Genomic DNA, 72,089 nt, shown 5'->3' with positions numbered 1-72,089 from the left:
TCAAACTCATGACCTTTCACTTGCCAGGCAGCTGAGCTATATCCCCGGCCCTCAGTTTATTTCTTTTAATTGGTGAATTGAGACCATTTACATTGATGGTTATAGCTGATATGACTATGTTGTGTTTCTCATATATAATTTTCCTATCAATGGCTCATTATCATTTCCCTCTGTTTAATTTCCTCCTCTGCCATATGGCTTATTTATATTGGTTCTCTTGGAATTGTAGGCTTTGTATTTTCTTTTAGAATACTTTTTAGCACTCTTTGTAGAGCTGGTGTGGTTGTCATGAGTTTCGTTAGTTGTTCTTTATCACAAAAGTATTTTATTTGTCCATTAATTCTGAAAGATAATTTTATAGGGTACAACAATTTGAGTTGGAAGTTGTTCTCTTTCAGGGATTGATATACTTTACTCCAAACTGTCCTTGATTTATTGGGTTTGTGTGAAGAAGCTTGCTGTGATTCCAAAGGGCTTTCCTTCACAGGTGATTTGTCTCTTTTTTGTAACAGCTTTTAATACTCTGTTCTTGTGCTGAATTTCTAGAGTTTTCATTATTATATACCTTGGTATAGGTTTATTTTGATCATGGCTAATCGGAGTTCTATATACCTCATTTATCTAATGAGAAATTATTTTTCCCATGCTTGGGAAGTTTTCTGTTATTAAATATCTGAATAGATTTTTTGTGTCTTTTTTTTTACTGACTCCTGCATTTTCATTGATTCCACTTAATCTTTTTTGGAACTGGGGATTAAACTCATGACCTCGTGCTTGCCAGGCAGGTACTTATTCTGCTGAGCTAAATCCCTGGCCCTGTTCCAGTTAATCTTATGTTGTTCTTATTTGTAATGTCTTGAAGTTGCTGGATTTTTTGTGGTCCCTTGATATTTTTAAGAGATCTTGCTTTAAAAATTTACTCACTGCAATTCTGGGTTCTAGGCTTGGTATTCTATCTTTGCTTTCTTTTATCCAGTTTTGCAAACTTTCAAGGAATTTTTAATTTCCTGGGTATCTATTTGAATCAGTTTCATGGATTCCATTTGTTTCCTCTGTTGTACATTCATGATTTCTATTATTTTTCTATGCTTTTTAAAAATCTATGTCTACTCTAGATATATTGAGCAAGTCCTTCATTATGCTTATCATCTCCTTAACTGTGAGATTATTTGCCTTGATATCCTCTATATCCTCATGTGTATATGTTTTTTTATTTCTTCTACTATTACTTTGGTTAATTTAGGTGGATGGCCTCTGATTTCTTCTATCTCATTGTCCCCTGGGTTTGACCTTGGTAAGCTTGAAGTCTGGAGTTCATTGTTGCTTCTGTGTCTTCTCATTTTCTATTTTTAAATATTAATTTGTTTTCTGTATCATTGTTTGTATTTTTCTAACATTAGGTAGCTCTATCATTGGCATCAACGCTTTCCTAAGGAAATGTCTATTCCTCTGAGATGCCTTCTAGATGTAGCTGGCTGGTGGTCTTTGTGCCTGTCCCAGGATGTCATCTTCCCACTATATTAGGAATAAAGAATTGCTGTCTATTAGGCTCCTTGTGGTCCTTTGGTACTAGATCATGGGGATGATTATGACTTCTGTTTATTTCAGTGTTATCATTCATGGGTAAACAACTAACTATAGAAAATATGACATCTTGGCTAAAGTAACGCAATTAGGAATAACAATATCATCAAGTATAGCTTAGAAACTAGCAACCTGTGGTAACTTCTAATTTGATATCTTTAATCATAGAAGCAAGAACTATGTTGTACAACCACATCCAGCATAGACCAGGGATTTGTATTCCATGGCTTTTCCCTTGGTATGATGGTCGAAGCCTGTGGGGAAGGGAAATTTAAGAAGGAAAGGTAATAAAACAGGGATGGCTGAAGATAAGTATAGCAGAAGCAAGGCTGACGGACTGAGGATGAGCACCATACATTGGGAAACTGGAGACGAGAACAGGAAAGATAGAAGAAAGGGGAAAGCAAAAGGATATGGAGGCAAAACAAACAAACAAGAAAAGAGACAGCGTTTGTTCACTTTCATATATCAGAGAATACAGAAAGACCATTGCGGAGAGAGGCAGGACAGAGAAAACAAGTCAAGCAATAAAAGTCAAAATCTAAAAACCCCTCTCCCTCAAAATAAAAATAAATAAAAACAGAGAAATATTATTAAAAATTCACTTGGTGTCTCCATTTCTTTATTGATTCCCTAGTCAGAGCTGGAGTCTGTACTGAAGAACTCCACTGAGTCACTGAGTCTGCAGTAGAGTACTGCTGAGTGTGGGACTGATCTGGGCCACACACTGATTCTTCTTGCATGAAATGGTCATAGTGTGAGTGAATTGCCCTTGTCTGCAGCTAGTCAAGCTCTTTGCTTCTGATCACAGTGAAGGTGGTGTCTCCTGTCCCTCCCAAGGCCACTTGCCTGCTTCTTCTCTGGTCACAGGGTGAGGCACAAGGGCTGCCCTTCTCTCATCACCAGCCAAGGCTCTTGCTTTCTTGTGTGACTGGGCCAAAGGTAGGGGAGTGCCCTTGTCCCATCACAGGCAAAGGCTGCTTGCCTGCTTGTATTGCTATTTACAGAGCAGGAGGCTTTTTCTAGTCCTTTGTAACTAGGGCTAAGTCCTTTATAACCAGGGCTTTTGGTGGTCACTGGAATAGAGTCTAGGTCTCAGCTACTGTTTCTCAGCCAATACTGGATCCCACCCCAGTCTGCTGTCCAACTGCTGATTATCTATTGTGACTAGAAAGCCCTTCCTTAATTGCACTCCCTAACGTTGGCACTGAAGTGACCCTGTGGGCTGTTCTGCTGCTGGAATTTGAATCCCAAGCACTTTGAAATAAAATGGCAGTCCCGCTCGCCAGCTACTAGTCCATGCAATTGTGTGCAGTGTGCTGCTCTGGTTTAGTCACCCACTGATGACTGTCTGGTAGCGAGTGTTGTTTCTTAAGGTTACATAATTTTATCTAAACAAACTGTCAGTATAGTAAATCTAAGTATCTTTCCGGATAGATAGAGCCAGAGATACTGTTATATGATGTTTACGAGTTTGTTTAAGAGTTTTGTGTCTGTGAGTACTAGGATATCTGGGGCACACTGTCAATGGAACAAGTACCGTTTTTGTAGGAGGTAAGAGGAGGAGAATTCTTTTAGCATGATGTCATTGGAATAGACCTGGAACCACTACGCAAACTCACAAGCTAATAATCTATGAATAACCCTGTATGAATAATCATACAGGAAAGAGAATCTGGCCAGACCATAAAGAGCTAACACTGTCTGTATATGCCTTCCTGTTAGGGTCTCAATTCTTTTCCTGCATCATGCACTGTAGCCTTCACTACTATAAGATCTACTCTGTTATTCTCATCCAGCACATCTGAGCTAGGGGATAAGAGAAGCACTGAGTGATTCGGGTCCTTGTCCAAATCACTTAGCTGGTTTGTGGTAGAACAGTGTGGGGACTCAAGTAATTTGATATTTCTTGACTAGTACATGAAACTGTTTCTTCATTATAGATATCAAAGACAGGACACACAGTTCCCATCTCATAAAGGAGATATTGAGCCATTATTATTTATACAAAGGACCACTATGTGCTGAATCATGTGCTGTGGATTCGATTCATTGTCCTCATAGAACAAATGAAAAGTTAGTTAATTACCAACTACCTTTCAGTAAAAATCTATTTTCATCCTGTATTAATTAATGTATTTTTATTATTTTCTTTTGAGACAGGGTCTCACTATGTAGTCCAAGCTGACCTCAAACTAATTATGTAACCCAGGCTGGCCTTAAACTTGAAATATTCCTCAACTTCCTAAATTCTGGGATTACAAATGTGCACCACCTATAACACCGTCTCCTATCCTCTTCCTCAGGCTGTTTTCTATGTTTATTAATAGTGCTTACACTGGTTTTCTAAGAAAAACAAACATATTACTTTGTAAGTTTCCTATGCAGGTGTTCACCTGGATTTAACATTCCCAATATAGCACCAACATATTCTTTCTTACTGTCCACTATTTGATAGATTGAGTCTACTTTTAAATTTTGAAATGTATCTGAAGGAAAAAATAATTTTAGGGCAAGACAGACATTGGACCTGGAATTAGATGTATGGCCCATCGTCCATTCATACATCTTTCCTGTGCTCTTTATTTCTTAGATTCACATCCTCATCTACACTGTTTATGCCCAGGAATATTTCTAATGGAAGGCCCATTGTCTTTGTGAGGCTCAACCTAAAGTTTCTAATTCCTTATGTTTTCATACAGACAAATTTGACACTAGTGAGTGAGAAGAAGACACTAAGTGAGAGAAGATTATCCTTTTCCAGGAGGGATGGGTGGGAAATGCAGATTGAGCTCCTCAAATGTCCTTGTTAAATGAGTTATGTGGATTCTCTCCTGAAAAGGAGAGAAGATTGGTGCACCTGAACGATGTAGCGTCTCCAGAGGAACAGACCATAGCAGAAAAGTTTCAATCAGTTTTAAACAGGATTCCCAGGAAAAGCGGTGGCAAAGTCAATGAGGCACAAAAGGAAGAAGGAAATGATTTCTGTTGCATTTGCATGATAGACTCTGTGAAGCTTTAAAGTTATATTTTGAGGCCTTGTTAATAATTGTGAAATATTTACAACTGAATATAAAGAACACAAAGTATATATCGTAAGCATCAACTCTGAACTATTCAAATGCCTACATTTTTGCAAGAAACCATATGATAATAACTACTAAGATAGATATTTTCTCCAATACAATAGGTAGGCCATAGTCTTCTTCATATTTTATTGATTTTATTCATTTTAGAAAAAGACTGCAACACTTTTTACAATTAAATATTATCTAAGAAAGCAGCAATTTTCTCTTATTTTTTAATAATAAAAATGCAACTTTGAAATTTAACAAATATTCATTATGTCCCAAGTAATTTCTCTCTCTCTCTCTCTCTCTCTCTCTCTCTCTATATATATATATATATATATATATATATATATATATATATATATATCTTGTTGCATTCATATTTAATTCATGAACATTGTTGGTTTTCAGAGGTTGAACCAACTTTTATGATAATTGCACATATTTCACTGGTAGCTTGGAAACCTTGTGAACATAATATCTACAAGTAAACCATCAGCTCTTTGAGGTACATGTAGTAAGATCCTGTGTCTGGGAAACAGGACAGAGTACAGTCCACACTCAGAGCTTACAGCTGGGACAGAACAAGCCCTGCTCCAGACATGAGCCCAGAAGATCTTGTCCTCAAAGCTCTGCAAGGAAAACAAAAAAATCCTGAATGGGATATGGTGTACTGCAAATCTACAAAAATAGAAAAGTAAAACAAAACACTCAAAAAACAAAAACGGAAAAGAAAAATAACACCTGCTTCCTGTATCTGAAAACAACCATTGTGTTACAAATCAGCAAAGTAAGAAGTAAATTATTGACATTTATTTTGTATTTATTCTGTGATTAATAGTTAAAGGGTTGAAAACTTTCAAGGAAGAGTGGCACAAAATCTTAAATGGAAATCTACCAAAATTCCTGTCATCTCTATTTTCAAACAAGGTAGAAATTAATGAAAACAATTATTTCTTTAACTGTGCTTTCTCATCATGATCCTACTGTAATGTGCACCACATGTGCAGTTTCCTTGCAGACTGTGAGGTCACTGGAGCAAACACATGCTCCATTTCTCCACTTAGGGGAAGGGCTGTGATATAAAGTGCAGCGATGCTACTGAAATCCAGTAAGTGAGCACTAGGGAGCTCTAGAGCACCTTCCCAATGCAGAGCAGGATCCCCATTTCCATACTCCCACCATGGTGACCCTTGACTCTGGTATGCACAGCCGGAATAACCAGTGTATCTGGCTGAGTCTTAACACACCTCACCTCTCACCTGATGGACCGAGATGGAAAGGAAGATACACAGATCTTTGGGATTCAGCAATGACCTTGCTTAGGACATAGTGATAGAAGAAAAGCACCCTGTGGGCTCATTCACGTCCCTCTGCAAGGTAGCCAGGAGAAAGAGTGTGTTTGCACAGATGACACCCACTTGGAAGGGTTTCTGTTTGGGGACAGCACAACTTGTTGACACAGTGCCTCCCAATAGGCCCAGCAGGTAGGTCCCAGCATCTTCCCTGGTCACACAGTGTATCCTGAGGCTGGAAATGGGTCCCTTGGCAGATTCCTGGCCTCATGTTTTTCCTCACTAACCCCTTGATCTTGACATAAGGGCCTTGTGTTTATTGGGTGGCCTTGTACTTGGGTAGATTTGGGTGTGCCTACCTACTTTCTGCCCAGACCTAATTCCCATCCAGTATGTGAGAGGAAAAAATCTAAAAGTAAAGTCCATTTTTAAGATGAAATAGTTAAACTCCAAGTGGAAACTCACTGGCAGTTTTCTAACTGCCTGACAAAGTTCATGCATTTGCAGGGTCTCTGGGTAGACAGACCCTTAAGAGAAAGATAAACATAGTAAGTAAGGGATCTTTTATAAAATTTAGACGTGAGTAGAGAAATGGAGAAGAAAAGCATATTCTACCTAAAGGTCAGTAGAAACTGATGCAATTGCAAGGTCACATAAAATCACTATACAGGAATATCTGCTTCTCAGAAAGTCCCAGAGTACAGAACAGACAGTACTATGAAGAAATCCAAACTCAAACTGGGAGAGGAACTGGGAAAATACAAAGAGGTGATGAAAATTAGGCCGAATCGGGGAAAGATTGTGCTCCTCTAGTACTCAGACAGTGAGGCAAAGAGGAAAGTGCTCGCCTGAGGCTAGGATTAAAATACTTGATGTGACCACTCTTCCTGTGCCTGCCCATCGTAGACACCCGGCCTTGCAAAACTGAAACTGCAGTAAAGCTTTGCTTTCACTGTTCTGCCTGCCGCTGAAGTGCATTCTTTGGGTCTGGGCAGTAGAATGCATCTGTCACAAATATCTCCTGAGATGATCCCTGAAAAAGAAAAACAAGAACAGCAGGAGCAGCAGAATTTGTGTCATTGTTTTATACATAAGCACTTTCCTTTTAGATGTCTAATTGGTAGGCAAAACAAAATTATTGATTCCTATTCCACTGCCTCACATGACATTGTAGAACATATAATATACTTATGCTCAAATTTTTTAGTTCAGTAAGAAGCATTATAATTATCATGTATCATGTTTGGTTAAATGAATAGTTTTGTTTTTTATCTCCCATTTGTTCTGCCTTCCCTGGTAATGGTAGGCATAAATTTGAGTAAACTAGAATACTCTTAATTTTTCCCTGGGAGGAGTTCCCTAAGAAGGTGACAAGATCATGAGATGTACACTTTTACTTGCTAGAAAGTCAAGCACAAACTGGACCAAATCCTGGGTCACTGTGCACAACATTGCACACTGTTGCAGTTGGCTGTCAAAACAGAGCCCAGATCAGAACTCTAGGGGTTCACAGTAGAAAAATCTGTGATAGACAGGTGGCCAACGGTGGTGAGGGAATAGTCTGGGCTTTGCAGAGAGGCAGACCTGGAGCTGTGGTTCCATTATTTACAATTTAGTGAATTTGTGGGAATCTTTCTTTGGGCTCAATTTCCTCATCCAAAAGCTGGAGTAAAAGTCCAAATCTAATGAAGTTACATGATATAGGAATGTAGTAATATGAACAAAGTTCTTAGTATATTTTCTGTTTTAAAAATTTATTTTTAATTCTTTATTATAATAGTGGAGAGGGGAGGGAAGGAAGGTCAAAAGAATTTTTAAAAGAGAGAATTGAAGAAAACCATGGAAAAGAGGTTTTGCAAATGGGAGGAATAATATTTTCTAATTTTTAAAATTCACATGTAAAGGGACTTTTCTGTATTATGGAGAGTTACATTTATCTAGTTTCACACACTCCAGAGCAGAATTTCCTGGATTCAGCTGAATTTCTATCTGATCAAATGGAAGGAACTAACGCACAGAAAAGTTGGGTCTTGTTTCTCTTAAGTAGATCTTTCTATCAGCTGGCAAGAAAAATTATCCTAAAATGTGTTTTAAACAATTTTTGCATTGCTTTTCATGCTTTGGATTTAGTCAATAATATTTCTTATATCCACATATATTTATCATAAAAACAACCAATTAGACATCTGCCCATATTTATCAGAAAACAATACCAAACTCATACAGTAAATAGTCCACCCATAAAACCAATTACATATAGTTTGAAATTGATCATAAATTTGAAATATATATTTAAGTGTGAAAGAGCTATAACTATTTGATGTAAGAAAAAAATAAGGTATGAAAGAGCTATAATATACATTGAAAAAGAAAAAAATGCTTACATAAATCCCCATATGTAGATTTAAAATATACTTTCAATGTAAAACACAATTGATATTTGATATGTTAATATAGAATTCATATCTTTGCAACTTAAGTATAAGTGAGACAAGTTAGCTTATGTAAGATGACAGGTTAACTTTTTTACAGTAAAGGCAATGTATGGTAGCAATTATATTCATTATTCAAATAAAGAGAATACTTGTCATTTTATGCATCTTGAAAAAAATTTTGACCATGTAAAACACTCCTAATAACTATTTTTAAAAATAAAGGTTTAAAAGATTTTAATTTCAAGCCTATGTATTTAGCTACAGTTTAGTACACTATTTAATGTTGTTAACTATTATATTCAGAAAAGTATGATAGTTTTAATACTTTTTTAAAAAATAGCTCAAGATTCATTTTATATTCAGAAGAATGAAATTTAAGGAATTTTAGGTAAGGAAAGTAACAGGAGGCAATGAACATTGTGTTTTGCTCAAATAACTTTTCAAAAATATCATTTGATATTCAGTTTCTTTATTATAAAAAATCAGAAGCAGCATAAGTTCAAGAGATGAAAATTAGATTTCTTAATGTACAGACTATACATTTGAATTATATAAATGTGATGTGAAATTGAAAAATTAATCTTACTTTTGTTATCATACTTTTAAAAAGAAAAATAAAGTATGCAACTGGAGAAATATATAATATTTTTCTATGTTGAATAAGCATGAAAACATAAACATTTTATGTTTATAGCATAATTAAAATATTAAAGTTATGTACTTATTAATTATGTATAGAAATCAGAAATTTTGAAAAACATAGAAATCATAAAGAATTATTTTCTTTTCATTCTCAAATGAGAAACCCAGTCCTCATTTCTTGAGAAAGTTCTGGTTGAATTTTATACTAACTTCAAACTTGCCCAAATAATACCAGTATGGTACATGAGTTTCAATTAGAAATCAAACTGAAACATTTCAACATTCATAATTTTAGTCATTAGGTTAAAAATAAGTGGATTACAAATCAGCACTCTAGAAATACCTGTTAAACCTTTGTAAATAATGAATTATGTTGTATAACTTGATATCATGCTTCCAAGAAAGTCTGAAATAATAAATTGTACATTACACAATTTGCACATAAAATACATAATAAATTATACATTACACAATTGCCCTTTTTTTCTATAATCTTCACCCACCTCGCTCAGAATACCATCACATTTTCATGGACTGTACCTTTCTACACATATGTGCAAGCACAATCTATAAGGGCTCAGATGCTTCTAAATCAGCAATAGAACTTTATATTTGTAATTAAATACACATTTTAAGATGAAAAGTGACCTGGTTTCAAAAGAGTTAATAGACATATGAGTTAGATATTAATTTTGGAAAATACACTGAACCAGTTGTAAATTCATAGTTATATGTAGACCCTCTCTTTAAACAGGTCAGTTCTTATTAAAGTAACTATGAAAAACATGCCTGGTGCACCCAGTTGTGGTTGAACTTCCAAAGAAATCCCAAAATAAGTTGTGCTTCTGGTGGACATTTTCTGAAGCAAAACAAAATACTAAGTGTATTCATTTGTAGGATAAAGATACAAATACTTCAGATAAAATTCACTAAATCTTTAATAGAAGTCATGGAAATTTTGCTAATTGGCTTCTTAAATGAAGATGCGGAATACTTTAGAGGTGGAGCTTTAAATACCACCTGAACCAAAAACCTGGAGTAGTTCAGAAGTGAAAATCATGTGTTGCATGATGATATAGCTTAACTAGGAGAGCTACAGGAACTGCTGAACGGAGCTTAGGATCCACATTTGAAGCTCAAATACATCTGGAAGTAGAGTCCTATTAAAGCAAATGATGACATATTTTAAAGTGAAAATAGAAAACTTCTTCCTGACAGTTATTCTTCTAAGAAGTAAGACAAATAGGTTGCATCCTTGAGTCAGCCAAATGAAGTGTGGGTGGAAGAGAATTGTAGAATGTAAGAGTGGCAGTCATTTAGCCAGACAGCACAAATGACAAAAGATGGGGAGGGGAAGTTCTTCAGAAGAGGGCACAGATCTTCATCTCTACAGAGGCTATCACATGAGCTGGATGCCTCTCCTCCCCTGACCTCCACTTGAAAAATACACAAGAATTGTAAAAAAGTGAATGTGATCATGAATGTTGGAAAACTGGATTATGAAGAGCTATAAACCAAACCCCAGTGTATTTATTACAGTTAAAAGTGCAGAATCACAGAGTAAATAAGAATATTTACACTGTAACATGTGGAGTAAAAATAAACAGGTTTCCACTGGGCTCTGCCACTTGTGACTTCTGGAGAGTTGAATTCTTGAACTTCTACACACAACTATAAAGTAAGGACAGCAATCACCACCTCATGGCACATGTGGTGTAAGAGGCCATCACAGTGGGCCCTGTCATCGGTTATGAACTGACATCACATATTCCTTATAAATTCTCAAAGGATCACAAGTGCTATTACCTGGTAACATGACAGCCACTCAAGGAATCTGGAATAACCACTTTCTTTCATGTTTGGTAGTGCCCTTTTTTTCTATAATCTCCCCCCACCTCACTCAGAATACCATCACATTTTCAGGGGCTGTACCTTCCTACACATGTGTGCAAGCACAATCTACAAGGGCTAAGATGCTTCTAAAGCAGCAATAAACTTTATAATTAAGCTTTTGATATCTGGTTATTTATTACAGTTAAAAGTGCAGAATCACAGAGTAAATAAGGATATGTTCTTTAAAGTCATTCTGGTGCTTTGAATTCTCAGGCTTTTACTAAAACACACGACACCAGGCAAATTACAGATATGCCCTTGCTTTATTTGTTTGCAAAATGACAATGAAAATAAATTCCTCTTTTTTCCTTAGGCCATTCTAACATTCTAACATAAATATAATTAAGGCTTTACATACACATATTTCAGAATAATGCTTGATATTTTGTTAGTGTTTAGTGAATATTATTTGTTATTACTTAAAGACATGTTGGGGGCAAAGAAATTGTACTAATTATCTTAAATGTCCCCATTGGACTCACTTATTAAAAATGAAACTAATGTATAAGATTGAGCAGGTTTTAAGTGAATGCAGCCAACGTTGTTAATCGAGTTGAGTTGCAAGCTAAATCCTGCCCTTGCTGGTCCTGGCGTAAGTGGTAGATACTGACCTTGGCTTTGGGTGTGGTAGGCAGTGTCACTTTAGTGCAGGTCACCAGAAATCAACTCCTGTGACATCTCTGAATGGTGTGTCCTGTGCTGTCACAGGCAGTTTACACTCAAGATTTGACTTCTCTTAGGTTTGCAGTGCCTGCAACTCACCAGCATCTCTGCTTACTACACCCTGCTGCAGCCTAAGAGCACCCTCTGTGTGCAGAGGTCCAATTTGCTGTGATGGGAAGAATGCCTGACAGGACACAGGTGGTTTCTGCACAGTTTCTTGTCCCCAGCAGTGTCTGCTGAGAGTCTACCAGCCTTGCAGAACTTGAAGGCCATCTGTGCATTATTTTGTCACTATCATGTAAGTGTTTCCCAAACAGTGGGCAAATTCTGTGACTCTGGCTGTCCCAAGATGCAGCCCGTGTGGTCTGCACCCCATTTCCCATGGTTCCCACAGCATCTCCAGCTGGCCAGGTCCTCACAGCCTCACTGTGAGCTCCTACTTCTGGTCACAGCTTCAGTGACCCTCCCTGGATCATGTTACTCTGGAAGCCTTTGCTCTACCCAACCTGACAGGGCATTCTTTGCTGTTGAGCTGTGCTTCATTTTTCATAGTAGACAGATACATTAAAGGAGGCATGGAATCCCGTCCCAGTCTGGGGGAACTCTCTTTCTCGCCTGGGGGCCAGGCCACAGTTCCCTGCCATGTCCAGTGTGTGGGGCCACGACACAGAATCTTGTACCAGTCTGGTGGAACTCTCTTCCTGGCCTGGGGGCCAGACCACAGTTTCCTGCCAGGACAAGCGAGTGGGGCCGAGGTGCAGAACCCTGGCCCAGCCTGGTGGACCTCTCTCCCTCACTTAGAACAACACTTGAAGCTCAAAAATGTAGGAAAATCACAAAATAAAAGACAAAAATGCAATCTCAAACATCCAGCCCATCCCAAGAAAGTCTAGGAGCTATGTGCATAGAAGAAAACACATGCCACATACCTGAAATACCTGAAATAATAGTAACTGAAATAAAGAAGCAACTCTGTGAAGCCTTAAAGGAATTCAAACTAGAAATAATCTCTCAGGTAAAAGAAGGAATGATAATAGAAATGAAGGAGATGCTGAACATATCTAAAGAAGACACAGTTAAAAAATTGGAGGAACTAAACAAAAAGATAGAATCCCAGGATGAACAATATAAAAAAAAAAAACAGAATACATAAAGCAGATGCAAAGAGATATACCAGAAATCAAAAACTCCATTGAAAGTTGTAAAAACTGCCTCAACAAATGTGAAGATAGAATCTCAGACCTCGAAGACAAGATTGCAGCCAGTGAACAGGAAAGGAAAGATCTTTTAAAAATAACAAGAAATCAGGAAATAACAATTCAACACCTGCAAGATGACACAAAGAGGAACAATATAAGATTGACAGGGGTAAATGAAAAAGACGGGGACAACATAAAGGATGTCAAGAGGATATTTAGAGAAGTAATAGCTGAAAATTTCCTAAATATGAGATTGGAAACTGATATCAAGATCAATAAGGGATATAGAACTCCAAATAGCAATAACCAAAATAAAACTACACTCAGACATATAATAATGACCATCCCAGAAATCAAACAAAAGAATAGAATATTAAAAGCTGTCAGAGAGAAAAGACAGATCACCTATAAAGGAAAACCTATCAGAATCAAAGCAGACTTCTCAGCACAAAAAATAAAGTCAAGAAGAGCATGGAGTGAAGTATTTCAGATCCTAAAGGAAAGTGATTTCCAACCTAGGATGATGTACTCTGCAAAACTGTCCTTCAAAATTGATGGAGAAATAAGATACTTCCATGACAAAGAACAGCTGAAAAACTTCATGATCACCAAGCCAACCCTTCAAAGAATACCGAAAGACAGCCTAGATACATTTACGAAAAAACCACTAAACAAAGCAGACAATTAAACAGAGCAGAAAGATAAAGATGCAACAGCAAAAAGATAACAGGACAACAATAAACCAATATAGAACAGTTATAACCATTAATGTAAATGGTCTCAATGCACCAATTAAAAGAAACAGACTGGCAGAATGGATCAAGAAACAAAATCCAACCACATGTTGTCTACAAGAAACACATCTAACCCAAAAGGATACCCATAGATTGAAAGTCAAAGGATGGAAAACAATACTTCATGCAACAGGAACCCAAAAAAAAGCAGGGGTAGCTATTCTGTTTGCAGACAATGTGAACTTCAAGCCAATAATGATCAGAAGGGATAAAGAAGGGCACTACATACTGATTAGGGGAAAACTCCAAGAGGAAGAGATAGCTATCTTAAATATATATGCACCAGACTCCAGAGCACTCAGTTATATAAAACAAGTACTAACAAAAATGAAAAACCAAATTAACATTAACACAATTCTAACAGGAGATCTTAACACACCACTGACACTCTATAAACCTTGAAGACATAGGAGTAGGTTAGGAATTCATGAACAGGACTTGAACCACACGAAAACCCTTCCCAGAGTCAATAATTGAGATTGCCTCTTATTAAAAAGTTTCTGCATTTCAAAAGAAATCTCCAGCATAGTGAAAGGAAAACCTACAACCTGGGAAAAAATCTTAGTGAACTGCCTCTCAGAAAAAGGACTTCTGTCTAAAACATATAAAGAATTTTTTAAAAAATCAGATCCCCAAAATTCAAAGACCCAATCCAAAAATGGGCATCTGAGATGAATAAATAATTTTCACATGAAGAAATACAAAAGGCAAATCAATACATAAAAAAATGTTCACCATCACTGGCCATTAGAGAAAAGCAAATTGAAACCACACTGAGATTTCATCTCACTCCTGAAAGAATGGCCAAGATCAAGAAAACCAACAACAACAAATGCTGGAGAGGCTGTTGGGAAAAAGGAACTCTTCTGCACTGTTGGTGGGAGTGTAGACTAGTGCAACCATTGTGGAGGTCAGTCTGGAGATTTCTCAGAAAGCTGGGACTGGAAGCCCCATTTGACCCAGCTATTCCTCTTCTAGGCATATTCCCAGAAGAACTGAAAGCATCATACCACAGTGATATATATGCATCCATGTTTATAGTAGCACAATTTGTAATAGCTAGATCTTGGAAACAACCTAAGTGTCCATCAACAGAGGAATGGATAAAAAAGTGGTGGTATTTTTATATAATGGAGTACTACTCCACTATAAAGAATGATCACAATGAGATATTTATAAATAAATGGACACAGCTTGAGACCATATTCATAAGTGAAATAAATCAAACTCACATGTATAAATACCGAATATTTTCACTAGTGTAAGAAATGATAAGAATACATAAAAGTATGTGGTAAACATGATTCTCAACCACATTGGTTTGAAGCCATATAATGTTTTCACTCATTAATTGCAATGATTTTAACTTGGGTTATTCGATTGTAGTATCGGTGATAGTACGAATAGCTATTTTGAAGAAAACAACACATAGTAAAAGCTAGTGCTGATTTAATATCATCTTGTTTTGAAGTCCCATCAAGCTGTTGTACATCTGTTTCCACTGGCTTTAACATATCGTATCTTACTATACTTTACTATATGCGATAGTATAAACAAAAATTTTTATAGGCAAAAAGATAATATAGAAACTGTTGTTCGTTTTATGTTAACTGGTTCTAAATACCCTATAATTCTTTCATTCTCTTGAATGGCTCCCACTGTTTTGTTATGCTTAATGCTCTAGTATATGAAGTTATACTCAAATGTTTCAAGGAAAGAGACACTATGGTAACTACTGTTATGTTAGATTATCTGGTGGTGAAACAAAATGATGCTTAAATTATTCGGTTCTGACCTGCATTGTTCTGTTATAATGTCTTCTTTTATCTCAATCTCCCCCCTTTTTAAATTAATCTATTTTTCTCATTTTTCTAATCAAGGGAAAACTAAATTAAAAAATAGTGGGATATCTTATAGTAATTTTTTGTTTTCCTATTAACCTGATTTGAACCCCAGTATTGCTCTCCCCATCCCCATTTTGGTTGATAGTATCACGTTTGAGGGTATAGGCAACCACTTTGAAGGCAATACGATTTATTATGATGCCCATTATGGTTTGACTATTATCTTCTTTTGAAGTCCTGTAATGTCTCCAGTGTAGGTTTTATTGGTTCTGTTCTGTACTGTTTTGATCAATTGTATTATACCTGAAGATAGAGGCAACTCTTTTTAAAAATGAGTTTTTAAATGGTTACCATCAAAAATGGTAACCATTTTTGATCACCTGATATTCTATTTTTGCATCATGTACTATGCCCATCCTTCAGTTCTAACCGACTGTGTTTTGCTTAGTCACGTTAGGTTTTATTCTCTTCAAAGAAAAAGTAGTAAGAACTGTGGGAGTAAAAAAATCCAAAAAGTGTAACTGTTATTGTATAAAAGAGAGGAAAGGAAGGTCATCTAAGGGATATAACTGCATGTATGTTTGAGTGTGTAGGATGGAAAAACATATTACTGAGATTTTGTTGGATCATTGAACAGAACTGTCTGCAATCTCACTGTATGAATGTCCACTTTATATGCTTTAATTTTATAATTTGGACAACTGTTTCTAAGATGACAATATGTAACCTATTAACTAGTGATTTCTTAATGTATATTTTTTTCTTGTAACTCTGTATTATTTGTACCCTTTTACTGCTTTGTTTTTTTTAAATTTCCTTTCTTTTTTTCTCTTTTAAAAAAAATATCAGCACAGTTCTTTGGGCCACACAGATTGCAATTTTATGAAACAGAATTGACAACCAGTGCAATGCCAGGCACCCGCGGAGAGCACACGCAAGGGAGGGAGCTTGCAGGGAACATGCGCATTAGAAAGTGGGGAGGCGCATGCGCATTGGGTGAAGCGTTCAGGGAGCATGCGTGTTGGGAGGGATAAACTCCCCAGTAACGGTAGTGGCCCTAATGGTGGGGCGAGTCCTGAGGCTGCCGTGGAGAGCCCTAACGGTTGGGCGAGTCCTGAGGCTGCCGTGGAGAGCGACCCACAGCCCCTAAACAAGGACTATGAGGAAATGGATGAGCGTTGGAGGAAAACCGGAGAAGCGCGTCCAGTGCCGTCCTGGACACCTCGCGCCTAAGGAGCCCAAGCAGCCGCGCGTGGACGAGGCCCAAAGCCCAGCAGCCCGGAAGGGACGCGCCCCACAGCCCCCAAGTGTCTGTGCTGGGCCTCGGTGAGCAGCGCGAGGGCGCGGGGCCTGCAGGGGGCGCTGTAGCCTGGATGGAGATGTGCCAACAGGGCCCTGAGGTAGGAGCTGAAGCTGCCTGAAGAATCCTGGCCTAACTCAGTGGCGACTGTGTTTAAAAAGTTGCCTTAGGGTCGCTGCTCTGACTCTGCCTCTGGCCATTTCCCGCACCAGCCCACCAGTGCTTTCCTCTCCCTTGGGAGCCTGGCCGCATGAACCTGCCCTGCCTTGATGAGTCTCTTACCACAGTGGAGCAGTTGCCTCGGTCCCACCTGTGCCACAGCATGTCATGTCGCCCTCACCTGCAGAGCCAGAACTGACCTGACAAACACACAGTGCCAAGGCCTCAACTCGGAAACATTCACAGCCCGAGGAGCCTCAGGGGCCACACCACGCTGCCCTAGCTAACCTGCAAGATATGGACAGCTCTCATATTTTTGCATTTTTTTCTTTGCCCTTATCTGGAAGCCAGACCCACGTCGCCAGTCCCCACATGTGTGTGGCAAGTCCCAATCACAGCTGTCCCTGGGTTTCCTTCTCTCAGCTCACCAGTGTCAAGTACCAATGTATCTCCCAGAACAGTAGCAAGGGCAACGTTGGCCACGAGTGCCCAGACTGCTCCTGTGGCTGCTGCCAACACAGCTCCTCTGGCACCAGTTCCTCAGCACACGCACTCCACAGTGAACTCTGCATTCTCTGGGGATCCCCAAGGATAAGGTCCCTCAAGGCAGGGATCAGTTGCCCAGCCAGTGTTTAGCACTCCAGGTAGGTTTACCTCTTCCCCCCTCAGACACCACTCTAGAGTCCACCACTGTCCCCTACATAGCTTTGATGTCTTCCACATCAGTGGCCACAACCCAGGCACAAGCTAAGGAGCCAACCACCAGCACAATTTCAGTGACTTCTACCAGTCAGACCCTTGAGGTGGAAGCCACATCCCCCAAAACACTTGTCATCTACCCATGGAAGTGGAAGGCTAACCACCCCCATACATCAGAGCAGGTGGAGACCAAAGACACATCTGGAACTGGCTCTGCTGTATGATACCTAGACCTCAGGGAACCCTTAGATGCCAGCTACAGGTTTGCACAGCCCAGCACCAAAGGCAAGTGTTAGGGTAAACTGAGGCACTATTGAGCTCACCGAGGCAGTGAGGCTTTTACTGCAGATGGGATGCTATTGGGCCAAGGGCAAAAAGACCATTGGCCCAAAGCAAGGAGACAAAGCATGTTTTATGAGGAAGTTTAGGTATGGGAGGGAGGCACTGGTGAAGGGGTGCAAAATGTTGAGTCTCTGAGTAGGGTTCTGGGGCTGGTTGACAGGAGAGTGTTAGTTATGGGACAGTGCTGGCAGACTCAGTGTATCTCTTGTGGTTTTTCATAGATTCGGCTATCTGCAGGTTCAGCTATGGGGGGCAGCTGCTAGCTGGTTGAGCTGTGTAGGAAAGCTGCTAGCTTCCTGTCAACACTGTGCACTTGTTGTGAGTAACAGATCTTCTTGGGGAGTTTCTCTGTTCTGGTTTGGCCAGGAATCTTGTGTAGAGACCTGACTTCCAGTACCTACTAGTCACTATTGAGAGCGTGTCCCCATCCTCAGTGATCAAAACATTCCTTGTTTTGGTGCTTATACTTGGGGTGACCTTTTGTCATCATCTTGGTTTGATTTGCCTTGCAAGCCTACAGGAGCTACAAGGAGGATTACACACAGGTGGTCTATCTAATCAATGGAAGGTATAGAGACTTGGAGACATGAGTGTAGGCTGGGACTGGCTTGGGACCACCACAGTTTGGGGCAAGTCCAGCCTCTTCATCTGCCTTTTTTTTTGCCTCTGAGACTAGATCCTTTTGGTGCAATTTTGGAGATGTGCAAGATGCTTAGACACATTTAACCACTGTCAGATTAATTCTGTGCTTACAAAAGGGTTGCTACTGTGTTATATTTATTTTTGTAAACAAGCAAATAATTCTGCTGTGCAATGGGTGGGGTGGGTAGAAGTCCTGGACCACTTGGCCCACAGTGTGTCAGAATTAGAGTAATGTCTGCTCTCCACTTAAAAAATTATAAAGAACAGAAAATATAAATGTTATCTTAGGGCATCCAGTGACACAGTTTATAAAAATGACTAGCTGTCTCTTGTGGACAGATATGATATTGTTCTGCATTTAAAATAGAGTATGCTGTCAAGTATCGATATGCATTTACTTACATTTTGTTATGGAGTTTTAATATCTAAAACTAGGATTTAAAAAAATATAACCATTGGAAAGCTTTTCCTTCTCCATTTACAGCCTTTATTTTCTATAGCTCGAGAGAGAACTAAATTATTACTGTCTCAATGAAACTTATTGTGAGGTAGTTCCTTAGTCAGGTGGCTGGAGATATGAATGGAAAAGTGGCTCGATCTCTCTTAATGCAAGTTGTCATTGATTTTCACCATGTGTTGGTTGGCTGGTGTCCTGGTAGGAGAACGTGTCCTCACATATGGTGTAGTGATGATGCAGGAGGAGTCTGTGTAGATTTTACCAGCTGTGTAACTTTGTCTTATAGACACATCCTGTAGTCAGAATCAGCAGGCCTTGGAAATCATTTTCCAAATCCAAGCTTCAGCATGCTGGAGCATATCATATGGAAGATACCTGATGGGTGAAGCAATGATTGACCAATGCGATGTTTCTGGGACTCAGAAGAGGCAGTTTATACTTCAGGATGGAAGTCGGAAAGGAAATCAGCAAAATCAGCAAAGGCTTTCAAGAAAAGGTAAGATTTAAATTATGACAAAGCGCTAAGCTTTGGTGTGCCACTTATGCCAGCAAATATTAGGGGCTGGAAAAATGGTAGGATGGAAATCATCAGCATCCCTCCACATGAGAACAGGTAGACTGGAAGAAGGTTTCTGAAAAGGAGGAAGTAGGAAGTGGTTGAAAGATGGTTTGGGAGCAGTCTTGGAAAGCCTAATTCATAGCTAAGTACAGGGCATTTGAACCCTGTTCTAAAGGAAGGTAATGATGGGGTTTTCTCTGTAAAAACTTTTTAATGAGATGAAGTTACATAAGCCACTTTAAGCACATTCGCATTTAGTACACTGAATGATTTTTTTATTTAAGGAGAAAAAAAAAAACAAAAAGGGTACAAGTAACACAAAATTTAAAAAATAAACAGTAAGAAATCACTAGTTAATAGATTACATATTCTCATCTTAGAAATAATTGTTCAAGTTACAGAATTAAAGCATATAAAGTGGACTTTCAAACAGTGAGAGTGCAAACAGTTTTGTTCAATGATCAAAAAAAAAACCTCAGTAATATGGTTATCTATCTTACACACTTAAACATATATGCAGTTATAACCTTTAGAGCACTTTCTTTTCTTTTGTACAATAACAATTATACATTTTGAGTTTTATTACTCTCACAGTTCTTATTACTTTTTTGAAAAGAGTAAAACCAAATGCGACATATCAGAACAGAGTCAGTCAAATCAAAAGGATGGACATAATAGATAATGTAAAAACAAAATACAAGGTGATCAACAATGGTTGCCATACTGTCTTTTGCTATTTTAAGAAGAATTGCCTATATCATCAGTTATAATAAAATTGAACAAAACAGTAAAGAGTAAAACCAAAACATTGGAGACATTACAGGACTTCAAAAGAAGATAATGCTCAACCAGAATGGGCTCATAATGAATCTTATTGTCTTCACAGTTGTTGCCTATACTTTCGAACTTGGTACTATTAAGCAAAGCAGAATAGGGGAAAATCAGTCAAAACAAGATGGTGAGGGCAATACAGGATTTCAAATCAACTTAATAGGAAATCAAAGTAGGTTACTATAATGTATCCTGCTATTTTTTATTTTTCCCTAAATTAAGAAGATAAAAATAAAAAAAGTAAATAATTAAAAAAGGGGGATTCAGATAAAAGAGGGTATAACAACAGAACAGCGCAGGTCAAACCATAACCATTTAAGCAAAATAGTGTTCCACCACAAGAGATCCTGACATAAAAATAGTTACCATAGTGTCTCTTTCCTTGAAATCTTTGAGTATAATTTTGTATACTGTAGCACTGAACATATCAACGTAGTATAAAACCATTCAAGAGAATGATATTATTACAGGGTATTTAGAGCCAATTAGCAGAAAATGAACAATGGTTTCTGTATAATCTCCTTGTCTATAAAAGTTTTTGCTTATATTATCATATATAATAAAATCCAATAAGATACAACCTTTTAAGACCGATGGAGGCAGAAGAATACAAGTTTGATGGGACTTCAAAACAAGATGATACTAAATCAGCACTAGCTATTATGATGTCTTGTTTTCTGCAAAATAGCTGTTCCTACCATCCAATTTTCTCTGCCTCATTTCTGTTGAGCAATTTTTCTGTCGTTTGTTGTCAGTTTGTCTTCTTCATTTCGCTTTCTGCTTCATTCATTGTGGCCTCTCTGCCACTATTTATGGAATCTTGGTATTGTCCTTTTTAAGAATATCCTGCAGTATTCTCTGTAGAGTTGAATTGGTGTTTGCAAATTTCCCTAGTTCCTCTTTATCCTGGAAGCACCTTGTTTTTACATCAATTTCTAGGGACTGTTGTGTAGGATATATCAATCTTGGCTGGAGGGTATTATCTTTCAAAGCTTGAATTATTTTCCCCCATGTTCTTTGTGATTTGATGGTTTGTCTGTAATTCTGATGGGTGTTCCCTTGTAAGTGATCTGTTTCTTGTCTCTAATGGCTTTTAATATTTTGTTCTTATATTGGATTTCTGGAATTTTGATTATTGTATGCCTGGGTGTAGCTCTGTTTGGGTTGTAGGTGGCTGGGGTCCTGTATGCCTCATACATCTGAGTATCTTTACCATTTGCTAAATTAGGGAAATTCTCTTGGATTATTTCTGTGAATAGCTTTTGTAGTCCATTTGTTTGTGTCTCTACTTCTTTTATGTTCTTAATTCTTAAGTTATAGATCCTCTTATCATCTTCTAGCCTTTGTATTATTGCCGTTTTTTTTTGTTATTTTTAAGAAGTTTTTCATTTCATGCTCCCATATTACAAATCTGCCCTCCAGTTCAGATAATCTATCCTTAGTTTCTTTCAAGCTGTTATGCCAGTTTTCAATAGAGTTTTTAGTTTCCTGGTAATCTCTTTGAACCTGCTTCATGTATTCTATGTTTTCTCTATTTTCTCCATCAAATAATTCTCCCCTTTTTTCTGTTCTTCCATTCTTCCATCTGTTTTTTCTACGGTGGTTCTTAGCATTCCTCTAACTATTCTACTTATATCTTGCTTTAGGTCGTTAATAGCTTCATTCCTGAACTCATCTATGAGGCTCTGGAGATACTGCTTTATGTTTATTGGTGCTGTGTCTGATATTGCATGTTTCTCAGGATTGGGGGCCAAGGACCATTTCTCGTTGCTCCCTATTCCCATATTTTTTGTTCCTTTTATACAAGCATATATAGGAGGCCCAGTTTCTTTCTTTGTTGGTTACAGTTTGTTTGAATTGTGCTGGCTAGGTGTTCCTGCCCACTGCAGTGTACTAGGGAGACACAGACATGGGCAGCCTCTGCTGGGCCTGCCCCTCCAGGTCAACCTACCAAAGGCTTCAACACTAGGGTGCACTCCAGGCACTGGGACCTGGTTTGGGATAGCTTACTGGGTCTTAGTCAGCAGCGTCATCCAAGCCATGCACTCCCCACCAATCCTGCTTGAGAGGGGAATATGTGACTGAAGTCACTGCAGTGCCCTGTTCCAGCTAGTCTGCCCGGTCCCAATATGTCCTTCGCTGAAGCCTCCTACTCTATGGAAGCGTCCCTGATCCGCTCACTCACCGCAGGTCGATGCAGGGCTCCTGGCCAGTCCCGCTCTCAACTCCATTCACCACTTCCCACTTTCAGAGCTTTCCCACCTCTCTCCTTGCCCTGCCGATTGGGATGCAGCAGCAGCTGCAGGAAATTCAAATCACGGCTTCCAGTGGCGCAAGCTCCTGCTTCCGTGCTGAGACCTTATCTGTTCCTGTTATATCACTGGGATTGTGTTTTCAGTTGGTTAGTTTCTCTTAGTTTAGTTCATTCCTGGGTTGGCAAAGTATATCTTCCCTTGCTTAGGACTTCTTGCCCCTCACCATTCCTGGATTTTAAGTGCAGTTTCTCAGAGAGCCTCCGAAGCTGCTGCTATCTATCCCCCATGTTCTCCTGGAAGTCACACTGAATGATTTTTAAATAGGCGAGTGACTTGATCAGAAATGTGGCACAGTATACTGTGCAGCAGTCCAGAGATGGATTGGAGATTGACTGAGAAGGGTAGAGAAAGCATGACTGGAAACTGCAGTGCTGTAAAAGTGGGACGTAACAGTAAGGATAGAGAGAGAGGGACAGGTGAAAGTTGATGGAGAAAGATTCCAAAGAGTAGATAGATGATGTCATGGTTTACGTCTGTGGCCCCCAAGCCTCATGAGTTTGCACTGTGCATTTGTGATGGTTCATTGTCTAGTGCTTGAGTTGATAGTGTCAACCCACCCACATGTGGGTGGAGCTAGGATGTGATGTAATGGCAGGAAGAAGGTGTGTCTTGCTTTTTGCTGGTTCCTGCTTGTTGTTTGCAGCCACCATGAACTGTGGCCCAGCCATGCCCGCCTGTCTTGGAGCTAACTGAGTATGGACTGAAACCTCCAAAAACTGTAAGAAATAAACCTTTCCTTTCCCAACTTGGGCTTCAGGTATTTTGTCTCAGCAAGGAGTAAAAAGTAACTAAGACAGAATTTGGTACCAAGGAGTGGGGTCATTTGCTGTGACTATACCTGACCATGTTTTTCAAGAGGCTTTATAAATGGCCTGTGGGCAGAGTTTGGAAAGGTTCGGACATGTTACTTGGAGGCATAGAGCTGGAGCAGCTTAGGTTGTTCTGTAGAGGAAATTCTGGTCAGTGCTCAGGAGACCAGAAGGCTGATAGAAAGCCTGATGGTAAAGACCAGGCTTGGGAGGTTTCTGCTGGGAAGAAGGACTGCATTGGTTGTTGGACTTCACATGATATGTGTTATGGCTTGGCAGAAAGTTTGTTTGCATTTTGCTCCTGCCCAGAGACTTTGCGTGAGACTGAGACAAAGGACTATGGATTGATTAGTCTTGAAAAAGAAATTAAAAAGCAATCCAACATTGAGGCTGTGGCATGATTATTGTTGCAGGCTTTTAGCCAGATTTATGTTACAAATCAAGAGCAAAGAGCCCAGCAGGATAATCTGCAATACTGTGAGTTTGACCAGAAGGAAAATTCCAGGAAGGCTGTGGATTGTGAAGACAGAGTTGAGATTTTGATTGCTGAGGGGAAACAGAGAGATAAGAAAGATGGGCCCGGGGCATCCCAGGAAGTGGGTCCCCAACCTTTGCAGCCTCACTGCAAAGGTGAAAGAATTTGCTCAGAGGAGAAGGCTGCAGAGCACCATGCTCCAGAATGGTGACTGAGACCACATGAGGTTCCAGAATGGCGACAGAGGCCACATGAGGCTCCAGAATGGCAACAACATAGAGAAGCTTTTCCTCACAATCAGGTAAACAGAGGCCTGAGGTCCAGGCAACTGACCCCTACAGCCAAGAGAGAGAAAAGCCTGGCTATTGCTCCCGCTAGCAACAAACCTTGGCAGCATCCACAAGGTGCTGATTTTCGGTGCAAGGAAAATGCACAAATTCTGAGGGTAAGATGGCTTCCACCCCAATTGCAAATGGCCTGGCAGGCCAAACAGTATGCTCCTGAGAGGGCAATTTGTGAAGAAGTAAAGGCGAAGCCAAAGGTATAGTGGAGACCCCAGAAGTTTGGAAAAACCAGGAATGTGGATGATCCAAGGGAAGCTGCAAAAAGTGAGCAGAGAAGATTTAATAGAAAAGCTGCGGGAGTTGAAATCACCAGATTTCAACTGGGGGGTGGAATCACCCAAACCTTTTGGAGCTTGCAACCAGTTTGCTTCAGATGCTCAGCATGGATGCTGGATGTTGGGCTTGCTTTGTTTCCAATACTTTCTATTGCCCTGTTTGTAACTTTTTGCATGGTAATGTTTATCCTGTGCTTTTGCATTTTAGAAATGTTAACCTTGTTTCATTTGTACAAGGGGTTACAGTTAAGAGTTTACCATAGATCTTGGAGGAGACTTGGGACTTTGACTATTCAGCAATGCTGAAACTGTTAGGACTTTGGCAACTCTTGGAGGTGGACTAAATGTCTTTTGTATAAAGGATATACATGAGTCCTGGGGGCCAGGGGTGGAATGTCATGGTTTACCTCTGTGGCCCTCAGGCCTCATGAGTTTGCATTGTGCATTTGTGATGGTTAATTGTCTAGTGCTTAGGTTGATGGTGTCAGGGCTCCACCCACATATGGGTGGAGCCAGGATGTGATGTAATGGCAGGAAGAAAGTGTGTCTTGCTTTTGGCTGATTCCTGCTTGTTGTTTGCAGCCACCATGAATTGCGGCCCAACCATGCCCACCTGTCTTGGAGCCAACTGAGTGTGTACTGAAACCTCCAAAAACTGTAAGAAATAAACCTTTCCTTTCCCAACTTGGGCTTCAGGTATTTTGTCTCAGCAAGGAGTAAAAAGTAACTAAGACAGATGGTAAGGTAGAAATGGAAGGAAGAGGAAGGAGAAGCGATGTCATCCAGGGATGAAGACTGTAGCCTTGGAAACCATCTTTGTAAAAATCATAGGTAAAACTTGAAGATTGAATAAGGTTAACAAAGGATACCAATGTTGAGAGATAAAGGCCATAAAGTAAATGTACTTTAGGGAAACAAACTTTCAGGGATGAAAGGAAGGGAAAAATGTAATGTATAATATGTGAGTGTTTAGCAAAATTGAACTAGAAGAGTTTGTATGACAGAAGATTGGAGAAAATATAAGAATATGATCAAATACTGAAGGAAGGGGCTGGAGATTTAGCTCAGTGGCATAAGTGACTATCTGGCAAGTGTGAGGTCAAGTCAGTCACCAGCACCAAAAAAACCCCAAAAAGCAAAAAACAAAAAACTGAAGGAAGATTGAAAACCTTAAAAACTTGAGGAAGGCCATTAATTTTGATAACATAATGTTGGTGATTTAAAATAGTTATAGAACTTTGTTAAAAAGAAGTAGACCAAGAGTTTTGTCACTGAAAGAGAGAGACACGTAAGAGTTGTTACCTCACAGGAAGAGCTTTAGGTTCTAGGAATGGAAAGATTAAAGAGGGGGAAGGGTTCAGGGAAGGAAGTAATAGTGAGCTGGAGGACCCAAGAAAGGGAAGATTGGAACGAGCAAAATCACCGAGTATTTGGAGTGGAGTAATGAAGGCATAAATCTGTGACAACAAAAGCAAGGATTACTATATAAAGAAATAATTGGAGAAATGTAAAACTGGATCTAAAAGAAGTTGAGAGCTTGTTCTTACTTTGTTTCAGTAAAGTAAGGAATTTGGATTTATTTTATTAGCCAAACTGAGTAATTTTTAATTTTTTAAATTAAAGTTGGTGGTTTATAAAATGACTTGGGACTACCATAAGAAATACAGTTACAAAATCTTGGAGAGAAGTAGGACTTCTTAAATAGTGAAATAAACTCATTTCTCCATGACAGTGAGGAGAGGATACTTGGAAAGCCACCAGAGTCAGTGTTTTCAAGACTCTGGAAGTTAACTCAAAGCTTACAGCAATGTAAGTTCAAAAAAGATGCAGGATCCTACTAAGACCTGTGGGGTTTGTGATGTTTTATCTTTTTCTATCTCCATTTTCACTTCCTAGCCTGTGCTGTCTTTGGAAACAAGCAGCTTTCCAGTGATGGAAGGGGTGGATTGAGCTTGGAACTCTTCAGAAGGCCCCACACCAAGGTCAGTGTTCCAGGGATCTGTCTCATGGTTCTCTATAGCCTCACTGTCTATAGCCTGAAGTGTGTGCTGGGCCATCTCTCGTGCCTGGGTCTGGGAGCTCAGGAGAGCTGACAGTTCTTCAGGGAGGTGTAGGTGGAGATTTCAGGTGTGCTGCTGAGAAAGAGCTTTGCTACCTTTAACTGTCTTCTTTTTTTAGTTAGAGAAAAAAAGAAAAACAGAAGAAAGAGTAGAAATAATACAGAATTTCAATAAAAATGTAAGAAATCACTAGTTGATAAGTTATATATTGTCATCTTAGAAGTACTTGCTCAAGTCACAAAATCAAAGTATGAAAAATGGACAGTCAATCACAGTATAAAACATTCTGATAAACTAACAAAAACTTAGTACTATGGTTATCTATCTTGTACACTTAAACATACGTATAGTTATATCCTTTAGGGCACTTTCCCTTTCATTATCACAAAATCTGTTGTACATTTTGGATCTTATTACTCTTTCAGGTTATTATATTTTTATGCTAGAGAGATAATACAGTGTAAATATAAGTCTGATTTATTTTACTTATGAGAATAGTCTCAAGTTGCCTCCATTTACCTATAAAAGCCTCAAGATTATCCTTCTATATAGCCAAGTAATATTCCATTGTATAAAAATACCACATCTTTTTCATCCATTCTGTGGTTGATGGGCATTTTGGTTGTTTCCAAGATTTAGCTATTACAAATTGCACTGCTGTAAGCATGGGGGCATATATATTGCTGAGACACGACCTTTTCAATTTTTCTGGGAAAATACCCAGGAGGGAAGTAGCTGGATTGAATGGAACTTCCAATCCTAGTCTTTTGAGGAATCTCCATACTGTTTCCATGGTGCTGCACCAGGCTACACTCCCACCAACAGTGTAGGAATGTTTCTTTTTCTCCACAACCTCACTAACATTTGTTATCAATTGATTTCTTGATGGCAGCCATTCTTTCTGAAGTGAGATGAAATCTCTTTTTTTAAAAAAATTTTATTTAAGGAGAAAAGGAAAAAAAAGCCGAGAAAGGGTACAAGTTATACAGATTTACAGAAAAAAAATGAACAGTAGGAAATCACTAGTTAATGGATTACGTATTGTCATCTTAGAAATAATTGTTCAAGTCACAAAATTAAAGCTTGTAAAGTGGACATTCCAACAATGATACTGCAAACAGTTCTGTTCAATGATCCAATAAACCTCTGTGATATCATTTCTATCTTATACACTTAAATATACATGCAGTTATATAGTTTATAGCACTTTCTTTTCCTCTCTTTTGTACGATGACTATTACACATTTTGGGTTTCATTGCTTCCACGGTTCTTATTACTTTTTTGGAAGAGAGTAAAACCAAATGTGACATAACAGAACAGAATCGGTCAAGTCAAAAGGGTGGACATAATAGATAATGTAAAAACATAATGCAAGGTGATCAACAATGGTTACCATAATGCCTCCCGCTATCTCTAATAGAATTGCCTATATCATTAGTTATAATATGATTGAACAAAACAGTAAAGAATAAAACTGACAAAACCAAAACATTGGAGACATTGTAGGTCTTCGAAAGTAGATAAAAGTCAACAAGAATGGGCGTCATAATGAATCTCATTATCTTCACAGCTGATGCCTAAACTTTCGAACCTGATACTATCCAGCAAAACAGAATAGGGGAACATCAGTTAAAAACCAGATGGTGAGAGTAATACAGGGCTTTAAATCAAGATAATGAAAAGTCAAAGTGGGTTACTATAATATAACCTGCTATTTTTTTCCTTTAATTAAAAGGATAAAGATAAAAAAGTAAATAATGGAGTGGAGATTGAGATAAAAGAGGGCATAACAACGAAATAGCGCAGATCAAAACATAACCATTTAAGCAGAATAGTGTTTCACCACCAGATAATCCTAACCTAAAAGTAGTTACCATATTGTCTTTTCATTACCTTGATTTAAAGCCCTGTTTTTTTGTAGTTCTATATTACTTGTACCCTCACACTGCTTTGTTTTGTTTTTTCTCTTTTTCCTTTTAAATAAAATTTAAAAAATTGTTTTGTTTTCAGGGCTTGAAACATCTCCCTGTCAGTTAGTGTTGACTTAAAGTTTTGTGCTAAAAAGCCTACCATGATTCTAATGGACTTTCCTTAATAGGTGAGTTGTGTCTTTTCTCTAACAGCTTTTAGTATTCTGTTTTTATGCTGTGTATCTTGGATCTTAATTATTGTATCTCGGGGTGTAGATTTATGTTGGTTGTGACTGGCATTCTGTATGCCTCATGTATCTGCATATCAGATTTTTTCCCTCATATTTGGGAAATTTTCTGGTATTCTATGATTATTTTACTGATGTCATTTGTGTTGGCTTCTGCATCTTCATTGATGCCTATTAGTCTTACACTCTTTCTCGTGGCATTGTCTTGAAGCTACTGGATTGTCATTTCATGCTGCATTTTAAAGTTGTATCCTTTCATGATTGCTAATTGCAATCCTGTCCTCAAGATCTGAAAGTCTATCCTCAGCTTCATTTCAACAGTTTTTCCAGCTTTCAATAGATTTTTTGTTTCTTGGATATCTCTTTGAATTTGTTTCATGGATTCTGCTTGTTTTGTATATTGTTTTGTATTTTTCAATCAATTTCCCATGCTCCTATACTTTTTTTTGTCTAGTTCTTCTGCAGCTATGCTGAGCAACTCCTTTATTATTTCTTTCTTTACATGAGAAGCTGTTTCTAACTTGATTTCTTCTATAGCCATGTGGATTTGTTTCTTTATTTCACTTGCTATGTTTTCACAGATTTCTGGTGTATTACTTTTAAAGTCCTCTATTTCAGTGTCACTGTACTTGCTCCTGATGGACTAGATGTTTGAGATTGCATTTTGCTGTTTTGTTTTGTCATTTTCAACTTTTGGTCTAATAGTTGGTCTTTCAATACCAACAGACAACTGTCGATAATGTGAATTATAGGGTACTGCTGTGTGGTTTTTGCTTGTCCATTTGTTGGGTATCACAGTGAAGAAGAGAGCCAGTCATCTGAATTCCTCCTACAGGTTCTCTTTGGTGAGTCCTACATTCTTCTTTGGCTGACTAGCATAGGAGTATTGATGTAAGTCAACCCTTACTTAGTTCCTGGGGTTACTGTGTGTTCAAGTTGTTCCAGGTCACCAGATCTCCCTGTCTGTAGTTTGTCTTGGCTGAGACCCCGCTGTGTTACTTGGTGTATCATAATCCCTTTTAATTTTTTCCAAGGCCTTATTGGCACACTCCTCAACCTGCCTGATGTTCTCTGTGTGGAGGAAGGAATAACTCACACTCTTACCAAGTTCATCAAGGTCATACAGCTGGAGGGAGCTTCACTATGGCTCCTATTTGCCCACTGAAGACCTGTATTTTAGGGACTGGTGGGAGCCTGCTGAGGTCTGATGAGGGGTTACTGAGTCTCCCATCAACCCCGCATGGTTAATCCACTGCAGTCCAAGGTTCTGGGAGGAGGAGTGGGAGCCAAAGTTCAACAGCAATACTAGGTCGAGGAGGTAGGGTGGCTGGGCTGGTGGGACACAGACTTTTTATTTTTACTTATTCACCAATATTTATGTAGTAATTAAAAAATGTTTTTAGTTTCTTCTTTGATGTTATAAAATAGTAATTATACTACAATTGTTTCTAAACTTCATAGCATTATAAAGGACAGGCAAAATGGAGTTGTTCTGAGTGTTATATTCATGTTTGGTAAACACAGTGTAGAGAAGATGTAGATTTACTGCCAACTCTTAGGCAGTACAATAATGTTGAGTTGTATATTTGTACCTTTTGTGCTCATGAGGTTAACTTCCAAGATAAAGCTAAAAACCAAAATGTAGAACAAAGTTTTGAAAATGTCAAAATATTTTACTGCTTGCCATGTGCCAGCACTTGGTAGAGGTGAAACTGAAAACAGGTGAAGTTTCACAATAGCTGAGAGTAAACACAACACTGGTACCACATGGACTATTTGAGTTTGGGCATTGTCAATTAATAACCGCCTCCAGAGCAATCCATAACAATCAAGGCCACACTTCTGATCATCATGACTATGCCAGTTAACAGGAAAAACAGAGCCCCAGTCTTCTGCTCAGATGTTATAGGTCCTTCACCAACTTGATACAAAAGGATGATGGAAGAGTAAAAGTCTATATAGCCACAGACACACCAGTAACCAAAGATATCTTTCATAGTTGGGACACTGATGGTAAGCAAGTTGGAAAATGCCAGGATAGAACTGTAAAGAGTCTACTGTTACTGAAGTATTTTGTTGCACATAACAAGTGCATTACAGAACTTGGGATTGAGAAAATAATTGATAATACTTTCAGGGTGATGGCCACTAACACAACCAAATGAATAATTGGAAAAATAATATAATTTCCTATTAGAAGAGTGTGTGTGAAGCAGTTCTGACCCAGCATGTTCATAAAAAGTCAAGCATTCAAAGAGGGCAGCAAGCAGATACATGAGAAAAATAAAAAAAAGAAATGTTGGACACAGTCGTCATTCCCCTACAGCTGCAGCCTTTCAGCTTTTCATAGATGGGCGAATGGCCGATGAGAAACACATGAAAACTTCATAATTGGTACAGTGGTTTGTGGGTTTAAGATAAAATAGCATGGTCTTGTGGTTTGTGATTAGATGTTCATCTAACAGTTGCAGTTATGGTGGGGCAGGCTTTTCAGAGGTGGCTGAATCCAGAGTTTATTAATTCATGTTCCAAAGCTGGGGTTAAGGATATGAGTGCTACACCTACCCTAGATGGGTGGCCTGCACACATTGTAAGGCACAGAAAGAATTTTGTCCTGTCTCTCTCTCTCTCTGACTCTGTCTGTCTCTGTGTCTCTGTGTCCCTGTGTCTGTCTGTCGGTCTGTCTGTCTGTCTCTCTCTCATTTTTTGTCTTCTACACATGAACAGTTGCCCCTGTGTCATGTGCTATCCTTCTGTGGAGCCAGGAAATTACTGATTGAAACCTGTATAAATTGAACTAAATAAGCCTTTTCCCCCTTTAATTTGGGGTGTTGGTTATTTTGTCTCAGCAACAAGAAAAGTAACTAAGACATATTGTAATAGAATCAACTGTGATTGCTTTGATACAATTGTAAGATATGAAAGCTGTTTGTGTGGAGGAGCCATTCATTGTTTCATTTAATATTAAAGTAATTTTCATAGGATAAGGAATCTGAAATTTTTTTGCAAATCATCAGAAAGAAAGTACTCAACAAGGAAAGGCCACTAGTATATCCCAAGTTTGCTAAAATTTCCAGCAGTGACAAAGGAAGAGTGAATGGCAGTGGCACCAGCAGAACCAAATATAGATACTGGTCTAGTCAGATACCACAAACCAGTTGTGTCTTCAATGTTTATGAATGTGTGGATCATCAAGGATAACTCATATTACACTATGAAGAGAAGGCTTGACATAGCTCCAATGTTTTGCATGGTAATTGATCCAGAGGCTGTTTTCAGTTTAGACCAAGTGTCTTTTTAAAAAATTTTATTTAAAGAAACAAGAGGAAATTTAGAAAAACAAAATAGAAAAAATGAGAAAAAAGTAGAATACAGAATTAAAAAATTAACATCATAAATCAGTAGTTGATACATTACATATTGTCATCTTAACAATAGTTGTTAAAGTTATAAAATCAAAGCACAAAAAGTGGCTAGGCACTCAGACAGTGATAGTGCAGTCTCTTCTGTTCAATGATCTAATAGATATTTATGTAATAGATATTTTGTAATATGTTCATCTATCTTACACACTATACATGCCATTATATTCTTCAGAGCACTTTCCTTCCCTTTCACTTTTACAATATTTATTATACTTGTTGGATCCTATTATTCTGTCAGTTCTTATTTTTTATACTAGAGAGACAATGTGGTATTTACTAATGTGAGTCATGTTTACTTCACTAATGAGTGTAGCCTCAAGTTGCCTCCATTTACCTATAAAGGCCTCAAGATCATCCTTTTTTATAGCTGAATAATATCCCATTGTATGAAAACACCTCATCTTTTTCATCCAATCTGTGGTTGATGGGCATTTTGTTTGTTTCCAAGATTTAGGTATCACAGATTGTGCTGCTGTGAGCATGGGTGCACATATATCACCGTGACATGACCTTTTCAATTTATCTGGGAAAATCCCAGCAGGGGAATAGCTGGATTGAATGGCACTTCCAATCCTAGTTTTTTGAGGAACCTCCATACTGATTTCCAAAGTGGTTGCACCAGACTTCACCCCCATTAATAGTGGAGAATTGTCCCTTTTTTCCCACATCCTTGCCAACATTTGGTATCATTTGTTTTCTTGATGGCAGCCATTATTTCCAGGGTGAGATGAAATCTCAGTGCTGTTTTAATTTGCATTTTTCAAATGACCAGTGATGGTGAGCATTTCTTCATATATTTATTTTCCATTTGCATATCTTGTCCAGTCTGGTGGTTTCTTTCTGTTGTTGTTCTTGAGATTTTGGTCATTTTTATCTCTATCTAGTATGTCTTTCAGTACTCTTTCTAGGGTTGGTTTTGTGGACATCAGTTTCATCAGTTGTTCTTTGTCACAGAAGTATCTTGTTTTAGCACTAGGTGTGAAGGACAGTTTTTCTGGGTACATCAGTCTGGGTTGAAAGTTGTTTTTTTTAGTGCTTGAAATACTTCACTCCAAGGTCTTATTAAGTTGAAGGTTTGTGCTGAAAAGTCTGCCGTGATCCTAATAGATTTTCCTTGATAGGTGAGTTGTGTCTTTTCTCTAATAGCTTTTAGTATTCTGTTTTTATGCTGTATATCTTGGATCTTAATTATTCTATGTCTGGATATAGATTTATGTTGGTTGTGACTGTTTGACATTCTGTATCCCTCACTTATTTGGATATCATATTTTTCCCTTTGTGTGGGAAATTTCCTGCCATTACTTCTGTGAATATTTTAGTTATGTCATTTGCATTGACTCCTGCATCTTCACTGATGCCTATTAGTTTTATATTGTTTCTCTTGACATCATGTTGAAGCTGCTCGATTGTCATTTCATGCTGCTTTTTGTTTTTATACATTCTACCCTTGTATGATCACTATTTGTGATCCTGTTTTCTAGGTCTGAAATTCTATCCTCATCTTCATTTAAACAGTTTTGTTTGCTTTCAATAGAATTTTTTTGTTACTTGGATATCTCTTTAAATTTGTTTCACAGATTTTACTTGTTTTTTGCATTGTTCCTTTAAAGTTTCAATCAATTTCCCATGCTCCTGTGTTTTTAATCTATTTTTTCTTTAGCTATGATGAGCAATTTATTTACCAAGACTGTTATTTCTGTCTTTACACAAGACATTATTTCTAATTTGATTTCTTCTATAGTTTCATGGATTTTTTTCTTTACTTCATTTGCTCTCTTTTCAGAGATTCCCGGTGTGTGACTTTTAAAGTCCTCTATTTCATGGTCACATGTACTTGCTCCTGATGGACTAGATGTTGGAGATAGCATTTTTCCTCTTCATTTTGTCATTTTCACATTTTGGGTAAATATTTGGTCTTTCAATCCCAACAGTCTGAACCATCGGTAGTAGTAATTTTAGCGTCCTACTGTGTGGTTGATGTTTGACCAGTTTCTGGGTATCACAGTGAAGAGGAGAGCCAGTCACCTGAATTCCTCCTTCAGCGTCTGTTGGGTGAGTCCTATATTCTTTCTGGACTAAACAACCAAAAAGTATCGATGTAGGTTAACTCTTCGTTCCTGCGGTTGCTATGTCTTCAGGTTGTTGCAGGTCACCAGCTCTCCCTGTCCATAGTGTTTGTGTCAGCTGAGGCCATAATGTGTCAGCGGGGTCTCATAAGCTCTTTTAATTTTCTCCAAGATGGGGAGGCCTTAGTGGCACACTCCTCAACCTGTCTGATGTTCTCTGTGTGGAGGAGGGGATTACCCACTCTCTTGCCAGGTTCATCAAGGTCTTACCAATTGGAAGGAGTTTCACTTCTGCTCCTATTTACCCTTGGCAGACCTGTATTTTAGGGGCAAACTTACCACACTGACTGTAGCCTGCTGAGGTCTTCTGTTTGGGTGAGGGGTTCCATAGTCTCCCACCCAGCCAGCACAGTAATTCACTGTAGTCCAAGTTCTGGAAGAAGGGGTTGAATCCAAAGACCAAATGAAGTACCAGCTAGGTCCAGGTGTTGGGTGGATTCCCCAAAGAACAGCCCACCATGGTAGTCCTAAGTCATGCCACTGGTGTCCCAGGTGTTCTGTGGAGGGGCGGGCCCAGCGGCAGCAGTCCCAAGCAAGCCAGGAGTGCTGGGGTGTCCCTGGTGTTCCTTGGTGGCAGTATGAGGTGGATCGTTTTCCAGGGTGTCCCAGGTGTTGCCAATGAGTGGTGGGCCCAATGGTGGCAGTCCTAGGTGGGACTTCCTGGGCAGCCCAGGCAGGTGTTCTTGTAGAAGGGTGGGCCCAGCACGAGCCTAGGTCATCCTGGGGCTTCCCAGTTGTTCCTAGCATCCCAGATGTCCCTTGGGGAATGTTGGTGCAGAAGCTGTGCTCCATGGTGGTGTGGTGTGGTTCACTGTCTTTGTGCTTTTAAAAACTGAGTTGCAAGTTGGGAAGAATTAATTAATTAAATCTTCTACTTGATCTTTTTTTTTTTTGTGTGTGTGTTATTGAGACAAGGTCTTGCTGTGTAGTTCAGGCTGGTCTTTAGTTCATTTTGTAGCCCAGGTGGTCTGAAACTTGCAACAATGTGTCTAATTCAGCCTCCTGAGTTCTGGGATTATAGAGTGCACCACCACTGCAGTATTTTTAAAATCTTTCTTTTCATAGACAAACCTATTGTTCCATTTTATTCCAAGTAATATACTTTGTATTTTTTAAAATAAATTAAAAAATTTTTTGTAACAGGGAGCAAACTCAAGACTTTGCATTTGCGAAGCAGGCAATTACACTGCTGAGCTAAACACCTGGCCCTCAACTAATACATTTTAATCAGTGGTTTCTCAAGTATCTTCTTATGTGGTTTCATCTCTGAGATACACTATCTATCTGCGTTATGCTCAGATGAAGGAGTGAAATACATTAGTTAAGTATCCAGTGGCCTGGATCACGTCAGTTTTAAAGTTTCTTCGAGAATGCTTTCAAACCCAACAAGAATGACACAAAACCTTTACATGCTGGAGAACTATACTGTTATGTAAACAGAGAAGTAACAAGAAACATAACACCTATGTTGTAAACAAAGTAGTTTATTACTTTTGAAAAACATAGACATGGAAATGAAACATAAATATAAAATTTAGGATTCCCTCACAAAACAACTGCAAGTAACATTCAAATCTTTAAGATTGAAATTGTGTAAATAATTTTCTTTCGAGTTGGTAGGTTGTTGTATTTGGGAAGGAAAGAAATGTATTTCATGAGGCAAAACACTAACTTTTTTCTTTTAATTGGTACTGGGTATCAAACTCATGACCGCCTGCTTGCAAGGCAGGTTCTTATGCCACTGAGCTAAATCCCCAGCCCCAAAACACTAATTTTTAATACTGAGTTAACATTGTTGTAAGTTGTCTAAAATTACATAGTTTCTGTCCTTTAAAACCTATATTATGTTCCTAAGGTTTGTGTAACTTCTGTCTTAAATAATCGGGCTCCCAATGGGGTACCTACTGCCAAGGTAACATTTAAGATAGGTTTCAAAATAAACTTTCATATCAAGTGCTGCTGTTGGTGTCCAATTCCTTTATAAAACATGCCAATTAATATTGCTATTAATATTAATACCCTCCTTCACCAAATCAAGAACCAAGAAATTTAGATACTCAAAATAGAGATAGTGCATGGCTCTTAAAGAACTCCTCACAAACAAGAGGGAAACTCTTTGCAATATAAAACATCCCAAAAATCTTAGTGTCATTTTAAGCTTTGGTACCATGTATAAATACAGAATTTTAAACATTATCATATATTATCTGTAATATATGATATATCATATCATATATTATCTGGAATAATTTGGGAAATGTGAAAATTAAGCTTTTAACTTTTGTTCCAGTTCTGCTTTCTATCCTTTTTTAAGAGACTAGAAAAAGTTTAGAATAAATGAATAATATTCTAAACTCACCAAACTGAAATGTTCCAATAAGGATTTTTAAGTTTGCAGCTTTTTTACCTACTCCAGTGCCCTTAAAGGCACAAACATAGTAGCCAAAGGCTTAAAACTACTCTGAAACTTTTGGGATGCCTTGTACTTTACTATCTGTAGTGATTATTGAACCATCATATTGGTTCGCATTATAGAAATATCTTCGGACATGTTTACTTAACAAAGGGAAATCATCAAAAAATTATCAGCACCATTTTTAACTCATAAGATTCTGTATGAACCCGATAAAAGTAGATAGCCAATAGCAGATGATTTTTCTTTATGGCCACAGACATGGTATGGCATGAGGCTGCTAAGTAGTGCTTGTAAAGAACCTGAGTGGCAAGTGCGCTCCGGCTGATTTTTTGTGTAAAATTGCTGACATGACTGCCTAGGAACTCAGTGATACCACAGGAAGGAAGAATCTTCAATACTGATGAAGTGGTAGTGTACTCCTAAATGATTTCATGAGTGTGAATACTCCTATTTTGGGGCTGGTTGAATGACTCAGTAATAGACATACTACCTGAGACATGGATAGGAATGTGGATTTTTCTCTCAGCACCATGTAATACAAAAGGTTCCCCATTTTTTAACAGTAATACTACGATAATCCTAAAAGTCTACAAAGCTATATAGTGGCAGGGGACATGAAAAGTATACAAATACTATTTTTAAAAATCTACCTTAAAAATTTATTACAACTTTAAACTAGCTTAAATGTATACTCTTAATCCAAAAACCTTGCAGAGTTCACAGGCACTGGCCTGTGAAGTAAGCGAATGGTTGTGTCATCCAGGAGCTTCTGCTTTGTACTACTACTAACTCTGCTCACATGAATGAAGAAAGGAAGTGTGTTGCTGCTTTCACAAGGTCTCTTCCCATATAATACAACTATAACTGTCCAACAGTTTCTGAAATTCAAGGTCTTTCCTTTTGGCAAAATGTTCACTTTGGATTTTTTTTACAAGACAGGTGGTCCATCTTGTGTAAATGAGGGTCTAAGATGTCATCTCTCTCTTTTAGGACAGGATGGCTTTAGAGAGTCGAATTCCAGTGAAGCTGTCATCACTGGAAGATTTTCTGATTTCACCTCTGTACAAGCCTCCATCCTCACAGTATCTTGACATCGCCTAGGAAAGTTCATCAAAAGGAATACAGGTAAAATTTTTAAAAGACAGAAACCTTAAAGAAAAATAATCACAGAAGTTTAGTCATACAAACTTACTTTAGCTACTTCATGGTCACTGATGCTTTGGGTGTTTGAGACCTGCACTTCCAGGTTAAGAGGCTGCTACTTCCTGCCAATTCACTAACATTCTTTAATGATGATTCAATTACCAAGTAAGGGGAAGTTTGTTCAGTTACAGTCTTTACAAATGGAGTTTCCAAAGCCGACAAAATTTGGTGATACGATAAGCTACTAACAGCATTTTTTATCGTGTAACTATATTAAAAATGATAAAGCTACATATGTGCAAAAACAATCAGTAAATACTGACAGAGCTATTCCAATGCTATCTGACCATTATTAGTTTCCAAACTCTAAGGTATTTCCTTGGAAGGTGGTATGAATTTAATGTAGAGCAGGACAGTTCTGTAGCACCAAAGGATGCTTCTTCAAATTAACATGAGTTGTAGGAGCAAAATACATATTCCAAATTGGATAAGTCCTCAGTTTAAGAATGAGTTCTGTTCTGGGAGAACATTCCTGAGTCAGATTTATTTGTGAGTCCAACAAAATTAATCTCATAGTCATTGGACACAAATATACAATGTAAAGCACTGAAAAGGCAATCACCAGTGAAATAATCATCATAATCTGCTTAAACCTGCAAATAAAATATTTGTAACTTGGGGACTTGCTGTGCCACCGACACACTACAGAAAGTACCATTTGAATGTAAGCATCTTTTTCAGGTATCAATTGTTTTGGTGGAGGATCACCAAAAGTCACAAACCATGTGCATTATTTTGCCTATGTAAGCTGCCACTTCCCTTTAAAACTCATGTACTTCCAATTTCCACATGCACATCACATATCTTACATATTGGCTGTCATGTTAGCCACTAAGAATCTATCTACTGAATCCTTGGTCTTGAAGTAGGACAGCTGAGTTCTGATATGAATTTTAAAATTGAGTAAAAAATAAGCACAAGTAATTAAGTGAACAGTATTTGTATACATGGTAAAGAAAACAAGCCCAGGTACTTAATCATGTGTGGCTATGGAGAAAGGTAGCGGTTCAAAAGGAAAACCATTTTGATCAGAATAATGCTGATTAAAATATTCTGAATTATGATCAAAGAAATTAGAACTGCTTTTAAATAATAATGTGGATCTCTATCTGAACCATTAAGAACTAACACATATGACACACACTAAAGGTTTAGTAAACTCTTGAAAGTGTTAATTTCAAAACCTGCCATTTTCCTTAACTACTTTATATGATATAGCCACAGATGCTGGCATTAGTGGCTCACAGAACACCCTATTTAGTGAAGGCACAGCCTTACTTCTAGTTTCTGTGCTCTTTCTTTGGTGAGAGGTGCAGACACAAAGTACATGTTGCTGTGATCTGCTAAAGAGCGAAGATCAAAGTAGTATTTGGCATAAGTGCTCGCAGACACATTAACATTAAACTCAAGCAGACACAAGTAATGCCTTTCCAGTTGATTTCTGTGGAGGAAGAACACAGAAAAATGAACATCAGACAATTTTGATCAGTAGACTATCTTCGAAAATGTCATTTTGCGCTTCTAAGGACTGCTGTAAATTCTATTAAAAATTTTTATTTAAAGAAAAACAGAACAGTAAAAGGGTACAAGTAATACAGAATTTGAAAAAAAGAAACAGTAAGAAATCACTAGTTAATAGATTACATAAAGTCATATTAGAAATAGTTGTTCAAGTTTCAAAATTAAAGCATACAAAGTGGACATTCAAACAGTGAGACTGCAAACAGTTGTGTTCAGTGATCCAACAAAACTTTATCTTACACTCCTAAACACACTTTCAGTTATATCCTTTAGAGCACTTTCTTTCCCTCACTTTTTTACAATTACAATTACACACTTTGGGTTTTATTACTCACACGTGCACAAGCACATACACATGCACATGCACATGCACACACATGCATGAGTTCAGTGCAGTGGAAAGAGAAATGACTAGGAACAGCCCTGTGCTATGTGTCTATGCAGCTGCCTTTGCACCTTCTATACACAAAAAATCAGAGCCCATCAGACTGATTTCTACCCACATACAACACTCCTAATAAGGGGTAGGCAGGCACAGGAGTCTGTAATAAATTCTGTTGTAAAGACCAGCTAAAGCAAAGGTACTACTTGTGACTCAGACTAAACCTATAGCCCCAAGGATATAACAGTGATCAAACATTTATTTCAAAAGTCAGACATGGTAGCCCCTAAAGAAGGGAATGGCGCTGAAAGCTGTTAAAAAGCCATGAAGATAAACACAGTAATATGTTATACTGCTGGTAAGGCTATAAAATACTTGTCTGCAACCTCCAGAAAAAATTACACCTTATGAAGCATACCATTACAATAATAATCCATTAAAACAAATTAATGATGGAAAATATGAATCTCTATACTGTAGATTGACAGGGTTTAATAGTTTTAAGCTCATTTTTATTTTCTATATAATGTAATATTTAAAATATTTCTTAAAATGCATGCCTTAAGGGAACAAGTGAACTGGTACATGGATAGAAAAGTCACCAAAACCTTTTAAACTCACATGTCTTGGAGTGCAAGGTTCTTGAGGATCTGGCAGAAGTGTATGTTCCACACAGCCTTATCATGCCAAACCTTGAAGGCAAGAAGAATGGCTCCCAAGACAATCCTTTTCCAGTTGGTAGGACAGAGGTCAATCTTAGCATATGACATCAACCTTTCTAAGTAAACCTGCAAAGAGTAGAGTAGAGCACCGCTTTTTCATTTTAGCTCTGTTGAAGTGCTTTGCTAAGAACTGTTGTACATGATGTTTATTCTGTGATGAGAAAGGGAAGTGGGACTGAGAGATTGTGCTCAGCTAAAGCAAGATGTCAGGTCACAGCTGTAAATCAGACAAGTCTACTGCCCATGTAAATTTCCTACACAGCTTTTTGATTGGAATGCCTAGACATTGCAACAAAAGTCATCCAGCAGGTAGTATTGCTATCACCTCCACATTCGTGAAGGGCACAGGTGTAAATTTGTTCAGTAAATACCAAGTGCCACCAACATGCAATATAACATACAGGTGGTAGATATAAAATGGATTTAGACATGTTGTAGTCAGCTGTGATACCTAACTCACAGTGAGAACATTTCATCTTTTCATAGTATTAAGACTTTTGTGGCAATAACTGATGGACAAAAGCACCTACCCATGGCTGATGAACAGAACAGCATGAGAGGTGCAAGATTTACAGCTATGAAGTTTTTCTGAAATGCAGTACCTTTATAATGAAGCCACAAGTAAAACAAGATGGTCCTTCTTAGAGCCCTTTTTCATATTTCCACTATTCATGAATATCCATTTTCCTTCCTACATAATTAGCAACTTATTCAATGCTTTGGCTTTATGATGAGAAGAACAGCTGCCAGCCTGTAACGCTGAGACCCCTAAAGTTCTAGGAAGTTCATGACATGACCTCAGGCACTGTTTACATATATCTAACATCTGTTCTACAAAGAACTAGGTGAGCAAATTGCTGAGTAAGGATTACAGAGGAAGCTGCTTACTGTTCCTTAAATCTGATCAATACAAAAGTTTCCTGATGCTCAAATCTCCTAGATAGAAAGTTTAAGATTTGCACATGTACCTATGCACATCCTTGTATACTTGAAATCATTTCTAGGGTATTACACTAAAAAAAATTCAAGGATTAAGGACAAGGAAAAAGAAGGCCATAAAATTTCCCCAAATGGTGAAATTTTAGAAGCAGAGCTCATGGACTGGATATGCTATTTTAACTCTTTCTATCATGACTAAAAGGAAAAAGGCTCACTTTTAAGAATATAGTTACAATCTGTAAGCTGTTGTCTAGCAGTCCATATTAGGCAATATTCTTAAACCTTGACTGTATTCATTCTCCAATACCTGCTCCCTTAGCTATTCTAAATATGATACTGTGTTCCAGGATGCAGTTCTTCTGTATATAAATGATGTGAGATAATGAAAGAATGCTGGTCATCCTCAACCCCTGTTCATCTTTTCCATGGCTTTGTTTTGGGTTAGTATTCATTTGTACCACTTGCCTGTTATGTGAGTGGACCACTGTTCTTTACTTTCAAACAAGGCAAACTTTTCCATCAGTATTGCCCCATCCCACTTCTGCTGGACATTAATTACCAAGACTTTACAGGTCAAATGCCCCCCCCCAACGGGTGGTTTACATTGCTCTCATCTCCCTTGCTGAAACTCCAGAACTGCTACCTATCACCTGGCTCACTGTATTATGCCTATGCATATCCCTCGTTTCCCCTTTTTTCCTTTAACCATTTTTCCCTGTATCACTGCACTCTTTTTTTTTTAAATTTTATTTAAGGGGAAAAGAAAAAAAAAGCAGGGAAAGGGTACAAGTTATACAGATTTACAGAAAAAAAAATGAACAGTAGGAAATCACTAGTTAATGGATTACATATTGTCATCTTAGAAATAATTGTTCAAGTCACAAAATTAAAGCTTGTAAAGTGGACATTCCATCAATGATACTGCAAACAGTTCCGTTCATTGATCCAATAAAACTCTGTGATATCATTTTCTATCTTATACACTTAAATATACATGCAGTTATATAGTTTGGAGCACTTTCTTTTCCTCTCTTTTGTACCATGACTATTACACATTTTGGGTTTCATTGCTCCCACGGTTCTTATTACTTTTTTGGAAGAGAGTAAAACCAAATGTGACATAACAGAACAGAATCGGTCAAGTCAAAAGGGTGGACATAATAGATAATGTAAATACATAATACAAGGTGATCAACAATGGTTACCATAATGCCTCGCACTATCTCTAATAGAATTGCCTATATCGTTAGTTATAATACAATTGAACAAAACAGTAAAGAATAAAACCGACAAAACCAAAACATTGGAGACATTGTAGGTCTTCAAAAGTAGATAAAAGTCAACAAGAATGGGCGTCATAATGAATCTCATTATCTTTACAGCTGATGCCTAAACTTTCGAACCTGATACTATCCAGCAAAACAGAATAGGGGAACATCAGTCAAAAACAAGATGGTGAGAGTAATACAGGGCTTTAAATCAAGGTAATGAAAAGTCAAAGTGGGTTACTATAATATATCCTGCTATTTTTTCCTTTAATTAAAAGGATAAAGATAAAAAAGTAAATAATGGAGTGGAGATTGAGATAAAAGAGGGCATAACAACGAAACAGCGCAGATCAAAACATAACCATTTAAGCAGAATAGTGTTTCACCACCAGATAATCCTAACCTAAAAGTAGTTACCATATTGTCTCTTTCCTTGAAATCCTTGAGTACAACTTCGTATACTGTAGCATTAAGTATATCAAAACAATGTAAAACCATTCAAGAGAATGACAGCATTACAGAGTATTTAGAATCGACTAACAGAAAATGAACAATGGTTTCTGTATAATCTCCTTGTCTTTAAAAGCTTTTTGCTTATACTATCGTACATAATAAAATCCAATAAGATCCAGCCTATTTAAACCATTGGAGACAGAAGGACAAAAGCTAGATGAGACTTCAAAACAAGATGATACTAAATCAGTATTACCTATTAAGATGTCATTGTCTCCAAAATAGCTGTTCCTATCATCCAATCTTCTCTGTCTCATTTCTGTTGAGCTCTTTTTCTGTCAGTAGCTGTCAGTTTGTCTTCTTCATTTTGTTCTCTGCTCCATTCGTTGTGGCCTCTCTGCTATTATTTCTGGATTCTTTGTATTTTTCTTTTTTTAGAATATCCTGCAATACTCTCTTTAGAGTTGAATTGGTGGTTGCAAATTCCCCCAGTTCCTCTTTATCCTGGAAGCACCTTGTTTTTCCATCAATTTCCAGGGACAGTTGTGCAGGATATCTCAATCTTGGCTGGAGATTATTATCTTTCAAAGCTTGAATTATTTCCCCCCACGCTCTTCGTGATTTAATGGTTTGTGCAGAGAAATCTGCTGTAATTCTGATGGGTGTTCCCTTGTAAGTGGTCTGTTTCTTGTCTCTTACAGCTTTTAATATTCTGTTCTTGTATTGAATTTCTGGAATTTTTATTATTATATGCCTGGGTGTTGCTCTGTTTGGGTTGTAGGTAGCTGGGGTCCTGTATGCCTCATACATCTGAGTATCTTTACCTTTTGCTAAATTAGGAAAATTCTCCTGGATTATTTCTGTGAGTAGCTTTTGTAGTTCACTTGTTTGTGTCCCTACTTCTTCTTTTATGTTCTTAATCCTTAAGTTATGGATCCTCTTATCATCTTCTTGTCTTTGTATTATTGCTGTTTGTTTCTTTGTTATTTTTAAGAAGTTTTTCATTTCATTCTCCCATATTACAAGTCTGCCCTCCAGTTCAGATAGTCTGTCCTTAGTTTCTTTCAAGCTGTTATGCCAGTCTTCTATAGACTTCTTAGTATCTTGGTAGTGCCTTTGAACCTGCTTCATGTATTCTATGCTTTCTCTGTTTTCTCCATCAAACAATTCTCCCCTTTTTTTCTGTTCTTCCATTCCACCACCTGTTTTTTCTTGGGTGGTACTTAGCATTTCTCTAACTATTCTGCCTACTTCTAGCTTCAGGTCGTTGATAACTTCATTCCTGAATTGGTCTATGAGGCTCTCTATATGGTGCCTTATGTATATTGGTGCGGTGTCTGCTATTGCCTGTTTCTCAGAATTGGGGGCCGAGGAGCCTTTCTTGTTGCTGCCTTTTCCCATGCTGCCACTTCTTCTCGGTTCCTTATATATGCAAGCTTATATAAGAGGCCCAGCTTCTCTCCCAGTCAGCCACAGCCTGATCGAATTGCGCCAGTTAGGTGTTCCCGCTCACCGCTGCGCACCAGGGAGTTACGGACCAGGCAGCCTATGCATCTCCCCTCCCGGCCACCGTCAGGCTCTGGGATCTGGGTTGGGACAGCCTACCAGGTCCGCCGGCAGCATCACGCAGGCCAGGCACTTTTCACCAATCCCGCCCGAGAGGGGGATGTGTGGCTGGAGTCGCCACAGCGCCCTGCTCCCGCAGGACTTCTCAGGCCCAGAAAGTCCTTTGCTGGAGTCAAACTGTGGTAGAGTGTCAGTTTCTCTCACTCACCTCACCACAAGTCAGTGCACGCCTCCCTGCCATTCGCAGATTGCCGTTCTCAGAGCTTCTGCACGTCTCTCTCCTTGCCGAGCCACTGTAGAGGCAGCCAGCTGCTGCGCGGCGGGAAACCCAAATCGCGGCTTACAATGGCGTGGGGTCCAGCCTCCACACCAAGGCTTTTCTCTTCATGTTTTAGCACCAGGACTGCATTCCAAGTTGGTTTCTCTCAGCCCAGTTGGTTCCTGAGTCAGCAGAGCATATCTCCACCTGCTTATGTCTCCTTAGTCCGCACCATTCTTGGCTTCTGAGCCGAGTCTTTCATAGAGCCTCCGGTAGTTGCTGTTATCTGTCCGCCATGTTCTCCCGGAAGTCCCCTATCACTGCACTCTTCTGGAACAGTCTTGCCAATCCGATTGTGGCATGCAAACTTACACACCAGTTATGCATCCTAACACTCCACTCTCCAACCCTCCCTAATATGTAAGCAGCATTGCTCCTTGTCTAGTACTATGAATAAAATTTATACTTTGACATATTCCACACCAATCTATGCATACTTTCTGTTATCTCTACTTCCATTGGTAACATGAAAGCTTTCTGTCCTGAGCTTGCATTTGTCTGTGGTCATCTGCATCACCATGTTGCTTCCTAACCCTCCTTCTCTGACTCTAACCCAAACCCCACCTGCAGTTTACTTTCCCCAAGACAGTCTGGAAAGCCCTGACATGTAAGGGGCAATTCATGGGTAGATCAATATCTGCCAAATGATACCAATCAAACTCCCATGCTTTGCAAATGATGTGTGACCCTGAGAGGGTGATCCTTACCCACAGCATGCTAGTCACCCTGTTCTTGCTTGAGCATATGAAACATGTTCCTGAACTGGGGGCCTGCATCTTACCCTCTTGAATGTAATGCAGGAGCACCTTGCCTTCCCTGCTCCAGTCAGATTGTACTTCAAGTGTCACCACTCTGAAGCAAGCTCTTCCTGGCCACTCTGCCTAAAACTGAAACCTCTGAAAGCTTCAGCCTCTTACAATGCTCTGTCTTCTTGACATTTACTGCAAGGTGAGATATTCACATACCTGAAAAATATCCCATGACTTTTTTACTAGATCATGAGCTCACAAACAGCAAGAATTTTGCTCTGTCTCTTTGTTCTTCCCCAGCATAAGTATCAGTGAGTATCAGTGAGTGTCAGTGCAATTTCTTGGCCTAATTTATCACTCTGACCACACCATCTCTCGCCTTGAGTTTTCTTTTCCCCTTTCTCCCATTGCTCTGGCTACTCCTTTGGAAACTTTTCCTTTAACTGCTAAGGACTCCTGCCCACATTTCAATGAATTCATTCTGTATATTTGAACAGCCACATTTCTTTACTTCTTAGTCACATTTCTGTGCCTGTACCCATACATCCAAAAGATATGAAGATATGCCCCAGTTATTTCAAGGAGCATCAAGCTTACCTTGTTTACATGGACACTTCCACCTCCAACCCAGCTCTGCTTGCTGTGCTATCTATCTCTACAAATGGAAATGTTCCTGACGGGTTTCTGTTTCAACACAGGGCATGACTAAATGCCATCAGAGCAGCTGCTGTCTTGAGTGATTTTTGTCTTCAGGCTATGTATATGACTTTCCACTATGCATTTGGTAGAGGAAGGACTAGAACAATCTCAACCATTTCACCACTATTGAAGATGATAAAATCCCACCTTCCAACTTCTGTGTGGATAACACAAATATGAGGACACAGCTACAGTGTATCATGATAACAATGCTTTTTAAAGAACTACTGGTACTGTCATCCTGGGCAACTTCATGAATAGACAGAAGCTGTCAACTGGGATGGGTTGATACCCATACCCCAAAGACTAGAGAACTGAAGGCAGTGAATTGCCTGAAACACAGCCTGGGTCCTGTTTTGATCAGCCTCAAATCAGTGTCTGTGTCTCCTATGGTCCTGTTAATGCTCTCCTTCCCACCCCACAGCATGTGTATGTGTTCACGTGTCAACTCTGTGTGTACTGATGTGTGTGGGGAAAACTCTTCAGCTTCCTTTAATTGCAATTGTTTTGTGATGAGAAAATTAAAGACACCATTTTAAATGATAATGCCTAGGGAACCCAAGTACATTTACTTTCTTTTCATAGGCTTTTTTATGGTTTGTGTCTAGATGTCCACCCAAAGCCATGGGCACTCAGAGGACCCTTTTAGAGAAGGGCAAATCTAGATTATGCAATGCTGGGATTAAGGGTGTGTGATTGCTGGGTCAGATTATTGGTTGGATTGGCACTGCCCTAATTCCACTAGGCGCTATAAAGTGTAAGGAACAGAAAGAAGCTTGACTCTCCCTATTTCTCTTATTACTTTTGCTTTCTTCCACTGACATGGGCTATTGCTCTTATGCTATGTTCCACTGAACTTTGGAGCCAGTACATTATGGACTAAATCACTACAAATTGTGAGCTAAATGAACTTTTCCCCTTTGTACTTTGGGTGCCCTTTATTTTGTCTCAGCAATGAAAGAAATGTAACAAAGGCTGGTCTCAGTAAAGTTCTCATGATAATTTAAGGAATCTAACTTGAGCAAAGTGAACTTTTTTGTGTACAAGACCATTTGCTAAGCATGTTTCATGAAGAAGAAACAACTTACCAAAGTCATTATTGCGCATTCAGTTGGTATCCATATGGCATTAAAAATAATAGCAACAAATCTGTAAATACATTCATGTTCAGGGTCATGCTGAAAGTAGTCCTCTGGAAGCTTCTCTTCCTGAAAGGAGAAATGATGCAATGCAAGTATGAACTGAAGAAAGGTTTAAATATTCTTAAGACAGCAACCTTCACCTTATGTTCACATGTTCCTTAAAATAATTTCCCCTGGCTTGTATGTCATTTCATCTTCTCCTAGAGACACTGGGATCTTTTACTTTGCCCAGTGATGCTTTGGTCAGTGAGGATCACATATTCAACAGCAGCCCCATAATGACCACATGGTGCACCAGAGTCATCTTTGTTGTGTAAGCACACTCTGATGTTTGCACAAGATTGGATCACTTATCAATACATCTCTCAAAATGTACTCCATTAGTAAGAAGAAGAGAAGTGTGCAAGGTCAGAAAAATCAATATTTCTTTCTACTGTGATTAACAGCATTCTAAGGTTCATTTATAGCCTTAAAGTCTTCTAAATTCTATGTTGTATTACTTTGTACAGGGCCTGAAGTCTAAAATATATAATTATTGTCCTGCAGCCACACCCTCTTCTGCAAGTCAGCAGCCAGATGACAGCTGAGCAGTGAAAAGTGATAATATGCCTGAGAAACTGACTTTAAATTTTACATCATTCAAACCTAACTCTTTCCTCAGATATATCACCTATCCAGTAATGTGTATATCAGATTCTATTGAAAATTCTTATTATTATTTTATTAAAAGAGAAAACAAAACAAAACAAATCAAAGCAGTAAAGGGTACAAGTAATACAGAATTTCTGGACAAATATATGCAGTAAGAAATCACTAGTTAATAGATTACATATTTTCTTCTTAGAAACAATTGTCCAAGTTACAAAAGTAAAGGATACAAAGTGGAAATTCATACAGTGAGATTGCAGATAGTTCTCTTCAATGGTCCAACAAAAACTCAGTAATAAGGTTTTCTATCCTGCACACTTAAATATACATGCAGTTATATCCTTTAGATCACTTTCTTTTCCTGTCTTTTTTTGCAACAATTACACTTTTTGAGATTTATTACTCCCACAGATCTTACAACTATTTTTTGAAGCAAAAAAAAAAAAAAAGAACAAATGTGACAAAATAAAACAGAGTTAGTTAGAACAGAAGGATGGACTTAGTACGTGATGCAAAAACAGAATACCAGGTGATCAACAATGGTTACCATTATGCCTCTTGGTATCTTATAAAGAGTTGTGTATATCATCAGGTATAATAAAATTGAGCAAAACAGTACAGAACAAGACCAATAAAACCTACACTGGAGACCTTACAGGACTTCAAAAGTAGTTAATAGTGAATCCATAATGGCCATCATAGTAAATCTTATTGTCTTCAAAGTGGTGGCATATACCCTCAAACTTGATACTATCAAGCAAAACTGAATAGAGTAAAATAAGTCAGACCAGAATGGGAGAGCAATACAGGTGCTCAAGAGAGGTTAATAGGAAAACAAAAATGTTACTATAATATATCCCACTGTTTTTAAATATAGTTTTAACTAACTCTTTCCTCAGAGATTTCACCTATTCATTAATGTGTATATCAGATTGTACTGAAAACTGTTTTTGAAAACCTACATTTTCTGATGTTGGATTAGTACATTTATTCACTTTAGTTCAGTAATAGAGCTTTAAGCCACTTTTGCCCGTATTGTAACCCTAAAGAACAGTTCTTTTCAACATGAGGTTGAAAAGCACATGATTTAAATTCAAATAGAAGTGTGTGATTTATTTCTGCACTTAATATCAAAAGAAAAAGCATCAAAGAAATGATTAGGTAAAAAATGATGATCTTGTAATACTGACACTTACTGTGAGTGGATGCAGTCTCTCATCAAAAATATCCAGGGATCTATTTGCATCTCTGCAAAGAAAAGTTCATCTAAATCATTTATATCTTAGTTAAGTACCTGGTAAGGGTAGGGGACCCTGGAGGAGGAGGCCTAACCTTCAACATATCTAACAGCTTTACAAATTCTTCTCCTTAATTTTGACCTTAAGACATCTCTTTGTTTAGTGCATCAAGTACTGTGAAGACTTTTCTAAGATAACCAGGCTAAGTTGCATATAAGTAATGACACTTCCTTACAGGCAATGCTAGTAAACCAGCAGTGCTAGGTATTCAAACCTAGAAGTGTAGTAAATGCGAATGAGATTTAGATCTCTAAAGTTTTCTTTTCTTCAGTCCTCTATATTTTCATCATGCATTTGTGTTTCTGTTGTGTTAAAAATGTAGCAGCTTTTGTATAGGAGACCAGTATTTTCATTAAAGTACTATACTGTGTTCCTATAAATCAGTGGTTTGCTGTGGTCTCTGGACCTCTGGAGATTCCTCAGTCTCATTTTCAGGAGGCTCAAGAGCTCAGACTGCTCTTACAATCATGAAGAAATTACTGATTTTTTGACTGTTGGTCACTTGTTATGCTCGTATAAAGGCAAAAGCAAAACTTGCAATTTCTTAATGTGAACCAAGCCTATGGCACCACGTTACATCAGAGGTCATTGTATTTTTCATTGTCCCTTGCAGTTTTGTTTAAAAACTTTTTATAATTGCCCATGATGAAACAGCAAAGAATAATGTTGGTAAATCTTGGATCATCTTTTTGGTATTATGAATAAATGAAAAGTTCACATAAAGCATTTCTGCATACTGAAGTATGTTCTCAGAAATTCACTTCTGATTTAGTTGTGAGTTTGACAGTCTTTTTATCATAGAACTTTACTTTTACATGAAACAAGATATGTGAAGAAATAGTTGTTGCCAATGTCAAATTCAAGCAGTGAATCTAAAACTTTGAGATTTATGGGAGATGTATACCTTCAAATCTTCCTATGACAGACTCTCAGTATCTCCAAGACTTTTTGCTTACACTGGTGATGATAATAACAAAAGTGTTCTGGATGTTGTAAAAAATCTGAACTGGTAATTTCAAAGCTCACTGAAGTTTATTATTAATCATGTACTGATAAAAGAATTGCTCACTGTGAAAGACACACCATTAAGTGTTATTTTGTAGCAATTTCAGAGACACCATGTAAAATTCCATTATACCTAACTTAAGAAACTAATGGTTGCAGTGTTTGAGGTAAAGTAAAAGACTATCCATAATGATCTCTATTTTAAAAACATATTTATGTCCAAAGATATACAACTATGTGATTGGTTATTCTTCTGATTGTTTCTTACAAAAGAACTGTCAATGAATCAAGAAAAAGGTGAATTTAATTGTGTTCTATTCAGTCACATGAGGACTTGTACATCAGTGTAAATAGAGATACATTTTTCGCCCAATGTAGAAAGGGAACAGAAATGTCAAAGAGTTATAAAAGATAGTTATTTTTGTTATGTGTGTTAACAATGTGGTTTTTAATGGGAGTGATCTTGTCCAACAGTAGACAAGATGAGGGAGAAAGCGACTGGCATCTACTAGGCAGAGGACAGCAGTCCTGTAACACATCCTGCACTGCATAGGACAGCCCCCACAACAAACAGTACCTGGCTTAAAATGTCAGTAGATCCACGATCAAGAAATGCTGTTAACACCTCCTGCCTGCGCACACACAGGCACACACAAACACATATGCATTTAACTCTGTTTTAGTTTCTAAACAGAACACATCAAAATAATCTATGGAAGCAAATATCCTTTGTGATCTTTAAGAGAATATTTTTCAACAGACCTAATTACAATAACAAGAAACCTGAAATGACTTGCTTCCATCTATTACTAAAAGCACAGTACAACCTCTGATGTTTGCAGCCAGGGCCTGACAATATATAGGTATTCTGTAAATTAAGTTGAAGTATAAGGCAGGTTTTTAAGAGCTCACCTGTATTTTATGTGGTAATATACTGCCAACGTCATACTGTGGGAAGGAAAAAAATATATGTAATAACCAAGTTTATTGGTGAAATTGAAGACAAATTTGCAAGGGCAAACTTCCCATAGACTTGTCTTCCAGTTTCAGAACAGTATCATATGGGCACTTGCCCCTGTTTCATTCAACTTGCTTATAGTAGACAGATGTCAAATATTATGCAATGTGACATCAGGACATCTTCTTTTAAATGTCCATTATTATGTTTTTCTCTGTCATTTGTGTTTCTACCCATATAACCTCTTTCCCTGGACAAATTCTACATATCTGCCCATATACTTAAAACTAAACCACATAATATTTTTTTAAAACTTTGAAGCCCGTGCATTTATTTTACTTGACTTATTCATTATTCACCTGCCCATAATTTTCATTATTTCTCTGAAAGTAAATTATAAAAGTGCTGTATAGCAAAATGAAAATCATTCCTCCAGGGCAAGAAAAAATTTTGTAGTAAATACAAGTGGCCACCAAAGTGATAATACTTCTTTTGTGCTAAAAAATCAGTGATAGTAATGCAGCCTACATCTGTACAGTACAATATTCATGGGAAATATTTCCAAATTAGTTTAAATAAAGTATTAATATGCCGACACAACCCTTCAGATAATATGTTGCTGTATCGCTAAATTAAGCATAGGTACTGTTTATTAGGGTACAAAGGGATTCCCTTGAGTGAGTTATATGCTTTGATTTGCTCTCATTGTTTAAAAGGAAGCTTAACATCATCAAGGGAAGACAAACTGAATTTTAAAAGAAGTCCAGAATGTGTTTAAAATTTAAAGTCTCACATCATATGCATCAGGGATGCACATTTTTATAGTATTTCAAACAGGTTATCTCCAAATTGAGTTTAATCACAGACTGACCATCAAACATTGAAAAGGTTCACCAAAACTTATTTGAAATTTCATCTAACAACCAACTGTTACAGATAAGGGAACTAAAGCTTGTCCAAAATCCCACCAAATAGTCAGAAGCAATTCTTTTCCTATATAGTATTCTCTGGATCAGTAGTTCCCAAACTTTCCTGCACACTGGAATCCCCCAAGGAGCTTTACAATGATCCTTAATTCCAACTTGAGACATTATGATTTAGTGGCACAGGGAAGAATTTGGTACAAAGAGTGTTTGACAAGTTCCCCCAGGTGATTCCACTATGCAACCATGTTTGTGAATGACTTAACAGTTCAATGTCACAATCATTGGGCATGCATTATGTACATTACGACAGGTAAACTTCATCCTTGATTTCCTAAAGTGCTGTGATTACCCACGAATCAAAGGGAAGATGAAAGTGGGGAAAATGCATGTGTTTCCAGGCATATATTTTGATAAAGTTACATAAGTGATTCTAACAAAGTTTATACATTTTATTAAGAACAATTGGGGTAGAGCTAAGTGGCACAATGACTGCCTGGCAAGCACAACATCCTGAGTTCGATTCCCAGTACAAAAAGAAAAAAAGAAAGAAGAATGCACTATTACCCTATGATAAACATCTCAAAGCCTTTAGAGATGCCTAATGGGCCAATGCACTCTAAAAATGAAACCTGAAAACCAAAGGGACATTAGCAATGTTCTATAAACCACCTCAATTCAGAATAGAAATTTTGAACGTGAATTTTGATGCTGGTATTTTAATAAGCTTGAAAGATTCCTATCAGGGTGTTTTCCTCCTGCATCTATGATTATGACCCCATAGGTATGGGAAAGGGTACTGTAGGTAGGGAAAGAATAAAATAGGGGACTCCTTAGGTTTTGTGGCTAATCCTAAATAGAAGGAGTTAAAACTCTCCTGGAAAAATTTCCCTTGGCAATAATGTGAGGGAAAAGGGTAGTGAAAAAACAAAACAAAAAGGCACCAAATGGCTTAGGGGCTTGCGCCCGAAATCAGAGAAAGAGCTGACAAGCAGAGTACAAAGAAAGTCTTGTGCACAGAACCAAGGTAACCTTCCTTTTGTACTTCCAATAGAATTCAGGGAAGCAGACTGGGAAGGAGGAGTGACTAACTCTGGGGGAAAACTTGTGTGTGTTCACACCTATGCACTAGCACACACACACATGCACATATGTGTTCACTCTAGGGTCAGCATATTGTCCACTCTAGGAGCACTATATCACTACAATAGACACACACACATATCGTTACTAACTCAAATGTAACGATAATGAGGCACCTCTTAGTCAACCAGCTGTCCACCTTGGAGAAAAGGCCCTCTCAAGGACAAATAGAAGTTACAGAAAGCCCTCCAAAGCAATGACATAGGCAAGTGGACCTGGTCCAATACAAATAAATCCCTCGGAACCAAGAGGGCTATGGTAAGATCTAGGCAGCGCATAGGGTCCTTGGTACAAAATAAAGGTATCCAGGAACAAAGGCCTATGGATCTTCCATCTTTTGGGGACTCCCTGCCCTAACTCTTGTCAGGGTGGCTATTTTCTCCCTTTCCATTGAAACATGCTTTCAAAACTTTGTATCTTTAATTTGTTATGGTATTGAGTTTATAATCCAGGTGAGCCGCTCACCCCAGTGCAGTGGTGCTCACACAGCACATGAGGTGACACTGCACATGTACTATGGCAAACATTCAAATGCTGGTAACTGGGGTGTCAACAGAGGAAAAGCGATTCTTTTTTCCAAGGGTCATTTCTAAATTGTTAAAAACTGTAACTCATAGAGAACTATCTTTTCTAGAAATATCCAAATAGAAAGCACCTGTTCTCTTTACATTTAACAGTGTCTTGCATCATACATGTATACTCTAAAGAGGCACACTTTTCATGGGATTCTTTAGTTGCTAACTCGTGTTCCCTTCTACCACGAGTAGATTAAAATAAAACTGGGAAATTCACAGTTAGGCCTTTAAAATCAATATAGATGTTTTGCTCCAATATTTGAAAGTGGGCAAGGAAGAGAATAATCATATGGATGAATTTACCCAACATGGCTGGAATGTTTTAGCAGTAGGGGACCTGTCACTCAGGCCTCTGCAGCATCCCTGTACTCACCATTGTACTATGTTTCTATGATTAGGCTTGCTGAGTGTGCTCTCATCCATCCATATTGAGGAGCAGGAGCTGTACTTCCTCGTAAGCTGACAGTAGAAGAAATTGTCACAGTAAGTTAGACTCCCAAATGTTGGGGCTGTTTCCTTGATTAAAATGTCAAGTGACAAACCATGAAGGTATTTCTTAAACTGCATGAAATGTCTGAGAGCAGTGTCATGCATATGGGTCTGCAAAAAGTTACTGCGGGAGGCTGTTTATTTTCAGGGGTGTTGGAGGAGTAGGTTGTAAAATATAGCCCTTATTATGCTGCCTATTTTCAAATCTGACAAGCATTTAGTATACATCATTTTATAAATATTATGAAAAGTGTAAAATAAGATTTTGGACTTTTAGCAAGAAAAACAGCTAAGATTTTCTATTTCTACTGTTAGTAACTAAAATAAAATGTAATGCCTTGCATAATATTGACACAGTATTAACAGTATAGTACAACAAGCAAAAGCTTAACACTTAATTGATTAACTGACACTAAGTGTGTTAATGTGATGAGACAAATATTTCACAGTCAAAGCACTGTGCCAGGGATGCTCAGTCACTAACAAGCCAGGGCCAAAGGTCACCTGAGCCTGTACCCTTACCAAAGATATACAAGTACTATTTGTAGATTCCCTCACATCTAAAATACAGGACAAGAACAACTTTGACAATTGAACATACAGTTATTTTCTGGGTGGATTTCCATTACATCACTTTGTGGAAAGCCTCAGACACTCAAGATTACATGTAATTCTCTAAAGCTATCTGACACTTATCAGGACACATTTCTGCCTCATTCATGCTGTTCGCTGCCTGAGAAGCATTTTTCGGTGTTCATGTCCTACAGATTTGATCCCATCTACATTCTGGAATACATCTGCCAACAGCTGCATCATAAAACATTTCTCGGAAAGTGTTCCAGTGACAGTGTAAGAGATTGAGCATATTTAATTTTTTCCTCAGCATGGGAAAGACCTTAAAGCATGACCCATTTTGTATACCTATATGACCATTCTGAGATGGTTAGACAACCTGTCTGGTGATACCAACAACACACAGCACATCTGGGTGATTACAATTGGTCAACAGCTGAATTCGGGTCAAGAATTTAAGAATGAAACTGTCCATGCCCCATTTTCCCATTTTTAAAGATAACTAGAATAGCAAAAAAATTCACTAACATTTCTAAGTGATGCTTAATCATAAAATTTAAAAGAAAAAAATGTTACCACACTAAATGTCTATCATTCTGGCTTATGTATACCTACAGTACACACAATATATCCTGTAACAGAGATTATTTTTTGACATACACTTATCTAATATGCAGTAATGTCAATCACTTAACCTTGAAAACAACTTCACTCATGAAATGGAAAGCAATTATTCTTTGCTGTAAATGAGTAGGAGTAGTCCATTACCATAAAGTTTCAAACAGATTCATGAATTCACACTTAACAACAAAGTTAGGAAGACAAAAATACTTATACTACCAAAGCTGATCGTTTTGGTAATTACAGAGCCTGCTGAACATCTGAGAAAAAAAGACCAAAGTGATACCTCTTTTGTCAAAAACTAAAAATGTGGAAGTCTGTGTGCAATAATAAAAATAAATCATATTTTATAAATTAATGTGACATTTACAAAGTATATTCATGCATCATTTTTCTTCCTCTTTAGTTCACTTTGTCCAGCTCAGACTGTCCCAATTTTCTTCCTGTGCTGCCACACTAAAATATATTAATATGTTGAATTATGTAGGTTTCCCCTGACAAATCTCAACCATTAGAGCTACATCCACATGCTCCACCAACCTTCCTCGTAAGTATTTCAAGAACTTTCATCTATTTTTAGTTTTATAAAAAGCCTATCCAGATGAGATGTCATGGCACATGTGTGTGTCTGTGTGTATTTTGTGTGCACAAGTCAGCCAGAACCACGTAACAGTGTGCAACCAGAAAGACAGAAGACATGCAAACAATCTTACACAGTTGTCCAAGTAACCCTAAAAGTCTTAGATATCCAGACACTGAATTATCCTCTCAAAATAATCTCACCGCTGAGCAATGAGATAATGAGGGGATCTGTCACCACACTGACAATCAGTGACAGTTTTGGCAAATGAACACTAAAGCAGAATGTTGTGACACTACCATTACAGTGATAATGGAAGACACAGAGTGGAAATAGTCACTGATCAAGGAACTGTGGGTTGGAATCCCTGTGACCTTAGAATCTTTCTAGAGGGCATTTGCATTGGCAGTGGAGTGTTGCTGGTTCTTGTGAAACCTTCAGACCATCTTTTCTATTATACTCCTCCACAATGTTTGGCTTTTTAGTGGTAATCTTTCAGCAAGCAAATTGTCTTTCCATGTTTGCAAGACATGGCTTTACTGGCGCTTTCTTTCTGGACAAACTCAAAACATTTTAAATATTCTTTTGGGCCATTTGCTCTCAACATAGATCTGGATGAAAGCCCTCAACAGTAACCATGCCACTACCTTAACATTGAACTGCCATGAAATTTCTTCAACCAGGTTAATTTAATTTCAGCCTTTGACAAAGCCTTTGAATATGAGCAAAATGCAAACTAATTTTCTGCAAATGTAACACACACACACACAAACATACATTTTACATTTCCTATTACTCTCCCACTAGCGAGTTTTGAAACTGGTTTTTTTTCACTTTTAATAAAAAAATACACAGCTAGTGTCTCTAGACCTTTCCAAATGATCTTACATGCCACTTATAAAGGCTTCTGAACCATATGGTCAGGTAGCAGCAGCACAGCAATAACCCCACCACCAGCACCAAACTCTGTGTTAGTTACTTTCTCTTCACTGGGAGAAATCACCTGACATCTACAAGTTAAAGGAATCCTTAATCTATTGGAGATACATACTTTTAAGGGTCCAAATTAATAGCATTATATGTATTTAATTTAAATACATTTGGTTATTGCTTACACTAGACGTTTCTTCAAACCCTCTAGTGCTTATCGTCTAGAGACTTCTGAGGAGGTCACTGAATCATGGGTGTGTGATATTGAATTAGTTCACTGAACGGTTTAGCACAGTTCTGTGTGGATAATTAGCATAGTTCTGGGTGTGAATGCTGGGCTTAGTGGAGAGAGAAGATGCACCTGGGTTTGTGGCACCCGAGAGGTGCCACAAACCGAGAGGCTTATGCCTGAATGAAATAAAAACTGAAAGGAGGAAGAAGTCTTGCTGCTTCTTACCTGCCATTCCATGCAGTGTATGTCCGCTCTCAGGTTCCTCTGCCATGACTTCTTGCTTTGGAGCCAGATGACTGTGGACTCAAACTTCTACAAAATGTGAGCTAAAAGACACCTTACCTCGTTTAACTTGTGGGTGTTGAGTATTTTGTCCCAGCAATAAATAGGTAACTAAGACACACTTACACTTGAACTGCAAGTTTTAATTAAGTTTAAAATGGTGGATTGATTGAACATGCAGCTAGTTCAACTTGCTCCTGAAATATTATTTGAATTAAAGGATAAAATAAATGTTACACATGAGACCTGGAGCCCAAAAGGACATAGTTTTTGATGTGTGAAAACTGTAAGGTAAATACTGTTAACTCACATGGCAAAATATTAGGACACTCAGAGGCACAGAGCACTTTGGCATAAAATGTGAAGCAGAGGCCATGAAAAACCATAGGAAATGAATGTAGAGCCATTGTACACCTGTCCTCCATCTCTGCAGGTACTATGCAGATATTATATTCTATAGACATTAAACCTTAGAGATATCAAGTACATCATGGCTGAGACCTAGACATTAGTGGAGGAAACACTGTATGATGAACAGTTTCTGGAAAGCAGGCAGCTTTGATTGTATTCCTCAGGTAGAGGGTGAGGAGGTTTTCTCTGATATCAGGCTGTCCAAGAGATTTGGCCCCTAGTCGTTGCCCAAAGCCCTGTGAAGGAAAACCTGATTTCACTGCCAAAGTCTCACTGTGGTGCCCACTAGTTAAATGAAAGTTTTGCTCACATACAATATTTCAGTCCAGGGAATGCCAGGGTCACCGATGTATTTCAGGGAATCCTCTGACAAGAGAGATCATTGTAACAGGAACAAAGGAATTTGTGGGAGTGCTAGAAATTCAGGAGCAAATTAGAAGTTTAAAAGTATTTCAATACCAGGTTGAAAAATTTCAATTTAAGGAATAACTAATGTTTAATCAGAGGCAAAGGAAAAAGTAGAAAATGGAAAGAGGATGGAAATTTGACCTTAGTGAAGAAGTACGAGTCTGAAAAACACAATATTTGAATAAACAAAGTATAAGAAAAACTAGAGAAAATATCAAGGACTTTAAAAGAAGAGGGAGTTTTCAGACTTTAAAGACCACTCCAATGAGATGAAAAAGTCAATAACAAAGCCTTGTGTTCTTTCAGCATCCCTAAGATAGAGAAGCCTTTAAAAGCTTCCAGAGAAGGGGGAGTGGCTATAGCTGGTTATTTATGAGGTATATAATATGGGGACAACGGAGTTAAGAGCAACACTAGAAATGAGAAGAGCTTTGTGAAAACTGGCATCAACCTGCAAATCTAGGTTTTATTAGCAACTATATTTTCCTTTACAGTCTGGCTCCTTAAAATTATCCACATGCCCTTTCACAGGAGAAAGTTTTCCAGTAGAACAGGGGAGCACAAGACAGAGGAAACAAAAGAATCTCGGACAGTGAGGACACACGCACAGAGCCCTGTGGAAGACAGACTTCAAGGAGCTATTCCAGGGAAAGTGAAGCAGCAGGCCTAAGGACAAGCCTGTCCCTCTCAGGTAGGAAAGCCTGTGAGGGCGGTCTCTGGGAGAAAACGGAAGCAAGGTTGTGTTCGAATGTGAACAATGTCCTGGCAGGCATGTGACTAATGTTACAGCATTGTGGGATTGTTGTTAGGAAAACTGTCCCATTAAGAATAGAAAATTGACCTCCCTCAAAGAGGAAGAACGCGAAAACAGAAAGAGCCCTCGGTTACTTATCTGACTTGCTTTTGTGAACTAATGCTCCTTAGGGATCATCCAGCAGCAGTGCAGAGCTGTGTACATTTCAGAAATACTTTAGACAAAGAATTAAATTGTACAAAGAGGCAGAACAGTGTGACTGTTATTACATAACCTAGCAGTAAACAGTAGTCATAAATGATAATTAGTTATTTAGTTTAAAATATATGATCTAAATAAATGTAAAAAATAAAAATAAAACTGTATGATGCATCTGAAGGAAATTGGGGAGAATAAAGTCAAGGCAGAAAGAGGAAGCTAAGCATTCACCTGTTATGATGGAAAAACAACGGACAGTGCTAAAGACTGATGTGTTAAATAGTTTATTTTGATTTTTAAAAAGATTAACAATTAAAGCCAAATATCTCATACAAACCTTTAACACTGTGCCCATATTACCACAATGGAACTTAAATATCAGAAACCCTTAAAAATGGAAATTACTAACTCAAAGACTTTGTGAAGTAAATTTAAAACATCTCAGGAAAATACAAGATACCTGAAAAATGCAGAAAAGGAAGTCTATGGTAACAGACTGGCTCCTCATTGTATTTGTTTAGAAATCATGGCAGAAACAATTAGATTTACTCAATTTCTTATCAACGATTTACTTACATGCTTGAGATGGGTGTTGTTCCTCTGGTCATGCACTAAGAATAAGAAAAACAAATAAACCTAGTTAAACTATTGTAATACATATGCCTTAGAAAAGTACATTGAACTGGCTACAAAATATCTGATGGATTATAAATATACAGAATATACAAAATGAATATTTTACTTTTAAAAGTAAATCATCTAGTGCTGGGAATATAGCTCAGTGGCACAGTGCCTCCCTGGCACCACAAGGTAGTGAGTTAGAACTGGGTACCAAAATGAGGCAATTATCTGCCAAGACAAGTTTGATAAAGAACCAAATATTTATTTATACCTTCTGTTTACCCTAAAAAATGACAGACTGTCCTTACATGAAAGAAAATTGTAAAACTGGATCCTAGATCAACATTAGCTAATAGAAAAAAGTCAACTTATTTCATGTCTCTCCTTTTACCAGACTTTCCTGAGTAAATACCCAGTACTTTGTAATTGTATATTGCTTTATAGCTTAATTACAAATATCTAATAGCAGACGGCTCTATGAACAAGTTTCTGGTTAGGCACTCACTATTCTCTTTCTGCTCTAGAATTCATAACCTACTAAGTTAATGCAGATGTTACTAAAAATATTAGTGATTCTTTAGACAACTGTAAATTAATCCACCTGAAATATCGACCTTGAAATGAATGTGCTAACCTAACTGAACACCCTCTCAATAGCACACAATTCATTCTGGCCTAATGAAATACATAAAGCAAACACTCCAGAGTTACATGGGCCACCGCAGCATTTCCCATCCTGTTTCCTCTAAAGCTAGACACCTGCATATTCCTTTCCCCTGAAGAGAGGAGTGCTGATCTGTTTGTATTTTATCCCACACTCTACATGTGAGAGGCACATATATCTCCTGAAGAAATGGAAAAACATAGCAATGCTAACCAGAAATGACCAGCTCAAAAAGAAAATTGTACAGAAGTGGAAATGTAGATAACAATCCCCATTTTTCATTGTGCTGTATTTTTCCAAGTATTACAGGGGTTTCATTCCTTAAATTCTTACTCTTGTAATCAACTGGAAAATTTTATTATATATCAGACCTTTAACAACACAATAAAACGACAGCAACAACAATGACAATGGCAATTTATCCAAACATGAAGAAGAGAAGTTAGGTTTCACAAAGTCCGGCAAATCTGATCCTCACTCTGGAGTAAGCAGGACACAATGAATTACAGTAGTTGCACACATTGCCTTATCCCTTAGGAAATGTCAGAGTATGTTTACACAGATTTTCTTCATAGAATAAAAACATTTTTGCTAACTCAAAATTTCTGAGAATACCATAAGTCCTAAATCTGGTGTGAGGTAGGCTCACTGGATTATAGCCCTGTAACAGTGAGATCGAAGGGATGACTCAGTATGACTCGTTGGCTATATCCACATATATACCTATCTGCATATCTGGATCTATGATTTTTAAAATATGATGACAAGATAATCTAAGTGTAAACTAAGTTTTATTATTTCTCCTTAAAACATTTCCTGGGAGCAAGGGGAAAGAACAAAATAATACAGAAAAATAAGTTTAAATCCATGACCCCTTCCTTAATCATGTGGTCTGCTGTAGTGATACAGAGGCAGCAAAATGTTTTAACAGAGAGTAGACAAGCTCTCAAGTTTAGAGTGACATTAAAAGAAAATATATAATCAGATATTAAAAGTAAAATGCACATTTAAAAAATTGAAAAACTGAATCCAATACGTAAGTTCTTGTAAATATTTGTATAATGTATGAACCACATAAAATGACAATAGTTTTCAGCCTTATCATTGATGGGGAAACGTAGTCTTACCATATGTTTGAGATTTGCTCAGGAAAATTGTGCCTATTTTTGGATCATCAGAAGGGTTTAATTTTGAAGCTCCTTCTACAGAGAAAAAGAAAAAAATGTCATGAATTCATTCCGTAGAAATGTAGATAGTTTTGAAAACAGCTTCCCAATACCTTTAAATCATGTTAACAGCATTGTAAAATGTTTTTAGTTATGAATGTGAATGAAATAAGATGAAGGGAACAATATAAGGATTCTCCCAGAGAACTGTAAAATTGTAGAATCCCTTTTCACATACAGAATAAAACAGGCTATATCTTAGACTTATTATTCTAAAATTTTACCTAAATAATGTAATGTAGCTTTTCCATGAACCAAGTGCACTTTAAGATGAATATATGGCCTACGATGGCCTTCTCTGCTGGTATTACTGGCATATTTCAGGAACGGTTTTGAGTAACAAACACTTGCTCTCGCATCGTGGATGCACTGTTAGATACCAGTTCAATGTGACAAATATTTAAAAACATCAAAATTCTTTAGACCATGAATCACATGGCTATTTCTAGCTGCATTCAACAAACCAACTGATTTTGATAGCTGTGCTTTTAGGAGACTATAAATGATGGAAGATCTAGGATTAAAATCCAATGTGCTAATCTGTAATCACCTTCCTGAGAAAAACTGTTTTTTAAGAAACTTGTCCATGTATATAGATTTTTGATTCTTCTTTCTGCCCAGATTTCCACCTTAGAACTAGATTGGGAAAGTCTTCTCTTTAGAAGATACTAGAAAACAGAGTCTTCAACTTCAATAATATATAATTTGCTATTATAAGAAATAATAAACTTCATTATGGGGTATGCTGTGACTGTCCTCAAAAATCTCAGGCTACTTAAACAGTTTTGTAACAAACTGTACCAATATTCAAATAAACTAGTGGTTAAGCAATATTTCCTTAAGCACACATTATTAATTATTCTACTTTAGAGTGTTTAGTGGTCCAGTCACACTCTTCTCTATATCCTTGGCCTTGCAAAATTCAAAATGGGCACTGATATATTAAAAAAATCTTCAGTCTGTTAGTGACTACTGTCTAACTCAGCACTTCACAAATTTACCTTCTTTTGAATACTACTTTTACCCCTTCTGAGTACTATGGTTAGAATTTTGGATATAAATATAATATTGATCTTTCTGATTTAACAATAATTTGAATAATTGATTTTAAAGGTACAATGACATCACTAGTAACTTATTAAAACGATTCTTTATTCTTCAAGGTAATTCCTCAATCAAGTTTAGTAAAATAATTCTTATATAAGAACTCCTAAAGAATACATGAATTTTTGCATGTCATTTAGAAGATGTGACAATCTTCATTATGTGGAAAAATAAAATCACTTTATGCACAAGGTGACAGGTACAGACTTACATGGCCATCTGTATTGTAAAGCTTCTGAGAACTTTACTACCACGTCCTACTAAAAACCAATAGGAGCACATTTGAATTTCTAAATATAATTCATAGAAATTTTTACTATTAAAAATAAGTAATAGAAAGAGCTATATTAGGTATTGGCACCTTTGTAATGACAGGTTTTGAATGTAGTCCAGAAAAACTAAGTATCAAAATCAGATGAATCATTTTAAACCCCCCCACACACACACTCTGTCTCTCTCTCTCTGTCTTTCTCTATTTCTCTGCCTCTGTCTTTGTCTCCAAGACTATGTATCTGAAGACAAAATTCAAGAAGTTTGGTATTTAAAATAAAGAGAATGTGCAAAAATAAAAGAAACCAGCCCAAGGGAAAGGCTTGCACCCTCTCTAGAGCAATAGAATAGGCATATGAGGCAGGGTTGGTCAGTGCATCACAACTCTCTTGAGTCCTCCCAACAACCAGAGGAGAAAGACACTAGGACTGTTATCTAGCTAACTGGCAGCTGCTAGTGGTGACCTCTGCCATCAGGAATAGTAAATGTTTGGCAGAAGAGATGGACAGAGGGAAGGAGAACTGACATGGGCTTTTGAGAAGGGTTACTTCCTGGGTCTAGTTGTACATGATCAACCTGTATGAACTACCTGGTTATGCAAGTCTATTTTTGGAATAGATTTTCTTTAATTTGTAATTTTTAAGGGTGCTTGTTAATCAGCTCTATTGATGATCACACTCAAGGTGGGGACCTACAAGAGTCATTGACTCATTTAACAGATATTATGAACAGCAATTTGTAAATGCCAAACTACTGTGTTTAAAAATTATCAACATACCCTCCCCATTTGTTTTAGTTGCTTTGATTATGCATGTTTTACAAATAGCTCTTGGGCTCAGAAACATAACTCAGTTGTGAAAAACATACCTTGCAAGCACAGAGGTCTGGATTTGATCTCCAGAACAATTAAAAGAGAAAAAATAACATCAATATACAATTCATTGCATATTTTATTACCACAAAATGATCAGCCCTTTGAGAATATTTGCTCTTTTGATACCATAACAATGCAGCAAGGTATTGTGTACTTTATGTAGCCAATCTCTTATTGGTTGAAGATTTAGTCACTCATAAAATTTGAATTTATTATGAGAAAAATATTCATGTACATAGTATTTTCTTTTTTTCTAGATAGTATTTTAAAAGAAATCATCTTTTTCTAATTAGGAAAGATTTTAAAAGATGCAGGGAATACACAAAAAGGAGTGGATTTCTTAGTTGAATGTACAGAGCTAATTGCTTTTGAAAAGGCATAAGGGCACTTTAGGGTCCGGTAGTACCAATGATATGGTTTGAACTCCAAGCCCAGATTTGTTTTGTTAAAATCCTGTGAATGTGCACGAGAAACATTACTGTGCCTTTAATTTACAAATATCTGATGACAGTTTGACTACTGTCCCATGCTTAGTATTGGAATTTTCACACTGGTTATTTTCACATCAGTTTTATGTATGTTAGGCAATGTATCCATTACTTTGAACATTGTCATTGCACAGTTTTCAGGAAGTACTAGTTTATCGTGTGCCCACCACAGTTTTCTATAGTATACTGCTTGCTCTTTCTGCTAATAGTAAACATCATGTGTTGCCATTTTATCCAATAGACATTTATGTTACTAGAAAGTAAACTGATAAGAACTGTATGAATACTCTACTGTCTATTAACTATTTCCAAGAGCCAAAAGGGACACTAACCATATCACATTGCTCTTCTTTCATTATCATGATTGTGTAACTACCAGAGATAAAGCAAATCATTCGGGACCGTAAACACACATACAGAGACACACACAGACACACACACCTGCGTACATACAACTTAAAACAGATGTCAAGAAAATGCAAACTTTGAGTACCGTGAAACTTATACAAATGCTTTAAAGATTTTTAGAAATATATACAAATATTTCAAACTATAACTAGAGATTATGATTAAAACTCTTTTCGAATATCCACCAATTTTATATTACGAGTTTCAAATTTAAACTTCACAGCACAGTGGTTTGTTATAGGTGAAATACAGTTTTAAAAATTTAACTCAAGTCTACATGTGAACATCTGTGAGAGAAATAAATCTATAAAACATAACTGATATGTAATATTGCTTTTGTTAATGTCTGAGATACTATCAATGGAGACATCCATCTCAATTGAAGAACTATTAAAAACAGAAAGTCGCACATGTGACTTGGAATATATGAAATGCACTACTAAAATATTAAAATTATGCACCATTGTCTTGCCATATTTGACTTTATCCTCTTCCAAAAATTAAAAGTAATAAGAGCTAAGGAGTAATAAAACTGGAAACTGTCAAGAATTAATGTTTCTCATCCAAATAATAAAGAGAAAAAACAATGATCAACAGTGCAGGAATAAAGCAGAACTAGAAAAAGACACTGATTTCAATAAATACCATTTAAATAGAAGATATTCACAGTTTCTGTGCCAACTGCTGTGTACTTGCTGATTTGAAGGTTGCAGCATTTACCCAGTTGATCTATTAATCTTTTATTTTTTTCTTTTGGTACCCAGGAACCAAACCATGAACTCATGACCATGTGCTTGCAAGGCAGGTGCTTATACCACTGAGATAAATCACTGGCCAGTCCTATATTCTTTTGCTATGAATTATATTCATTTTAAGATCCAAAACACAACAATTGTAGATTCATAATTTCTATGCAGCATGTTGGTTTTGTTGGCATCCACATTCCACTGCCTGGAGCTGGTTGTGCTGATCAGAGGGTACATCACAGGAAGCAGGGCTCCTGCATACTGCTGCTCAGTGCTCACTCCCACCTGACTTCTCTGTTGTAGTTTCTGCTGATCTGCACTCTGAATCAGCTTCTCCATCCATTTTCAGTCCTTCCCTAACTGTTTAATCCTCAGTCCGTGTTTTACTGATTGGGACTGAGATGTGACATTCGTATATTGTATTAATCCTCTTTCTACTTATGTATTACTTAGGAATGCTTTGCTGAATTTCTTTGAATTGTTGTAAATGATCACTTCTTTATTATTACATGACTAGCTTAAATATTTTAATACTCTGGGAGTTGGATGAGAAAACAAGGTAGCTTTAAGGCAACACGTATGTCATATTTTAAAGTCCATTTCTACACATCTTATATCTGAATTTACAGGTAGTTTGCTATTTTTCTTTAAAAGAGAGCTTCCTCTATAGTATATAAAGTTATAATATTTCAAGGAAAAAGACACACTATGGTAACTACTATTAAGTCGGGTTATTTGATGGTGAAGCAGTAGGTTGCTGAAACAGTTATGATTTGACCTGTATTATTATGTTGTTATGTCCTCTTTTATCTCAATCTCTCCCTTATTCATTGAAAAATTATTTAGTTATTTTGTATGATTTTTTAAATTATGAGGATAAGTTAAAATTAGCAGGATATATAATAGTAACTTTATTGATTTTCTATTAACTGGATTTGAAGTCCTGTAATACTGCCACTATCTTGTTTTGACTGATTAGACTCTGCTCCGTTCTGTATGATAGTATAGTTTGAGGGTATAGGCAACTACTTTGAAGGGAATAAGATTCACTAAGATGCCGATTCTGTTCTCACTACTATCTCCTTTGGAAGTCCTGTAAAGTTTACAATGTTAAGTTTTATTGTTCTTGTTCTGTACTGCTTTGTTCAGCTTTATAATACCTAAGGAGATAGACAATTTTTTAAGAAGCATTATGGTAACCATTGTTGATAACCTTGTACTCTGTTTTTACATCATGTACTATGTCTATCGTTGGTTTTGACTGACAGCTTTGTCTTGCCATATTTGACTTTATTCTCTTCCAAAAAATAAAAGTAATAAGAGCTAAGGAGTAATAAAACCCAAAACATTAAATTTTGTTGTAAAAAGAGAGGGGGAAAAAAGTGCTCTAAAGTATACAACTGCAAGTGTGTTTAGGAGTGTTAAATAGTTGACCATATTAATGTTTTTGGTTGAATCATTGAACACAACTGTTTGCAGTCTCTCTGTTTGAATGTCCACTTTGAGGGCCTTGACTGTGACTTGAGCAACTATCTCTAACATGATAATGTGTAATCTGCTAACTGGTGATTTCGTATTTTGATTTGTAGTTCTGTATTACTTGTAAACTTATACCACTTTTTTGTTTGTGTTTTCTCTTTTCCTTTTAAATAAACAAAATAATTATTTGTATAACAACAACAACAACAAAAAAGAGAGCTTCCTATGCCAATAATCTTCCTGTGGTTTCCTGTGACAACTAAAGTCCGTAATAGTCTTTGTCAAACCCCATTAGGCATATAAAGACTTTGAACCACAAGTTCTTCTTGTGATGTCGTTTGCTGTCCTGAAGCTGCCCTCATGTTTTATGTCTTCGTCTACTGAATTTGTTCCCATTTAAGGATATCAAAAAAGAGGGGGCTATCCCTCTCCATGGAAGCATTGCCCAACTCAGGTCATTCTCACACTTAGGGCTGCTTAGATATCATTTAAATAAAACAGGCATCTTCCATTGCCCTGGTAAAAAGTGGCCTCCCACCACAACTACTATCCAATTTCACTTTGTCTCCTCACCTTGCCACCTGACTTTTAAATTATACAAATACTGTCTATCATTGTCCCCTCCAGACTATAAGGATTAGGGTTAGGATGGGGCTGTCTGTACAGCACTATCTGCTCTGTACTGAACACTGATAGGCTCTTCAATAGACATTTGTTTCAGTGTCCTCAAAACTAGATATTTTTTCCAAGCTTTACCATTTCTTCTAAGATTTCTTCTAACGCTGTTTCTTGCTTTGTCACTTAAGATCATTAAGTCGTAGGTGTCTTAGAATATAGCTATTCAGATGTAGGTGTGAAATAGGCCATAAAGAATGACAAGTGTCCAGAAGAGTGATTCTAATGCTGATGAAAAAATAAAAGTTAACTTTATTTTGCCATGGGAATATTTAATACTGAAATGCTTTCCCTAGAAAATAATTCATCCTATAGACTCAAATTATAAGACAAAATATACCATTTGAATTTTATAATAAGACAGTATAAGTCATGATTAACCAAAATATTTTTATCTGTGTCCCCAGAAACTAACATTTAATGGAATTGTATGTGATTACATTTTAAAGGTTTGCCAAATCATAAGGTATCTGTGAATATGTGATAGGTCAACTTAACTTGCTAAATGTAAAGTAATACAAAGATCATTTTGCGTATAGCTGAGATCTACACTAGGTTCTTAAATGACTTGAAGAAATGTTATTCTCAAATAATTGACAAGCGAACAAAAAAAAAACCCATCCATAAAACTGTTTAATTTAATTAAAAAAAATTTAGTCGGCATTTTGAACTTTAACAGGGAAATTGATATGAAATTACCTGAAATAAAGATAAAAAGCAGATTTCCAGTGTACCTATCTTTTACATTTGTTGTCGGATCTGGTGCTGTTCCTATCTATGCAAACTGAAGTCAAATAACCCAGGATTTTGGTCACTGTACACAGTGCCAAAACACTACCCTTCTTGCACTTCTGAGGATCCAGCTGTGCTCTCTGCATGCTACACAAGTGCCTTAGTGAGCCATTTCCCTGACCCTAAGCATTCAATTATAAAACACAAATAGAAAGGAAATTTAAACAAATACCATACAACAGGCTTTATGCTCAAAGTATTTTTCAGTATTTCAGACTCAGTGCTGCTTATCATTCTCCTACCCTCCCCTGCCCTCTTGCCAGCTTCCCCTAATATTCACAGCATTCTCACCTTCAACTGAGTTCCTAGAACAAGCACTTTGACTTCAGAAGAAAATTTAGGCTATTGTTTTAAACTTTACTTTTGTTCTTATCCATTAAGATGAATGTACACAAATGACACAGAAATGTAACTGTTGTCTCTGAGTTTTGCAAAACCTAAATGAAACTAAGTACGATGAGAGTAAGGTCTAAGAGACAGGTCTACATTATGAATACAATATAAGATGCATTCTGGAAAGTTTTCTTTCCCCTGCAAAGATTGAATTTGGCATATGTACCATATCCATGTCTATCTGAACTAGGAGGTAGCTAGAAGCACTCAGTCATTTCCTAACTTTGTTTCTTAATCTACAATACAGAGAATGTACAGAGTTTTCTTTGTATTAGGAAGGGTCAAGTGTGATGTATAGCAAAGGAGAACATGTAAATCATGAAGAACTATACAAAGGTCCTATTGATACTCTTCCTTTTTCATTAGTACATATTTGCAATACATTACATTTTAATTTTTTTGGTAAAATCAGTCATAATGTTACTTTATACCATCAAGTACAGTGTAAGTTTTCATAAATACTTATGTGCTTTGCATTTAAAGGTGTAACTTGTACATGTATTCATCCTTTAATGAGTGTTATAGTTCCAAAATGTTACAAAGGCATGTATATTGGGCTTACTTAGTCTTCTGTTTTTCTTTTGTGTTGTTTGAGACAGGGTCTCATGCTATACATTTCAAGCTGTCCTTGAGTTCACTTTGTAGCCCAGGCTGATCTGGAACTCACATGGATCCTCCTGCCTCAGCCTCCCGAGTATTGGGATTACAAGCATGAGCCACCATGCCCGGCTTTGGGCATACTTAGTCTTAACAAAGTGACTAAGAGTCCAACTAAAGTTAAAATGAAGAACAAACTATGAGACATTTCCTATATAGTAATGAAATAAACTCTGCCATTTGGGACTCATATCTTTCTGACACAATTTTTTCCACTTCAAAGACTTAGTGTTACCCTCTAAGTAGAGCTGTCTTTGATGAGCATGTAGGATGATTCTAAGGTGAAGTCCAGCCTGGGGAACTTAGTGATATAGAGAGATCTTGTCCCAAAATACACTTGTTTTAAAACAATACAGGGTTAGGAATAGAGCAAGTTACAAATGCTTTGGTTTAAATTCCTAGCACTTGAAAAAGGAAAAATAAACAAGGACAGTCTTCATTAGGGAACCAACTTGTAACTCACAATATTTTCACCAACATTGATCATTTTAAAATTCTTGGGGGTAAAAATCAAAGATTTCATCTCTTTCCTCTAGCAGAATCCTTTCACTTCGACAGTCTTAGCAGTTGTGAAGTATTGTACTGGCAGGTAGGGCAGGATAGGAGAAGGCATAAGGAGTAACTGACATTCCAGAGCTGGCAGGGTGTGATACATTAATTCCTATGGCTTTACTTTCCTAACTAAACCCCAAGTTCATGTTTTGTCTCAGAATTTTGGAGCAACATCTCATGATCTCATGAGTGTTAGTTATTTAAAGTTCCCTTACATCAATTTTTTTTCTGGACTCAAATTTCAGTTGGAAGGATGAAACAGCTTCTATAGACCTAATGTCAGGGTATCATGTAAACCCCTATGACAACTTCTACTTGAATTTCCACAGGAAATCCTCAAGTGTTTGGGTCTGAACTGCTAGAGTATCCTTGCCTTCACTGGTGTAAGCAAAGTAAGAATCAGGTCTTACTTGTCTCATTGACTTTGGCAGCAATCTAGGTAAGGAGAGGTAAATGTAAACGTATCTGAACTCTAAGAAAAGGGAATGAATATACTAAAAAGTCCTAATAAAGTTCCACAGGACAAGAGAGAGTGCTACTAACAGAAAGGGTCCATAATAGGATTGAGGAGTGAGTAGGGCCAAGAACTTGGTTGATAGGGGATGGAAAGACAGTGGCCTCACAGGACAGAACAGAAATAAGTGTAGGAAAGCAAGGCACGGTTGGAGTGAAATCCTTGCCATCAGTGCCCAGCCCCAATAAAGCCAACTCTTGAAAGAAAGTATTCAAAGCCACCAAGGGTGTGAAAGCTTCACCTAAGGCCAGACAGTGTCCCCAAGTCTGCCCCTGCCTACCTTTGGGCATCTTCCAGTAATGGATATATTCCCGGTGGTGGCCATCCCTGGCTCCCTTTGAAAACTTCTTGGTCTTGCGGGGAGCAGTTACTTGTGGCCCCGCATCTCCATAGACCTCAGAATCGCAGTCTGACTCCACTGACCCTTTGCGTTTGCGCTGGCCACAATTGGGGGCCACGCAACAGGTCAGAATGTTCCCCATAGGGTGTCACTGCACCTTTACTCAGCCCCCAATTGACCAGCTCAACAATGCAGAGAAGGGCTCTCCTGCTGTCCCTTCACTTTCATCTCTGTCCAGCAGGCAGGCCCCACCCTTGACCACCTTTTCCCAACACCGCTAAGATGATTCGTCCTCCGTCATCCAGAAAGGGTAGAGATCCCAAAAGTGCTGAGAAGCAAAGCCACTGCCAGAGTTTAGGTCAGTGCTTTCCTTCCTTCAGCCACCTCCTACTAACTGAAAGCACCTGGCTGGCACCAGCCAACTGGAATGCATCCTGTGGTTACCTGGTTACCAGCAGCCAATCACAACTCGGGTTCCACCC

The 72,089-nt window shown here is 37.7% G+C and overlaps 1 protein-coding gene and 1 pseudogene across 1 annotated transcript; both read right to left on the bottom strand.

Annotated features, from left to right (window-relative positions):
- Nucleotides 1-30,642: 30,642 nt before the first annotated feature.
- On the bottom strand, nt 30,643-35,189 carry LOC100717128 (sodium-coupled neutral amino acid symporter 2-like; annotated as a pseudogene).
- A 2,610-nt stretch (nt 35,190-37,799) lies between these two features.
- Nucleotides 37,800-71,749, bottom strand: LOC134472296 (cyclin-Y-like protein 1). Its single transcript, XM_063233621.1, has 7 exons — nt 71,548-71,749; nt 62,217-62,291; nt 60,381-60,415; nt 47,723-47,842; nt 40,541-40,707; nt 39,295-39,457; nt 37,800-37,910 (listed from the first exon to the last, which is right to left on the bottom strand). The coding sequence occupies exons 1-7, from the start codon at nt 71,747-71,749 to the stop codon at nt 37,800-37,802; spliced, it is 873 nt and encodes a 290-aa protein (XP_063089691.1).
- Between the last annotated feature and the right edge of the window lie 340 nt (nt 71,750-72,089).

Source organism: Cavia porcellus, unplaced genomic scaffold, assembly GCF_034190915.1.
Source record: "Cavia porcellus strain 051 isolate PalLab524CR breed Dunkin Hartley unplaced genomic scaffold, mCavPor4.1 scaffold_23, whole genome shotgun sequence".
NCBI classification, from domain to species: domain Eukaryota; kingdom Metazoa; phylum Chordata; class Mammalia; order Rodentia; family Caviidae; genus Cavia; species Cavia porcellus.
The sequence above is the reverse complement of the archived record's forward strand: the minus strand, read 5'-3'. Positions and strand labels throughout refer to the sequence as shown.

What these genes read in the sequence shown, in the direction of transcription:
- LOC134472296 (XM_063233621.1), bottom strand. Translation starts at nt 71,749, where the DNA reads ATGGGGAACATTCTGACCTGTTGCGTGGCCCCCAATTGTGGCCAGCGC. An exon ending in TTACTGGAAGATGCCCAAAG is followed by an intron (nt 62,292 to 71,547) that starts GTAGGCAGGGGC and finishes TTTTCTCTGTAG; the next exon opens with AAGGAGCTTCAAAATTAAAC. An exon ending in GAGCAAATCTCAAACATATG is followed by an intron (nt 60,416 to 62,216) that starts GTAAGACTACGT and finishes TCTTATTCTTAG; the next exon opens with TGCATGACCAGAGGAACAAC.